The sequence below is a fragment of the Thermobia domestica genome, chromosome 11 (genome assembly GCF_964235325.1).
Source record: "Thermobia domestica chromosome 11, izTheDome1.hap1.1, whole genome shotgun sequence".
NCBI classification, from domain to species: Eukaryota; Metazoa; Arthropoda; class Insecta; order Zygentoma; family Lepismatidae; genus Thermobia; species Thermobia domestica.
Genome location: NC_137464.1, coordinates 196621268 through 196686679, shown reverse-complemented (window position 1 = coordinate 196686679; position 65412 = coordinate 196621268). Strand labels below are relative to the sequence as shown.

The following is a 65412-nucleotide window of genomic DNA, read 5'->3' as shown; positions in this document are numbered from 1 at the left end:
ATTTTGAAGAGCACGACGGCTCACAATACAAACAGGGTATCAAAGCTATCGGACATCGCTGGAAAAAGTGTATCGAGCTAAAAGGAGACTATATTGAGAATTAAGATAGTTTTTCCCATTTTTTTTGTTTTCTTTGCTAGGTAGGGTACTTTAGGGACTAGCCTCTTATGTATATCCTATTATAGAGCACATTGATGCTCTACAAAGGAAAATACATTGACATCACAGCCACCATCTGGTGGTAAGGAGAATATAAAACACTTCGCCAGTATTGCCAAAAGTTTAGCGCGTTTTCCCACCAAATCAAAGCTTTCAAACCGCTAACAAATGCTTAAAAACCATTAGAAATCCCACTAGATATAGAAATGAAATGACATGGTAAATTCTTGAAACCGACTTTTTGGTTTGCTGGGATTTCAATTACAGTGGAAACATCACGGTACATCTCTTTGGTGTGATATATATATACACACAAGGGCGCCAATGTAGTGGTTTCCAAGGGGGGGCAAGTATAAGCGACGTATCAAATATAGGTTCAAATTTTGCTGTAATTAGTGTAAAAATTCTGTTGGGTTTTCGATATTCTGAAGTACAATTTCCTCTAGGGGGCGAGCGCCCCACCTTGCCCCCCCGATGGGCGCCCTTTATATATATATATATATATATATATATATATATATATATATATATATATATATATATATCACAAAAACCACGTATAGGGCTACGCTTCATTGACTTATAAAAAATAAAATATTTTGGTGGTTCTCACTTATTGTAGCAGATACCAGAAGTTTAGTCGAGTGATTGACATTTTGAAAAAAAAAAAACAGGTTTCGGTTGTTTCTTTTTAATATTTGATACACACCATTATTAATTCCCAAAATTACACTCGCATTGTTTATGCAACATCCTTCAGAACGTTTAAATCTGAATTGAATTTATCAAGTGTTCCTTTTACAGTTACCACAATCCGTGGGTATTGCAATGCGAAAGTTAAGTTAAAAAAAAAATCTTTTTACACCTAAATTCAATTACAAAGTCCTGCAGCTAACTTCATATATCGAAAAGAATGCAAGTTTGTAGAAGTCAACGTCATGTCCGTGGGTTTCCTCGGGAAACTCCCATCTCCTTTCGCATTCTCATTCGTCTATCATTATTCACTTATCTTAATCATTTGTCTCCATTAGTCTAAATTTCCCGATCAAACCTTAATTTAGCACAAGATATGTGATGGGAAAAGCACTAAATTGGCAACACTGCATTTCGCGAACGTTTTTATCCAATTACCTTTACATAAAACTGATATCAACTTTTTGAACTTTAGTCAATACTTTAACAAAGCGAAGAACATTAAAAAAATACACATGAAGCCAGCTAATACCTGCAAAATGCTGTTACGAATAACAACTATTTTCAATTAGCCCAACAATTGGGATATTATAAACGGTGTACTCAAATTTCTGATCTACGAGCCGCATGTCAAAAAATAGGGCCGATAAAAATGAACAACGGATATGATAGGATAAGAAATTTATTGTGATTGATATACAAGTATCATTTTTCGAAATAGTCACCATGAACCTCTAGACATTTGTGGTAGCGTTGCACAAACTTCCGTGTACCCTCTGTGTAACAATCTGCCGCCAGAGCGTGCAGCCAGTCTAGAACTGACGTCTTGAACACTTCATTGCCGTTGAAACGCTTCGAAGCAAGCCATCTTTTCAGGTAAAGAAAAAGAAAGAAATCTCGAGAGGTAAAGTCGAGGTTGTAAGGAGGATAATAGAATATTCCCATTGAAATCTTTTAATTGTCTCAACAGCTGTGTGTGTGGGGTGCTTGTCACAGATAAGAATATATCCATATTCTGGATGTTAGGTTTCCAACTCCAAATGTTGCAATTAAATATATATTAAGGTGTCCCTTATTTAAGGTAATTTCGTGTTGCGATATGCACACCCGCTAAATGGTGACCGTAAACACGCATTAGTGAAATAGCAGCTCCATATGAAAACATTAACCCGTGCCGACAAAGTCATGAAATGACGTTTTCATATTATAATATAATTTAGAATGTCCAACCGTGATAACGGAGAAACTAAAAGAGACAGAGAAACGAAACTCTACACAAAGCAGCTAGAGAAAGGAGGACACCTGCCTGTGTATTGACGACCACCACCGGCTGAACAGTGTTGTCAACTCAAGAGACAGTTTCGGGGCCGCGGTGGCTCAGTAGTAGAGCGTTCACCTTTGGTGCTTGGGGTCCCGGGTTCGATCCCAGCCTCCGCCAAGTGAACTTTGTGGTGGACAAACACCGCTGGGCTTACTTGGGGTTCTCCCGTTTCCTCCCACTTTCTTCATTCCACCATTTCATTCATTACTCATTATCACCGTCTCCTTTAGCCTAACCGGCATAATCGTGGGACGTAAAACTCAAAGATTTCATTTCATTTTTCAAGAGAAAGTTTCGTTTTTGTAAATCGAATGATCTAAATTGGATATTATCATGGGAAGCAACAATGAAAATAAAGATAAAAGAGATGGTAAACGCAGATCAGTGTTGTAAACGTTTCGAGAAAAATCAAACGCCGTTGGCGTACGTATCGTTGCCATCTTTCACAAACGACACTTCTGAGCTTTATCAAGATATTGAATATCTCAGTCAGTACGTGACTTATCGATCTCACAAACTCACAGTATTGCTCCTCACGCTCTACCTCCTTTGTATTATAGATTTTAAACCATACTGCATTAGTGACATTTTCCGAGTTACTTTACCTTTTCCAAACTCAACTTTTCTCTTCTGTTGCTGGCGAAACTGTACAACGGACGCTTCTAGACTTGGAGTCAGCATAAACAGTTCTTGTCAATATTTAATTTAAGCTGTACAAAACGTAAGTGCCTCATTCCGTGTGTGCACCAACGGTGTTTCATGTTATTTAGCGATGCATTTAACATATGTTTCATGTTATTTCTCGAAAAGTTTGCAACACTGATGTGAGTTAACCATCTTTTTTTGTCTTTATTTTCATTGTTGCTTCCCATGATGATATCCAATTTAGGTCATTCGATTTACAAAGACATATCTTTGTCTTGGGTTGGTAACACTGTTTATCCGGTAATGTTCGTCAATGCACAGGCAGGTGTCCTCCTTTCTCTAGTAGCTTCGTGCAAAATTTCGTTTCTCTGTCTCTTGGTTTCTCCGTTATCACGGTTGGACATTCTAAATTATATTATGGTGTGGAAACGTAATTTCATGACTTTGTCGTCAAGTCGGCACTAGTTAATCTCGTAGGGAGTTGCCATTTCACTAATGCGTATTTACGGCCACATAGAGTACGTATCGTAAAACGAAATTATATTTCAAAGCTCCAGGAAGCTCCAGGTGTATCCAAAAGCTCCAGGAATGAATCTGTAAAATGAAAGTTTCTTACCTTTGAAGTTAAATTCCTCCATCACCTTCAAAGTGCTTCCTTTTTGCATTAATACAGCGGTCCCAGTATTTCTGCATGCTTGGATGCATTTCTGGAAGTCCTTTTTTAGAATAGTGTCAAGTACCCGCTGCGATTCTTCTTGAATTTTTGGAATGGTATTGAATCTTCGCCCCTTCACCCGAAGCTTCAGCTTGGGAAAAAGAAAAATCACAGGGGCCAGGTCAGGTGAGTATGGGGGATGGGGAACCACTGTCATGTTGTTCTTAGCTAAAAACTGCGCCACTAAAAAAGACCAGTGTGCAGGTGTATTGTCGTAGTGGAGAATGAGGTTACCGTTATGTCATTTCTGTGGCCTTTTGCGACGCACATTTTCACGCAATCTTCTTAGGATATCACAGTAGAATTCTGTATTGACCGTGCTTCCATGTGTGACAAATTCCCGGTGTACGATCCCTTCTTGGTCAAAGAAACAAATGAGCATCGTTTTCAATTTGCTTCTTTTCATGCGTGCTTTTTAGGGTCTTGGAGACCCAGTACTCTTCAATTGAGAAGACTGCAGTTTATTTTCTGGGTCGTAAGCATAAATGAAGCTCTCATCGCCTGTAATGATGTTTTACCCAATGCCACACAAAATTTGATGCACACCCTTTGTTGTTCAACTTCCGCCATATCTCCGAGATAAGGAAAATCGCAGACGGCTAATGCAACACACACACGAAACATGTGCAACATTCAAACGCTTGCAAACCACGCTACTCGGCACACTGGCTCACAAGACCACCGCAACACATCCTAGCGGGAAACTCGTGAACTGCAAGCGATTTGTATGTTATGAGCACTGTCCTGGAACTTTTGGAGACACCCTTATACATCCTTATATATATATATATATATATATATATATATATATATATATATATATATATATATATATATATATATATATATATATATGTGTGTGTGTGTGTGTGCATTTGTATGTGGCACTAACTAGGGATGTTCTTGAATCTGAACCCTCAAAGTGGGGGCGATGTATAGATTTCCTGAAAGCGTGGGTCAAAGTAAGGTGGGGTGCTGACTGCCACGGGTGCTGACTGCCACAGCCAATTATTGGTGCTGATTGCCACGACTGGCGCTGATTGCCAATATCAAGGTGCTGACTGCCACGATGGCGTGCTGACTGCCACGAGCCTGAGAGAAAGTTGCTAGACGTAACATTACCGGACGCCAAGAAGCATGAAAGATACTAGATGATCCTTAGGATCGTGTTGTTCAGACCAACACCTAACAAAGGTAAACAGGTCTCTGTATGTACACTCATGTCCAAAATTATTGTCACATGATTATAAATATGTTGTTCTAGTAATATAATTTGATAACGAATTCGCCCGGTATTTCTTATAATGTTAGTATGTGTATAATCGACAAAGACAAGTATGTGGTAAATTTCATGTCAAAAGAGCAGTAAATAAGAACAATAAAATGAAAATAAAATTTTCTTATCCATTTAGTTACATTTTATTTTATTTATTATGATTTTCGTATTTGTAATTATTTTCCTATGAATTTTATCACAAATATAAATTTCCTGATTATACACATAATATAAATATTGAAAGTACTCTGCAAAATTATCAAATTATATTTTAACAAGAAGACAGTTATAGATATGCGACAATAATTTTGGACATGAGTGTACTTTCAGTTTTGTCAGGGAGCGGTGCGTAAAAAATTGGTACAATTTATGTGTTCTCACTTGAACTCCCTATGTCAGCATAAACTGTGTACAGCTGTGCAAATTGTTTCGAGCTGCTCTTGAAAGTTTCATCAAAAAAGCACTGCTGGCTGTACCTCACAAGGGAAGTTCAGGAGAAAGCACTCGCCTGCAGACAAACTAAGCATATGCCATTTGAAGTCCCAATTCATGCTGATTATAACAAGCTAATAAAATTCCTGTACGGTTGAGAACGGTTCGAGATATTCAACTTGGAAGTTTATATGAGAAAATGAGGATATACGCATTTATACGCGTTAAGTACAACATAATTAGTAATGAATATTGACATACGAATTGAAAGCTGTCGGAAGTAACAGAAAAAAAAAGTGTTTCGCAATAACTAACGGGATTGTTAGATACAATTAGTCATTACATTGTTCACAATCATAGGTTAGAGATGAAAGTTGATCACTGTTGTTCTTCTGTTTTATGAAGAAATGACGCAGGCAAAATACTCCCTTGCATGAACATTTTATATGTGCAATTGTGTTGCATCCGTCAAGAGAACAGTTCGCAGAACCAAAGCAAAAAGCAAATTCGACAAGTGATTCAAAAGTTACAGGCCTATATCTGTTCGTAACGTGCCTTGCAGAACGCAAACTGAAACAATCAAATGTATCGCGGTGATCGGAAGTGATTCGTATGGACACGAACGTTATTAATTATTTCGTTGGTACATTATAACGTCCAGATGAAGAAGAATCATACTATGTACAAATCTCCTGCCATAATCGTTGATTGATCGGAATCAAAACACATCAAATGGTTGCACAAATCGTGTGCAGTTCTTTGGTATCTTCTCAACCATTAGGTCTTTGCCATCCGTCATGCAACTTGTAATGGACAATTTGTCTGTGAATGGACCCCAGTGATCAAGTAATAGCAAGTTCAAACCATCAGGCTTCGCCATGGGTGAGAATACTTAACGCATTGAAACGTGAATCCACTCATTTTCTCATATAAATTTCCAAGCTGAATATCTCGAACAGTTCTCAACGTACAGGAGTTTTATTACCTGTTGTAATCAGCATGAATTGGTCCTTCAAATGACATGCTTATTTCTCTGCAGGCGAGTGCTTCTCCCAAACTTCCCTTGTCAGCTGGCTTCAGACCATCATATCCATTAAATAATACAATAAAACAATTAATATAAACAATGAAATATGCAAATTGTACATATAACAGAAAAGACAATGCCTTTATAAACATCCAAGTATATGTCGTTCCACTTAGTGAGCAACTTTGTAACTTATAGGATGCCACATAGATTTGCTGCGATGATTACTAAATTAATCCCTACTAAATTAATTAATAATCATAAATTTAGTATGAGGGATTAATTCCTCTCTTTCCAAATACAGTTTCTCCCAGGCTCGTGGCAGTCAGCACGCCGTCGTGGCAGTCAGCACCTTCATATTTGCAATCAGCGACAGTCGTGGCAGTCAGCACCAATAATTGGCTGTGGCAGTCAGCACCCGTGGCAATTAGCACCTATCCCAAAGTAAGACCAAAACCGGTTACCAAAATTGGGGATATCTCTTACATTTCTCTTGGGGGCAGCACTTAAATAAGTCCAGAACTATTATTTAAGTCAGAGTTGATGCAATTCTAAATTCTTTCAAGATTGTCAGGAGAACTTTCAAAAACTAGTTATGTGATGGTTTCGATACTGAATCAGTGTCTTTATCGGAAGTTAGGCGTCAAGCTTCATACTCCTTAGAAGCGCTTTGTGTCTAATGAAGATACTTACACAATATCGAAACCGTGACATACCTGTAGTTTTTGTAAGTGCTATGTGTTACGTTGTCAATATGAGCCCGGACATTTGTATGGTATATGGGATGAATCAAAATCCGGGTCCACAGACCAACTCCGTTGTAAGTGAGGATCCGATAAAATGGAAACAGATGAAAGTTGTTAGAAATATGTAGTTTTCAAACTAAAATGGAGGGAATAAATTGCTGTTTTGTTGGTAGGTGAGGGCCCAAGGGGACAGACTCTTGAACTAGACGTTGCTTTTTCACATAACTTGGGCCACTTGCTTTACCAGCGTCGAGTCCAAATTGCTGATGCGATTGGAAGAAACCCACCATTTTAGTTTTAAAAAACCTTATTTCAAACTAGTTTGTTGTCTTTCCATTTTCGTATTTTTGCTCCGAAGTTAGCCTATGGCTCCGGACTTTTGATACACCCAGTATATTGCTTATATCTGATAAATTTGCAGTACTTACCTCTGATGTTCTTAGTAGTTACTTGGCAGTACTAAACACTAGAGCAAAAATTAAATAACTGATTGGAAAACTAATAGTTATGTAGTATTTTTTTTATTATTTCTATATTCCATCACTTAATCATAGAAACAGTTTTTTGGACATTTTTCAGTGTATAAAAGAAATATAATTTTTAGGTAGAACATTTTGAAAAAAATAATAATAATCAATTCTAACATAATTTTCAGAAAACTGTGTAAAAATAGCCAAAGAAAAATAATTCTTTTAATCTATTTTCTTTCTTTTTAGCAAACGTAAACACAAAAAAGTTCTTGATAGAAGTCTGAATATCTATCCACAAAAGCAAATTACAGGAACAAAATAACTTAAAAAGGTATGAAAGGCTCTTCAGAATTTATTTTCAAACTTTTCAGTTGAAATTTAATATGTCCTATGTAACGAATTCGTGGATAACATCGCTTAAAAACTGCAATATCTTCTGGATTATTCAAAGCAGTTCCATTTTCAATAACGAATGCTGTCAAAGTATCAGAAATGGACAGAGGATGTTCGCAAAGTGACTGCAGAAAGTGGTGGCCTCCAACAATGACAGAAAATTCGACATTTTCCAGTATAACGCAACTTCGGAGAAATAGCCGTGCATCTTCTGCCCTCACTGGCATATGTAATGTAGCTTGTTTCAGCTTAGTATTCATTACAGGAACATCTCCGTAATTGACTAAATCTTCCTGTGGATCATAGTGAAACAAGTTCCCCAAGAAGAGAAGTTCTAAGTTGGGACATAAACTTAAGACTTTTGAGAGTGGTACTTCATTGAATATTTTGTAATTTTTCAAGGTTAACTCTACTAAATTCTCTCCACGTACTGTCACATAATCCTGGAAACCCATGGCAACTGTATACACGCTGCATGCAATGTCTCCATTAAATCTTAATCTCGTAATCATAGGAAGGCTTGACAATTCTGATACGGAGCAACACACATTTCCAATTGTCAAAACTGACACCGATTTACATGAATTCACTAAGACTCGCAGCCTTTCTTCTGTTAGATTCCACACGTAGACGCCATGTACAAACAAGCTTGGAAATATAAATTTCTCTCGTTTCTCAGTTGCACTCAGATAATCACAGTAAATATGATCTAAAAAATCATCCAAACTATTTCTACCAATGTTGACTAAACGGTCTATTAGAATAAACAGTATCCGTACCCCTAAGCCACTTATATGGGTTTGGCGCAATACAATGCTTTTAAGGGTGCGGCACAAATTAGTTTTGCATCTAATGAAGATGCATTGATGATCTGGATCCTTAGACTCCTTGCATGGCTTCTCTCCATTCTTAATAACGTAGCGCGGTAGAAAATTAAGAATGCTGTCATGTATTACATTCTTGGTTTCTTGGTTTGTACCATTTGAACATACAGTAATTACAGTGAGAAGATATAGTCCTTTGTCAGTAATTAAAGAGGAGTTGGAAATATCTAAGAACTGAAGCTGACAGCAATTTTGACCAATTGCGGCTAAGATACTGTCTGTACACAGCCAATGAAGACTTAGCTGAGTTATGCCAGAACTTTTAAACAAGATAGCTTGTAGAAGATTTTCATTTACTTTAGTTAGTACAGCTGACCCTGTTTTCAGGATTTTCAACGACTTTAGGCAACTTGTTTCTTCGGTAAGTATATCCAAAATATCCTCTAAATACTCAGCAGGAAGGCAATGTGCACCTTCATATACAAAGGTATCTATTCTTTGTGACAACACTTTCATCATGAAAATCACAGCATCGTGACTTAGAGCGTAATGAGGACTCTTCAAGTAATTTCTGTAAATGCAAGAGTGAATTCCTTTTGTCAGAAGGCGGGAACGAATAGTTACTGGCAACATCAGCAAATATTCTTTTACTTGTTTTATGTGCTCCACATTATCCGATGTTGTGATCCATTTAAAGCGTAACCAATACAAGAAATTACTGCACAAAATGGAATTAAGGGAATTCGGTTGTCTCATTTTCCCATTGGTTTCAGACATTTCCTAATAAAAGAAAGCTGATTATCTTAGTTTCATATGTTTTAATAAAACAAATAAAATCATTCTTGTAGACATTAATACGAGAGTTCGTCAACAAATGTATACACAATTGCTTACACGGCACATGAGCCACACTGTTTTAGAAATTGAATTGAATTATAGTTACAATATGTATTATGCCGTTCCCAGGGCCGGCCCTAGGTAATTTGCCACCCCGTGCAATGACATCATTTGCCACCATCCCCCTTTCTTCAGAAAGAACAAATCTTGAAAGCCACTATTTTTTTAAGTATGGTACCCCATCATGAACAACGAAGGGGAGGGAAAGTGCACCTGCACTCAGAAAGGCCTAAACACTATAAATACTATCTCGTTGTGTCTGTTTTTTCTTTAAAAAATAACACTAGTTAACAAATTTAAACTTTTTGTTTGTTACATGAGAAAAATCACCTTATCTTAAAGGAACTTTTTGCGCTGAATTCGAATATGCACTCGGTTTCTCTCCATCACGTACAGTTTTCCCGTAACAGAAGGATTTTCGGGAAATTCCCTCAAAAATTTCCCTTTTTCAGATATTTTATTCCCCTAGCTCCTGTCCCCTTACATATAGTAACATAGAAATTATACCTAAGTATACCTTGATTTATATTTAATAAACCCTAAAAGTTTCGTAAAAATCGCTTTGTTCTTTCTAGAGAAATAAATATATTTGTATGTATACTGTGTGCACTGTTTATTGCACCTGATAGTAATGCTTTCAGATCTCCTGAGTTGGGATAAAAACGATTTGCTTTATTACTACAAACACAGACATAAAAATGAATATTTACAATAGTCAACAACACACTTGTATTGCTCTCTGTAAATTAGAAACGTGTATAAAAATAGAATGTACTTCCAACGTATATATTTTTTTAAACGTACAGTATATGTATATCTTAATACATATATATACAATTCTCCAAGTTTTTTCGTTTTGTTCATGAAATGGTTATCAATATTTGTTATCAAATGTAACAGAATGCAAAAGAAAGAAAGAATGGAATACAGACTCATTGTTGACAAGAATGAACTAATGCAGTCTGAATTTTCCACTACGGTATCGTTTCCCCCTCCCCCCGCGCATTTCTTTCTTTCTTGTGTTCTTGACACCTGGTGAGGGAGTTTTGTATCCTCGTCGCCATAAGTGCCTTTACATCGCAGTGACGGGTATGTGACTGCGCAGTACTCCAAGGAAGGGATGGTTGTATAAGAATTTGTGATTAATTTTGAAGAGTTTTTATTTTGACTAGGGAATTAACATAGGTGAATGGAGTAAAGACACAGATTTGAAGCATCAGTTCACTGTTATTGAAGCATCAGTGCACGAAAAGATTCGTATTCTCAGTTTTTCTATTTATTGTTTTATATGTTAAGTTAAACACCACAATATGTATCACTGATATCGCAGATCGTATTATTTTTTAAAATCGTGTTTGTAACCTATTGTCAAAACATTCATCTCCAGACATGATGTAGAGAGAAGAGAAAGAGATACGACATCTGTAATATATGTATATGTGATTCACTAAGTAACTGTAGAAATTAGTTAAAGGACACATAAGAGAGCGAAAAGGAGCTCTAGAAGTCTGAACTTTTTAGAAACGTCCTAGATAGGTGAAAATATAGTTAAAAATTGCAAAAGGTATCATGTAAATTCTCTCTCTTTTCTTATATTCTAGTATACTTTTTCTTTCACATCCAAACATCTCTATTCAGAATTACGAGATAAAGGTGAAGAGAGAAACATTCCCATTTCAAGAATTATATCAGGAAAAAAATCTTTTGACTTAGACTAGATTCGAACTCGCAACCCTTGAATCCATGGCTCAGAGCTCTACCGATTGAGCTAACTTTTTTTTTTAAAATTCTTTATTAACAGTTCTATTACATGTACATTGGACAGTTATAAAAGCAATACAAGAGCGAGTTGATTAAAAAAAAAACTGGTTATAAATCTGAAAAGTTTACAGAATTGTTATGGAGCTAAGACAACAAAATAATTTGCGAAGTGTTGTTTATACTGCACATTCATTTGCTGCAAATGGTACCTTAAATAAGACAAATACACATCGACATGATATGGTCGATGTGTGGTGAGCACATAAAGAAGCGTATATGCAGCGAGCCAGACTACGCTGTTTTTTTTTGCTTTAGGAAAATAGTTAAAATCTGGATATATCAGAACATCAGTAGCAGTAATATGAGATGGTGAAGAATGGCAAATCTTACTTATGAGTGTACTAAATTTGGTCCATATATGTTGAATCTCTGTACAATATTGTAAGCGATGCTCAAGAGTATCTATATTATGACAGTAGTCACACAGATTACAAGACACTATACCGAGCTGATATAGTCTGTCTCGCGTTTCGTATTTATTATTAACGATAAAATACCAAAGAGATCGTTGCTGGGTAGTTAAAAAGGGAGCATTAATATTTTGCCAAATATAATTCCAATGAAGTTGTGGTTCTTTCAATTGAATGTGGGGCGTGACGGTATGTTGCGTTCTGAGATAATGTCGGTAGAGTGCTTTGACAGGCATTAACTCAATTTGTGCTCGTTCAATTAATGCATAAGCGATATCTAAGACGGGTTCACACAAGTGTGGGAATTTAATTCCCCAAGGAAAAATATGAATCGGAGCTTCAAGGTCAATGCAACCTAAACATGCGGAGAGAACAGATGACGACACACTGACCCTATCGTTCGTAAACAATTCAATGCTTCTTTTCAGCAGTAGTGATTTTGCCTGGAGGGCTATGTTTACATAAGCTACGCCACCCTGAGCTGGTAAAAGCTCAAGTTGATCACGTGCAATTCTCAACAGCTTGTGTTTCCACAGAAAGAACAAAGTGTGACTGTTGAGGAAGTTATATGTTTTTGTGGGAAGAGGGAAAATCTGACAGAAATACCACAAAAGACTCAATGCTTTTTGTTTGAGAAATGAATTCCTACTGATCATGTTCATATTGCGAGGCTTATGCTGTATTAAAAGACCACGTATTTTGTTTGCAATTATGTCAGAATTGTAGTGAATGGTTTGTTTGGTGTTATTGAACCATTCAATACCTAGGATTTTAACTGAGTCAGCAATCGTATAGTGCGAACTGTATGTAGTCCGGTATTCGGGGTGTATACATAGTAGTTTTGTTTTGTCTTTATTTAAAATTGCTCCAGAAATTTGTTGATACCTGTGTAAAAGGCTCTGAATATCTTCTAAGGTAGAAATACTGTTAACATAGAAATGAACGTCATCAAGATAACTTGCGACAGAAATGGAAGCTTGATAAACTTGTATGCCAGTGAGTCTGGTTTGTGCCGCGTATATGAGAGGTGCAACCGAGAAACTGAATGAAAGGCTCGACATGCTATCACCTTGAAGAATACCATTACAGAAAGGAATGACACAACTGAGACTACCATTGAGTTTTAATTTAGTTGTCCTGTTATGATATACTCCTTGGAGCATGGACAAAAAGGCGCCATTGAAACCAAATTTTTGTAGAACTTTAAAAAGATACTCGTGTGATACCCTATCAAAAGCTTTCGAGAAATCGGTAGATAAAATAGCAACGGGCGTAGGAGAGGCAGTCTCATGATAGGCTATAAAATCTCTTATGTTAGCTAAGGCTTCATGAATTAAAGCTTGTTGCCCATGTCCATATTGACAGGAACTTAATAACTCTCCCACATATTGTTTCATACGAAGCGCGAGACATCGTGTTAAAATTTTTAAGTCCGCACTTAAAAGGCTGATAGGACGATAATTGTCTATGAAGTTAGAGTTAGGCAGTTTAGGGATTAATACAGTAATACCCGTGGAGAGAGATTCCCCTAAGGTAGAGGTATCTCGATATTCATTGAAGAGGTCCGTAAGAAACGGGGCAAGAATATCAATGAAAGTAATATAAAATTCTAATGGTAAAGAGTCAATACCAGTAGATTTACCACGTTTCCCTAATTGAATTGATCTCTTGACTTCATCAAGTGTGAAGGGACTGTTGAGATACTCTTGAGCATTTACATCTAGGTTTAGAGGAATAAAGTCCAAAAGAGATTCATCTTCATTATGTACATTAGGTTTTGTATACAATTGCTTATAATACTGAACAAATTGGGGAAGTACCTGCGAACCTTCATAAATTTGGCCATCCTTGCCCTTAATAGAAGAAATTAACTTTTGTTTGCCTCTGAGTCGTTCTTTGTGAATTTGCACGATGTTAGCTTGTTCCGTGTCATCGGCCTGGACAAGTTTGCTTCTAACAAAAAAACCGCGCATGCGTTGTTTATGCAACGACAATAAATGCGCTTTGATTTCTTGAATTTGAGGCCTGACCGGACGGCCTCGTAATTGTTCTTGCATGTATTCTTTGAGAAGACTAGAGTAATAGTTGTATTGAGTATTGTATGCCTGGGTCCGTTGAATACAATATTGGTTACTTATGGATCGAAATCTAGGTTTAATTCGCTTGTCCCAAAAATACATAAGTTTGCCCTGATAGCGTGATAGTAACGGAAACAAGATCCGCCATTCCTCTCGAATTAAATGCTGATACTCAGGGTCCATAAGTATAGAGGTGTTAAAATACCAAAGGGGACTACTTCTCAAAAATTTGGATATTGGTAGGGTTATTCTCATAATTAGAGCATAGTGATCACTGAAGCAAACAGGTTCGAGTTTAATATTGCGCACTTGTGCAACAAGTGAGCGGCTTATGTAAAAACGGTCCAAGCGACTAGAGGATTGTGAAGTATGAAATGAGTGACCCGGTTCAGCGGGTCGAAAATGACGCCACACATCCACTAAATCATACGTATTTACTATGCGCTGGAGTTCGGGAGAAAAGTTAAAGTTCGGAGTCTGGTCAATGGGTTGTAAAACGGAATTAAAATCTCCACCTAATATACAAGGGTGAGTACCATTAAATAGAGCCTGAGCAAGGTCAGTGTTGAAGAAATCTTGACGCTCTCTCTTGTTATGAGAACCAGAGGGGACATAAATATTACATAATTTGATGCGTTCAAGCATACCAAGGGAGATTCGTTCATTTGGGTAATCATTAATTGTCTTAAAAGCTAGATCAGTACGATAGATAATTGCTGTACCTAGCCCATTCTCTGTAAAACGAGAATAGCATGTATGATTGGAAAGAGAACCATATTCTGGAAGGGCCACTTCTTGAGCGAACAACACATCAATATCTGCTTTGTTAATAAAATCTCTTAACGCTTCTTGTTTAACAGGAGAAGTAAATCCATTTAGGTTAATGGTGGCAAAACTAAAACTATACATAAACAAAAAGAAAGTGAAACGAAGTAGTAAACACTGCATAAAGGGCTGAAAATGATACCACAATAATACAAAGAAGATAATTACAAATCTTCCCCAACAGGGGTACCAGCTTTCAACTTTTTCAAAGTGGCCCGTGTTCGTGCACCTGAAACAGATGTAACATCTGAAGAACGACCTCCTTTAGAAGTTTTTGAAACTCCAGTAACAGTTGCCTTTAATTTGGAAAGTTTACGTTTTTCATATACAGGGGCACTAAGATCGGATTCACTGGCGGAATCACTTGTGAGTGATTGCACATTCCGGTCACGGGTGTTATTCGAGTCGGCTACCAATGGCACAACAGACTGATTATCGTGGTCCAAGGGAGCACTAGAATCCATTTGTAAATCCTTTGCTGACTGTTGGTCACCTACCTGAGCTAGTTGTCCTTCCTTGAGAATTTCTTGGGCCTTACATTCAGAAGTAGACTGAGGTACTGCAGTAGATTCCAGAGGGGCAATAACTTCCGGGTCAGTAGTACGATCTTCTTCCATTTGTAGGTCGGGGCGAATGACGGGATCGTGGGATGTTTCAGGTGCTGGAACGTCATGACTTGAAGAAATACCAGGGTGAGCAGAAGTGAGCAGAGGAAATTCCGTATAGTTATCAGTATGCAGAGACACCTTTTCATGTGGGAGATTATAAGGGGTACGAAGCGGTTGCAGTGGAGAACTGCGAACTGGCGGGTGAACTTTGAAGGGCGGACCTTTTTTCGGGGGCATTCTTGAACAAAATGGTCCTGTGAATTGCACAACGCACAAGTTTGGATTTGACCGGAATAACTACAGAAGAGGCGCAAACCACACACAGTAATAAATGAAGGAATATTTTGTTTAACCTTCATTTTAATTAATTTACGTCCAGTACGGGTGACATAGACATGATCCGCAGAATACTGTTCGTCTAGGATTGACTGTATTTCACCATACTGAGAAAACACTCGTGTTAACTGTTGATTACTAAGTTCCATGGGGCACAAAGATACCTTAACGACGGTAATACTGTTGTCAGCGAGATCAATAGGAAGTAAATATTCCTTGTCACTATCGGTGAATTTGACTTCACCATGAGTAGAAGATAGAATTCGTTCACACAGAACCTTGTTGACTAACTTAATATACAGTTGTTTCTTGATATAGTCCAGTTCAATGCTGTGTATTTGATCTATGGTTAATTTAAACGTGTTTCGGATCCATTCATGGACAAAAATTGTAGAAGGCTTTTGACTTACTTGACCAAAATTTATATGTAAGGTATTTTCACGTAAACAACTCATGTCGAAATTTCGTCGTAGAACGACCACAAAATCACTCGAAGAAATAAATATATGAAGAGCTAGAAGACACTAATAAATTCAATATCCCACTAAGATAATCGCACAGTACACAAACTTAAATCGACTCGTCGTGTGTTACAACACTAACAGCGAGCGACAGACGATGTGAATAGCACGAAGTCTCACGAACGTATGATGACCTCGTCCATTACTCAAGTATATTTTCCGTTAAGAGCTAACAACTACTGTTGGAAAAGCCAGATTTCTACAACTACCGGTTGCTGAATGGTGTGTATTAACCAAGTTTGCCGAAATAATTGCTTCATATAGCTATAATAATAATAATAATAATAATAATAATAATAATAATAAAGCAGAAGAAGAACAGAATCTAAAAAGTCACATATGTTAAAAGTTTGACGTGCAGAGTAAGTCCTAATATGAGATTTTATTAATTATATATAATAAATGTAAGCGTGGTTTATTCGTGTGTGCTACTCAAACTGCGCAACTCACTACCTAGTCCCATAAGGGTTGTACGCATATGGTACAGTAGCCTTGCGTCCTCCAACCGTGAAGAATGTTTCTGTTTGAACCTATGCGTGTCCTAAGAGGAAGGAGGAGATTGAAAGAAAGAAAAGTGGTTTAGAAATTATGCAAACGTAGAATATGTCACGAGGTGAGGTGATATAGAATTCAGCGTGTCTTTCAGCTACTACTCTATACAAGACGTGCATCTACGACTTAACGTGGAACCCGAACCACACGACTCCTGACGGGAATCGAAACCCGTATCACCTCTAGTTCTATCATGGGAGACACAGGAACATGTAAAAATAATCGAAAATTTCTTTTATCTTTCTGATAAAGAAAACAAAGTTGATACCAGATATAAATAACGAAAAAACATATGAATTTAAATGTAAAATTTGAGTCCAAAATACCCACTTATAAACAACTGCTGAATTTTAGAAAATAAAGACATGTAAAATGAAGTTATGTGATTAACTTGGAGCTTCAAAAACCAACACCCAGAAACCGCCGTGTAAAGTCTAACTGATGCAAATTTTTTTATTGCATAACTTGCTTTCGGCTAGGCGGGGAGTCCGCCCCCAGACGCTTGCATTTGCTCTTTCTCCGACCTCTCACTTCTCATATCCCTAAGACCTCTGATCTTAAGTGGTTTCGAGATATGGCTATCTTATTGTAACAATTTCAACTCCCAACTTTGTCTTCCTGCTGTTTTTCTTCTAACCGTAATATATATATATATATATATATATATATATATATATATATATATATATATATAAAACGCTGAAATACATCTTTAATCAAGATGTTTCTACTGTTAAGGGATTTTGGAATATGGCCATTCTATTTTACCAATTACAATTTAAACCTTTTTTTTCTAAGGAAAAATGAAAAAACGCATAAACATGTCTTTAATTGTTTTACTTGCAAAACCTAAACACCAATTTTCATTCCCGGCGGGAGCTCATGTATTTCGAATTCCACGTTAATCAGTAGGTTAACGTTTCATATAGCTTCGCTACTGAATGGGACGTTAAACTCAAAATCAACTCAACCAATTTTCATGTCAATAACCTTAACGATTTTCGAGTTATGACCATCCAATTATAACAATTGTAACTTTACCCTATTTTCTTCCTTTCTAGGGCAAATATCATAAAAACGCTTACATACATATCTAATTATTTTAAATGAGAAGTCCATATACCAAATTTCATGTCGTTAACACTCAAAGATTCCAAGGTATGGGCATTTTAAGATAACTGCCACTCCTCTTTCTCCCTTTTCCCTTCAAATTTCCAAATATTCTTCTTTTAGTGGGACCTTACATTACAAATCATATGCCCTTTCTAAACTTCAAGTTCCTAGCTTAAGCGGTTTGGCCTAGCGTTGATCAATCAGCCAGCCAGAACTTGTTATTTTATATAGAAAGATACATAATAAGCAAATTAATGACACAAATATTACTACAAAAGCAATATAGCAAAGAACTCATATACTGTGTTAAAATATGTAGATATTCATTCATTTGGTAAAATTCATAAAACTAAGGGCACAAGCTTAGCGTACGCGCGTTTGGCGTGGGAGACCCAGGTTCGATTCCCGGTGGGAGCTCATGTGATTCGGATTCCACGTTAACCAGTAGGTCTACATATCATATAGCCTCGCTGCTGAACGGGATGTTAAACTCAAAATCAGCTCAGCTCTGCTAAGGGCATAAGCAGCGTGGACCTACGGCTTTTTGGGTCCAACCACAGATGACAAAATTACACCCCTATTGCTTTACAATTGCTGTAAATCTCCCTGCTTTGGAAATGAACGGAACTTGACATTCGCTTCACCAACTTGTCTATTTCGTGTGTTCATTTTAAAGCCGTACACAGCGCATGAGGGCATTGCTAAAGTTTTCAAAGTCAATGTAAGAAATACAGATGAGTTCTATTTACACAATGTGTACAGTAGAAAATATTCAATAATATTCCACATAGAAAATATCATACACAACAGTGTGTAAGAAATTCATGAAATGTTTAAAAATCAAAGAAAACGTACTTCAACACAAATGCAATTAAAACCTGACTCTGAGAGCGCAATAATGTTATCTTGTTCGAAGGGTCAGTGATTTTGATGTTTGGCAACATTGCTCTTGGTCAAGTGGTTTATTGCTTGTGCCTTTAGGTATTTGCCCTAAAGCTATACAGCGAGTTGTGTGCGTTCTTCCTTCCCTGCCCCTGGCTGGCGAAAATATCATTTGCTTTTCATGCATTGGGATAATGGGACCTTGGAAGGGAGTAACATATAAAATGATCGAAAACGACAACCGATGTTCATGTAGAGTTCATAGTTTCGAGGTCGCTGAGATGGTTAGACGTAAAGCTATCATCTATTTTCTGTTAGTGATTTCTTCATATACGTCTACCAAGTTAACGAATCAGTGATAGAACGTTCACCTCTGGTGCTTGGGGTCACGGGTTCGATCCCAGTCTCCGCCAAGTAAACTTTGTGGTGGATAAATACCGTGTGCATGGGTTTTCTCGGAGTTCTCCCGTTTCCTTCCACTTTCTTCATTCCACCATTTCATTCATTATTCATCATCACCGTCTCCTTTAGCCTAACCGGCATAACCGCGGGACGTAAAACTCAAAGATTTCATTTAATTTCATTTTCAAGTTAACGAACCTTGACTTACTTGCGTACAGTGGTTGGTTAGTGTGTCCTCGATGGCTATATTTACTTTTTCCATGATCATCCCATACCATACAGTATTTTTTATGTTTTGAAAAAGCTTGATTCTATCAATTCGTTAAACAACAATGTTTCTTTTTTTTCTAATCATGTTTCTTAGTATTATCCTCTTCATTCTAACTAATTTAAATATTTTCAATAATTCAGAATTTAGACTAAAAAATGTTACAGTGATCAAGAATTGTATAAGAAGAGGACTCTAATCATTGTCATAACCGGAAGGGAAAACTTAAAAAAAATTGAAATAACTTAGCAGACGTAGAAAATCGACGGAAATAATAAACATCAACTATTAGTTGACTCTTAGAAGTATAGTATATAGTTCTCAACCCAAGTAGAAGATGCACTCTTTGCTTCATGAAAATAATAAACATTTTCCAAAAATAATTACAGAAAAGTAATTTCATGACATTTACTGAGCGAACGTAGGTTACTGGTTAGCGTTGACCTTTGTAATTGGGAGTCTCCAGGTTCAAATTTCGATACGAGGCATCCTGACTAGTGATTTTGCAGTACCACTGGGCGAATACCGGGATACTTTTAATACATAAGCTTTGGCAAATTTTCTTGAAAATTTTGTTCTTATGTTGTTAATGTTTCAGTGTGAAATGGCATTTTGCTGCATGGAAAATATTTTCAGTAAACAAAATATAGTAGATGAATGGTTAGTATAAGTGACTCCTACTTGTTTTCTTTAGGTTCAAATCCCGACTGTTCTTATTGATTTTTTCTTTTAGTTACGCTCATATGTTGCGCTCCAGAAGTTCAATTTTGAATTAAATGTAGTCGCAGCTAGTTTAAACTGAAATTATTTTCAAAACTTTTTGCTATTATATGTTTTTGGTTTACTTGCGATGTTTCAACTTTGATCTTAGACCTTAATGTAACTCATTTTCCTACGTCATATTATGATGAATGATTTCACAACAACGATAGTCGGGCGGTAATACAGAATTCCATTGTTACTGCAGGGCCGGATCTTGAATCCTGCGAACTACGCGTTCGCAGGAGGCGCCAGGTGAACAGGGCGCCAAATTAGAAAAATGAATTTTGTTTTAAATGTAAATATTAATTTTAAAAATGTTATGATGAAAAATTTTCCTCATATAGCTTCGAATAAATATTGTACAGACTGAGATACAGATAAAATACATCAAAAGGACAATAAAGTAGAATCTTCGCTTGGTTGTCTGTAAAACACCCCTTTACAAATGAAATGGACTCGCACATCAATTTCTTGCTGTACTGTACTGTGGAGTTACAACCACAGTTATTTGCTCAATTATCAGTTCTTTACTGAAAGAATGTGGGGATAGTACTTCGCATGGCAAGAGAGAAAGTACGTGGGGATCTGAGCAGTACAGCGCTGAAGTAATTAATTGGGGATGAATGAAATGAAATGCATGTTTTCTAATAGAAGAAATCACAGAGACACAAAGGTTAGGAAAGGAAAGGGTTTTACTGTACCTCAGCCATTTCGATATGATGAGCCTCTTCAAATATCGGGTGAAGCCTTATCCTCCAATTCGTTGAGTGTTTCCGTCTGGTATCGATCCCGGACCTCACGTTCGAGAGTGAAGAACCTCTCGACCTCAGGGCAACAGCTCCCAGATGTCCTGGCCTCTTCAGAATGACACCTCTGTCATGCAATGGTTGGTGAGGGCCCAGGCGTGCCGACCGTCTTTCAATTGCTGCTACGACGACTCTTCTGAATAGGGGTCCAAAGTGTGTTTCTGGCGGCTTCTGTCACACTTCTCACCTCGAGGGTCCCGTGTCCCCTGGTTTTGTTCTACTTCTTTGCTTTCGTTTCTTCCTGGTGCTCCGCACGTGGATGACTAGCTCATCACAATTATCTTGGTCAATAGGGAAGTTTGTTAATTGCTGAAACGGCGTGGCTGAGCTTGTTTCGATGAAGTTACGGAAACTAGGAAGAGAATGGTAAGCATGAATTTGTATTGGGATGAGGTGACAACATAGGGAAGTCTCTTCTTTATTATTTAATAATTACAATTTCTTGTTTGAAGAACAATAACAACATACAGGGAGAATTCAAAATAGGCGATAAGCCTGATATCCTCTAGAAATTGATGCCAATGCCACACTCACAAGAGATGCTAGTTTGAGGAAAATTTCCATGGCACAGGATAGATCTTTTAAAGAGGGAAAAGGGATATTTTACGAATATGAGATAAAATCAATGTAAATTTAGCTTTCCAATAGATGTTGTATTAAGCACTATGACCGTAGAGCTAAAGACTGGTATTCTTTCCACAATCCCACCATATGCACAAAATACAAATATAACAGACTCTTCATTCCTTTCTCAACAGTTAACGGTTGAGAAAGATCACCGTAAATGAAATGCACATTATCAAAGTTGAAGCAAGCATGGGCACCCAAAAGGGGACGAAAGGGCCAGGCCCCACCTGGCTTACGACAAGTATAATGTATATGTATAATTTCTTAAGCTTTTCTTAATACAAATAAAAATATCAAACGTAATATAGTAACGAGGGAGATGACCACCCTAAAAACATTCTTCGGGCCCCCATGCAAGCAAGTAGGCTTTCTTGTCCATTCGTCCAGGGAATGGAGCGAATACTAAGAAAAGACGGGCGGTACAAATGGGTTCTTTAAAAATCATTTCTGAGGGAAATTTTAACTTAAGTTCCTAATGACTCACAATCGCTGTCCAGTGCTTAATGCTCACTTTGTTAATATCTATTAGTCATTTGTCATTCGTCAACATTTTCATTTCTATCCTAAGTCATTTCGTTTTTGTTTATATTTTTAATTTATAATGATGTGTGCTTTCACTTTTAAATAGTACTTTGTTTTTCATGTAATAATAATGACCAACGATATAAAACCAAGTGAGCATTTTATCGGAAAAGAAAGCTACAAAACGTGAAAGAAGATAAGAGGCAACCGAAGGCTCTAAAAAAGTTTCTTTCGAGTGCTGGACAAAATTAGACAAATATTGAGGTGGGGAGTTATCAATATCAGTCACTGTTAACGAAGCATTTGCAGGTCGACATTCTTTTGAAGCTGACAAATTTATTTTAACCTGATTGCAGTAATTTAATTGTTGAATTAAAATGGAACGATACGGTCATTTCGGTTACGGGTCTGAATTAAATTTCATGTATTTCAAAATTTGTTTGAAAACAATTAGTTTTCACGCGGCATATAAGTATAGAACTTGAAAGGATATAATCGAAAGCGACGAAAGGTCATTTGGATGACAAGTATTTTTTTTCAGTACTCTCACTTTCAATCACAGCAGCGTATACATATGCTCGTTTTATTATGACAGATAACAATAATTATTAATCCATTCTCTGCTAATAAATTTAGATGGAGCGATATTTTAAATTAGTAATAATTCTAATGCAAAGTAGAGTTTTGATTATTAGTTACTTGTGTTCAGGGATGTACCGACATAGGTGCTACGGATGCGCAAGGGGCCAGGTCGAGACAGAATTTTCCAGACAAAATTCGAGTCGAGACACGGCTCTTCCAATAGAGAAATTTACATTTTTCGAGTCGAGCCATCACTTTTACAGCACATTTTCGAGACGAGACAGCCACAAATCTTGTATCGTGCGCATCCCTAATAGGTGCAGTTTTCTATTCAGAAAACATCTTCCGGGGGGCACACTTAGCAGTAGCGTAGCGTGGTATTCCGAAATGGGGATGCCAAAGTTAGTCACTTGTGCGATACAATACTACTAAAATTAGCAATACATAGCTATACCGATGGGAAACATAGGGTTATAAAAATTTTAGAAGGGAGGCTCCCTAATTGGTGGCCTAGTGGGGCATACAGAAGCAAATGCGTGGATTACGTTAGAAGCCAATAAGCAATTGTCTCAGCTTCTTCTTGCCACTACCGTTGTGACGAGAAAACTCGCCCCACTGTTGTATAAACATTGTTTCCAGCATAGTTCCCATGGGCAGCTTCTTTCTCCCCATACCATACTTCAATCTCGTTCTTGAAAAAGTCGCCCTACAAATTTGTCATCTTGGGTCCGGAACTCAGTCCCCCATTCGTGAATATGGTCCTGAGTGTATACGTATATCATTTGAAAATGCAAATAGAAAGCACTTAAACCAACTCTGGGGGCCTGTTTCTGTGTATGTATTTCCTTGTCAGATATCCAGATACTGAAGGCAGGGGCGCAAATCTGTTTTCAACATGCGGGGAACGGGTAAGACCGTTTCCATTTTTTTAAAGCGATGTTCAAAATACTCATGAAGTTGAAAAACAGTGCTGTGGAGAATCAGAAGAGCAGAGTTATCTTCAACATTGGGAGGAGAGCAGATTTGAGGGAGGAGAGCATATTTGAGACTTATTCTGGGGGAGGGGAGATGAGACTCATATTACGGTAGATAAATCTGATTTCTGAGGTGAACCTGTTGTATATTATATACCAGGCAATGTAGATGAAATTGTGATACGTATCAGTATTACAAATCAGTACCGTGAACACATTCTGAAATCTGAAGACATGCATATTTATAATTGATATGTTTCTATTTAAGCATCCACAATGATATACATTAAAATTTTAGGACACTTGTTTTGTAATAATATAAATAATGACTTCCCCAAAACTGAAAAAATCAACTATGTATGGTGCAACAATACTCTTATTTGAGCAAAATGATAATGATCTCAGTAGCATTATAGGAATCGTTACAGGAATTAAACAAATAGTTGAAAATAGACTAACAATAATTAATGACAATGAAATATTAAAGAATACGATTCTTTTTTAAAAATGAAACAAGTCAAGGGACCTCAATTTCATCTCACTTTCCTTTGTGACATCCGGATACAAATCAACACAATTTCAAATCGGATGGAGAGGACATGTCCCCCTCATCTCCCCGGGATATGTACCAATGACTGAAGGGCCCAAGCAATCTTCGCGAGGGGCGGGGAATTCTGGCTCTCTTGGTCTACCAGATCGGTGACCGTGATGCTTGTGTGTGTGCTCCCTCAAAGAGTTCCTGGCCACGCCACTGGACATATTATATATTTATGATAAAGATTAATAGTTTACCTTTAATTACGATTAAATTACGATGTATTTAATTACGATAAAGCATAACTATTTTTATACTATTATTTACGTAACAGGCATGCTTCAAAAAGGCATTGAAGTAACCATTTCTGTTTTGTTTAATCTCCTTGATTTGAGCGCTCTTACGTTCTGTACAGAAACTATAACTTAGTTCAAGATATATATAGAGTTGGAAATACTTCAATACGCCAGCGTATATCTAAAGCAAAATGTTGAGTTGCAAGGGGTGTAGAGGAGTGGAAAGCAAGTAGTTGCGCATGCGCATTCGACTGAAAGCAGACGAAAACTCTGTTGCAGGCCTGGATGCCCGAGGAACATAGCATACGACAAGAGGAAAGCCAGAAAATGTGTATCTGAGTGACGCGCATGCGTAGGTTCCGCTTGTCAAAGTAAGGCGAGAGAGCACATCCAGAAGATTGCAGTCGAAATAATTGTGATAATAATTACAAGGAAACAATTTACATACAATGAAATAAGTATTTTTTGTTATTAACAGGGGATGCCGGGCATACCGGCGTTCCCTTACGCTACGCCGCTGACACTTAGTAGGGCCACTGCTGGTACTCTTTTATTTATTATTATATTATAGACGTATTATTTTGATCTCCTCCCGGGGGGAGTGGCCCCCTAAAATATGTGTGGACGAAACACTGAACAGGCAGTCTGAGAGTCTGGATCCCACAATTAGCATAATTTCAGGGGGCAAATACACAAAATTATTTGCATTTTGTAGGCTATTCCGAAAAAATCTTCGGACCTCAATGGGTGCATCATTACTTGTGTTTACATTGTGTTACTGCCTGATTTCGAACGTCTATGTTGGAAAGAAACATGAAAGAATTGAATTGTTCTATAGGCATAAGGGGCCCTGAAAGGAATTTTTGCGGAGAAACCTGATTTTAAAGTTTTGCCACTGATCGGGGACAAATTACGTATAAATTAAGACACACTTTTGTCATTTGTTGTGTATTGAACTAGTTTAACTAAAATTAATAAAGAATTATTTGAAATCAAGTATATCTCAAGAACGATTAAATGGACTAGCTTTGATGGCCATTGAAGATGACATTCTGAATGAAATTGATATGGATGCAATAATAAGAGATTTTGCCAAATTGAAAGCCAGAAAAGTGTCTTTATAACATGAACTTTACAGTAACAAAGAAAACGAGGAATTAAGCTAATTACCATATTTGTATCAGTAGAAAACAATATTTAAATATGCTTTTAATGAAGTGTAAGTGCATATCTCTTTGTCAAAATCAAACCTGTGATAATGTTAGACTTGAAGCTCGGTAGTTTTATTCTATTTCGACTTTTATGTTTCAACTGTATTTGTCAAAATATATCTTAGGTATACATTTTAGTTGTTTCCTGTGCTTATTTAATAATAATAATAATAAATTATTAAAACTGGAACTTTGGTCATGATTCATCCACAGTTAATTAGGTCTAATTTTGCCATTTTCCTTTAATACTCACTGGAAGACTGAATTATTATATATTGAAGAAATTTGTAATTGTAACAATTATCTGAAGAATTTTTGTCTATTACAGCATTCAATTCTTTTATTATCATATAGGCGGGGTGCCTAAATATTATTTGCTTACAGTTACGAAATGTCTACAACCGACCCTGTTACTGTTATATATATAAAGTTTTGACTCAGAAAAAGTTCTGTTGAACGTACGATGCTACATGGGCTCCTGGAGGGTGCACAATTTACCCCTAAAAATGCTTTCGATCACTGAAATAAATTCCTGCCTACGCTCCTGTAAAGCAGTAAGAATGTTAGGGACTGATCAGGGGGTAATGCCTCCCTGGAGCAACGACAGTTCCCCAGAAATCATACCTCTGATAGGTTCGGATGTGACACCAATATTTGTGTGTTACCACTCTTCCCTCTCAGTGTACTGAAACTTAAGTCAAAGGAACTGTTCTGAAATCTTCACCGATTCTCTCCTCTGAAACCGCATGCGAATGGGGCCGACCTTGGTCATATACCACATCTGGAATATTACTATTTATGCCAGAGATACCGAAAAATATATATTCGACACAAATATAGGATGTTTCGATTTTATTTTATTTATTTTTTGCCTGTCACCCTCCCACTCTGACCTCCATGCCAACCAAGGCTTAACTTCTACCTAAGCAACTTCGACAGCGTCACTATTCATCTGCGACCACGAAAACTATGATTTCGATACTAATATTGTTCATATTTGACTACTTTTACATGTCCCTTCCCCCTTATTACGAATGACTTCAGTGTCTCGCCTCACTGGAGCAATTTCAACAAACTTAAGTATAGCTATAAACCACCACCTGTAAAATAAATATGCGGGTGATCTTTTTCGGAGAGGAATTCATTAGCTGCTTTTCCAATGTGGTGGCTTTATTCGCTTCCCATGCTAAAGATTGCCAAAGAGCTCAACTTTAGTTGCACCACTGTGCTATGAATATAGATTTTAATGGCATTTACTTTACTGAATGCTCGCTTAGGTGTTGCTCCCGTCACAAGAAAAGTGAGATACTGTTATAAATGAGTAGGGATATAAACAAATACGGAAAAGTATTAGCAATGACACCACTCGAAATGAGTTTTTGCAATATAATGGGGCAGTATTTTATTCGAATGTGAAGGAAATCATTGCGTAAATTGTCTCTTCCCCTCCTTAGAAGTCTAAGCTACAATACGTATCTAATAATTTTGAATTAGAAATATATGCATCGAGTTTCATATCCTTAACTTTAAGGTGTCCTGAGTTAAGTAAATGAATAAACTTCCTGCCAACGAAAGAGTAAAGCTTTGGGCTTTAATAGTATCAGGAATGTAATTATGCATTTCAGCGACCCCGAAAGCTATTGAATAGACACTCATATATTTCAATTAGGAATTTTTAATTTTCACCCCTCCCATTAAACCTCCATGCAGATAACGCTAAAATTTGATGTGAACGATATAGAGGGTATCATACATAATTCATGCACTCAAAAGCTATGGATTTAACATTAATATCGTTCATTTTCGATTATTTTTACATGTTCCTGTGTCTCCCATGATAGAACTAGAGGTGATACGGGTTTCGATTCCCGTCAGGAGTCGTGTGGTTCGGGTTCCACGTTAAGTCGTAGATGTACGTCTTGTATAGAGTAGTACCTGAAAGACACGCTGAACTCTATATCACCTCGCCTCGTGACATATACTACGTTTGCATAATTTCTAAACCACTTTTCTTTCTTTCAATCTCCTCCTTCCTCTTAGGACACGCATAGGTTCAAACAGAAACATTCTTCACGGTTGGAGGACGCAAGGCTACTGTACCATATGCGTACAACCCTTATGGGACTAGGTAGTGAGTTGCGCAGTTTGAGTAGCACACACGAATAAACCACGCTTACATTTATTATATATAATTAATAAAATCTCATATTAGGACTTACTCTGCACGTCAAACTTTTAACATATGTGACTTTTTAGATTCTGTTCTTCTTCTGCTTTATTATTATTATTATTATTATTATTATTATTATTATTATTATTATTATTATTATTATTATTATTATTATAGCTATATGAAGCAATTATCTCGGCAAACTTGGTTAATACACACCATTCAGCAACCGGTAGTTGTAGAAATCTGGCTGTTCCAACAGTAGTTGTTAGCTCAATCGGTGATTCGAGTGCTAGCCGTCTTACTGCGCGGACGTGTGGAAAGTGCTCTGCGAGTATATTACTATAGTGTTTTGTTTGTTTAGCGAGCTATTTGCTAAACGTTTAGTTTCTGTTGGTGTTTTGGTTTATTAGTGCAATATGAATACAATACGTAAAAATACCGTCAAATTTGAGTTTGATAAGAGTTTACGCCATTTACGACCGACGCCACTTGAGGTTCATACTTGGCTTGCCGAGAAAGTAAAGCTCACCTTGGACTAAGTTGAAGCCATTCAATTGCACAACGAACATTATTGTCTTTATGTTAAGTTCAGTGCCCCTAGTACTTATGATAATTTTTTGCGTACCACACCTGAGAAGTTGATTTTTACTCACTCCACTGGAGCAGAAAGTTTCGTCCATATTTCCAGTGCAAGTGAAGATGTCACACGAGTGCGGGTTTTAGAGTTGCCCATTGAACTTAGTCTCGAAGTGATTCAAGCAACATTAAGTCCTTATGGAACTATTTCTAAAGTAATAAATGAACAATGGTCTGATAAATTACAATTTCCAGTGTCTAATGGAGTTCGTGTTGTGTATATGACTCTAAAAAAGCATATTCCGTCTAAACTGACATTTCAAGGTCATCGTGCTACAGTCATGTATCCTGGTCAGCCCCCTACTTGCTTCTACTGTGGCAACAGTTCCCACGTATATAGTAATTGTAATAAACGCCAACCTCGTAATCTACCTGCTCGACATTCGTCTGGTACTTTACAGATGACTGAGTTGTTCGTAGGACCTCTACCCCAAACTCCTCAGTATTCAAGCTCTACTGCGTCTCGTCCCTCCCCTGCCGCATCAGAAGCTGTGGAGATGACCGAACTTGAACCAGGTGTTCCTAACATACAAGATGTGCAACTTTTCCCCTCTTTACGAACATCGGATTCACAAGCATTATCCCCTGTTATTACTAGTGGTATCACCTCATGTTCCGATATTCATATAAGTGCCTCTCCTCCAGAAGTTCCGGAGAGTTCCCAGCATAATTCTGTGCCTCCCCTCTCTGTTACTTCATCAAGTCTACCCCTCCATAGTGGTGATGTGTCTGCTAACTCCAGTGCTTTACAACCCGAAAACTCTACAAGTGAAAAGTGTGCTGATAAGCTATTGTTGCCTAATGTTGAAGACATCGGTGGTCGGAACAAAAAACGCAAAGTGTCAACACCCAAACAACCGTCACGTGATCCACGTGTACTTACTCCAGACAGTGTTAAGCCTACTTCAGAAGCACCAAGTGAAGGTCAGTTACCTCCCAAGGTTACTTCTGCAGTTCCCACTCAACTATAGTGTTTACGTTTTTGGTGCTTTGTTTTCGTATTGATACGAGCGACTTACCTGTCTCTCGTTCACCAAGATGTTGTTTACATATTGGAGTTTGTGCATTCTTATAGTTTTTTTTAATCAGTATCTTATGTTTCCCTTCCATTTTGCAACAATCAATTTTAACAAATCTATCAGCGTTCTTAAATTTACTGCTTTACAGGACTTCTTACGTTGTCATTCCATTGATGTTTGCTTCTTACAGGAAGTTGGTACTGCATCCCTTGTGAATATTCAAGGTTACAATGTTTATAATAATTTCACTTACAACGCTACCGGTACAGCTATTCTTGTTCGTCAGGGTATAGAGTTTGACAATATTTTTTACCATCCATCTGGTCGCTTAATTAGTGGTATGATAGGAGATGTCAAAATTTTGAACTTGTATTCACCTTCGGGGAATAATCAAAGGGCTGCCCGCAACGAATTTTTCGACACAGTGGTTGCTCCGGAATGTGCCGGAAATTATGCTGGTCTTATCATTGGGGGTGATTTTAACTGTGTCATACATCAATCACAGCAAATTCCGGGCTACAATTATTGTGCTACTCTACATAGGTTGGTAACAGGCCTTGGGTTAAAAGACTGTTGGCTTACGTTACATCCGGATTCTCCAGGTTTTACTTTTTTTACGCATACAAGCTCGTCCAGAATTGATTGTTTTTTTGTTTCTCAACCTTTGCTTCGCGGGCTACTTGATATGCAAATTTCTCCCACATGTGCTTCTGATCATTTTGTCCCACATTTAAGTATTATGTTAAATGTTAATAAAATACCGAGAGGCAGAGGTCTCTGGTATCTCAATACATCTATTCTAGTGGATCAACTATATGTGCAAGAGTTTACCGATACCTGGCATCGCCTCGTTCAGCGGCGTTCTCCTCGTAAAACTATTGTTGACTATTGGGAATACAATGTTAAACGCACGATTCGTTATATGTCTATTTCCTATTGCAAAGATAAGGTACAGGGTTTTAATCAAATGTACGATTTTTATTATGGTGTCCTCCACAATTTATATACTCTGGCTCTTCAAGGGGACAAACGAATAGCATCCATTAAAGAGGTGAAGGCAAAACTATTACAAATCCATCGTCGTCAACGAGCGGGAATTCATATTCGGAGTAAAACTCTATCCATGGATTCCGATGAGTGTGTGTCTGTATATCAAGTATTGCGCGAGCGTCAGCGCTCTAGGTCTCAACTTATTGAAAATATCACTGATGAACATGGAGAATCCGTCACTAAGTTTTCTGATATCCAAGCTATCATCCTTCGACACTACCAACAATTATTCAATATGCAGGATGTCGTCGCAGCACCTCCCATTGACTACTTTGCCCATCTGCCGCATAGATTAACAGTGGAACAACGACAAGCGCTCACTCAACCATTTTCTCAGGAGGAAGTGAAGCAAGCCGTCCTCACAGCCCAGAATTCTAAAACGCCTGGCATAGATGGCCTAGGTATAGAGTTATACAAGACATTTTTTCATTTAATGGGACCCATGCTTACTGAATGGGTGAATTATGTGCTACAAGTAGGCATTTTGGGAGATTCCTCTCGGACTGCTGTCATTGTGTTAATTCCGAAGAAGACTCATCCTCGTACAGTGGCGGACTATAGACCTATATCTTTACTCACCTGCGATTATAAAATAATTAGTCGATGTATTAGTGCCCGACTACAAACTGTTCTTGCCCAACTTGTTGGGCCTCTTCAACATGGTGGTCTACCACATAAACGTGCTCAAGATATTCTTGTTGCTATACGTGACGTCATCACCTACCATCAAGATATTGACCAATGTGCTGCGGCCTTAGTTGCCTTGGACTATTCCAATGCTTTTGATCGAGTGAACCATACATACTTATTTTCTTGTCTTCAAGCCTATGGATTTGGCGATGATTTCTGTAATTGGATTAAGCTGTTATATTGTAATTGGACAATCAAACTCAAAATTAATGGATATCTCAGTTCTGCCTTCCGCATTAGTAATGGCATCCAACAGGGCGGTCCCTTGAGCAGTCAACTTTTTATTCTTAGTTTAGGGCCATTTCTATATAATGTCCAACATGCCCTTCATGGTGTCACTATATGTAATACTTCTGTGCGAGTTTACTCATTTATGGACGATGTAACATGTTTCACGACTGGTCACTCTGACTTCGCCGTTTTACTACAGCACATACGGCTCTACGAATCAGTATCCGGAGCCAAGCTTAACCCTAATAAAACGTACGTTATGCCTTTGGGTAAGTCAACCACTATTACTACTACTTCCATTGGTCAGTTACAACAGTCAGTTAAAATCTTGGGAGTGACTTTCAGTTCCAGTGTGGTGGACATTATTACTAATAATGTTGGCCTTACAGTGAATCGGCTAACTTATGTTCTTGACCAACATCGATTTCGGAACCTTAGCCTTTTATCTCGCTTAGAATTTGTGCGTTTGTATGGATTATCTCAATTATATTACATTGCCCAAGTCCTGCCTTTTTCTAACTGTCATCTTGCAAAAATTAAGAAAATTGTGGGTAATTTTTTGTGGAAACCTATGATTTTTCGTGTTTCCTACCAAATCTTGTGCAACGATTTCCAACAAGGTGGATTAAATTTGAAAGATGTCGAATTGCAGACCCAAGCCCTATTTCTCCAACGATGTTTACGTTTACTCCACGAGCATCCTGATCATCCTACCACTCAGCTTCTCATGAACTTATTACACCGTGTTCCATTAGAAGCACTTTTCTATCTTGGACACCTCCCGCCTCAATATACATATCTGAAACCGGTTTTGTATGAGATTTGTTATCGATTGTTAAATCATGATTTAGACGAAGTGCCCACTGTTAAAAGACTGTATTCGGTACTTCGACAACCTTGTACTCTTGTTCCTACCATTGTTACTAAGCATCCGCATCATAATTGGCAACGTATCTGGCGTGTTCTACATGCTCCTTATTTAACTTATCGTGCAAGATCCGTATGGTTTATTGTGGTGCATCAAATTGTTGATACTGTATCCCGACGACATTCACTTGGATTTAGTGACTCTGACCTTTGTGCTTCTTGCAATGTAAAGGACACTATTGCACATCGTCTTACCGAATGTGGTGAAGCAACAGTGGTGTGGCCTCAGTTCTGTAGCTATCTGGCCCACATGTGCCGCACTACTCCCACGGCTATTTCAATAGACTTTATACTTTTTCCCGACTTTACTTTTTTTCCGAGAACAAAATATCAAGCTGTTAATTGGTTGATTGGCAACACTGTTTTATACTTGTTCGTAGAATCTCAGAAACTTGTTCATACTACCTATATTATGTTTTTATATGCTCAGCTAAACCAAATTCCTTTTGCTATGCGCAATAGGTTGTTCGCAAATTTTTTTAGTGTTCTATCTGCATAATGTACCTTTTCTTGTATCTGCCCATTTGTATTACCTTCCTTAGTTTGTTTATTGACTTGTACTGACATTAAGTTGCAAAAAAAAAAAAAAAAAAAAAAAAAAAAAAAGGTAGAGCGCTGAGCCATGGATTCAAGGGTTGCGAGTTCGAATCTAGTCTAAGTCAAAAGATTTTTTTCCTGATATAATTCTTGAAATGGGAATGTTTCTCTCTTCACCTTTATCTCGTAATTCTGAATAGAGATGTTTGGATGTGAAAGAAAAAGTATACTAGAATATAAGAAAAGAGAGAGAATTTACATGATACCTTTTGCAATTTTTAACTATATTTTCACCTATCTAGGACGTTTCTAAAATGTTCAGACTTCTAGAGCTCCTTTTCGCTCTCTTATGTGTCCTTTAACTAATTTCTACAGTTACTTAGTGAATCACATATACATATATTACAGATGTCGTATCTCTTTCTCTTCTCTCTACATCATGTCTGGAGATGAATGCTTTGACAATAGGTTACAAACACGATTTTAAAAAATAATACGATCTGCGACATCAGTGATACATATTGTGGTGTTTAACTTAACATATAAAACAATAAATAGAAACACTGAGAATACGAATCTTTTCGTGCACTGATGCTTCAATAACAGTGAACTGATGCTTCAAATCTGTGTCTTTACTCCCTTCACCTATGTTAATTCCCTAGTCAAAATAAAAACTCTTCAAAATTAATCACAAATTCTTATACAACCATCCCTTCCTTGGAGTACTGCGCGGTCACATACCCGTCACTGCGATGTAAAGGCACTTATGGCGACGAGGATACATTTTTATATTGACGTGTGGTTTAACACTACTTCACTTTCAAAGTTGTCTTTGCTGCTAAGAGTGCTTTCATGTTTGATCTTAACGGCATTATACCCAACTAAGAGCAGAAGTTTAGTTTGTGATCAGTACAATGGCGTCAAGAGGACGGCGTTCGTGTGTTAACTCACCAAATAGTTTTTGTTATGTGTGTGGCCAGTTTGTAGTTAAAGGACAGTGTAGATCCATTACGCCATCGGTGAAACTAGCATATTATATATATTTCGGATATCGTGTGGGAGATCAGGACAAAACTTGGGCACCCAACATAATTTGTGCATCGTGCTACGTCACTTTACTTGCATGGGCCAAAGGAAAACGGAGGTTCATGAAATTTGCTGTGCCAATGGTGTGGAGAGAACCCACCAACCATCTGGATGATTGTTATTTTTGTCTCACAGTAGTTAAGGGACATTCTAAAAAAAGCAAATACACAATAAGTTATCCCAACGTTAAATCCGCAATTAGACCTATTCCGCACGGGGATGAACTTCCACTTCCCGAGCCCCCTACCAACTGGGAAGAGATATGGCCAAAAGACTCTGATGATGATCATGACCTTGATGAACCATCGACATCAACATGTACATCCAAGGATCCAACGTTCATCCCTGGCTGTGTTCGCGAGCCACATTTCATCCGGCAATGCGAACTTAATGACCTAGTCCGTGATTTGCACCTGACAAAGCAAGAGGCGGAACTTCTGGGATCAAGGCTCCAGCAGTGGAACTTATTGGATGCAGAAACGAACATATCAGTGTACAGGAAAAGGCATGTTCAATTTTCAAGCTATTTCTCAATGCAAGATAATGTGTGCGTATGTACGGATATAAATGGGTTGATGGCGGAGCTAGGAATTCCTTACGTTCCAGAAGAATGGAGGTTATTTATCGACGCGTCAAAGGTCAGCCTTAAAGCTGTCCTTTTACATAATGGAAATAAAAAACCTTCTATACCACTTGCGCACTCAGTGAAGATTAAGGAATCCTATGACACCATGTCAACTTTGCTAAATCTTATAAATTACAAGGACCATTGTTGGCAAATATGTTGTGATCTCAAGGTAGTTGGTATTTTATTAGGACTGCAGTGCGGTTACACGAAGTACCAATGTTTTTTATGTTTATGGGATAGCCGAGCTGATGACAAACATTATGAAGTGAAGAAATGGGAACCTAGAGTGCATTACGTACCTGGAGAATGCAACGTCAAATACGCTCCTTTGGTAGATCCTAATAAGATATTACTACCGCCACTTCATATCAAGTTAGGACTTATGAAAAACTTTGTCAAAGCCATTTACACATCTGGTGAAGGTTTCAAGTATTTGCGAGATAAGTTCCCTAACCTGAGTGATGCTAAGATTTCAGCGGGAGTGTTTATTGGTCCCCAAATTAGGAAATTAATGCTTGATGATAGCTTTGACAGCAAGTTAAACAGTGCTGAGCTAGCTGCCTGGACAGCATTTAAGTGTGTTGTGCGCAACTTTCTGGGCAATAACAAAGCTGAGAGTTACACAGAAATCGTACAGGACATGATACAGAAATACAAAGAGTTGGGTTGTAGGATGTCTTTAAAAATCCACTTTTTGCACTCCCACCTCAGCTTCTTTCCTGCTAACCTAGGTGCTCTCAGCGACGAACAGGGGGAAAGATTCCACCAAGATATAATGGCAATGGAGAAAAGGTACCAGGTACGATGGGATCCTTCAATGATGGGGGACTATTGTTGGGGTCTTGTTAGAGAATGCAACATTTCTTACAAAAGAAGGAAGTAGTGTACGTTTTTGTAACCCAATGGAAGTTTCATATATTGTGATAGTTTTGATTGTCTTTTCATGACCTTTTGGTACATTTGTATTATTGTTTATTGTAAATTGTCACACTTGTAAATTATATTGTATTATATTTTATATATGTGTTTGTGGTAATAAAGCAAAACGTTTTACCTCAACTTAAGAGATCTGAAAGCATTACTATAAGGTGCAATAAACAGTACACACAGTATACATACAAACATATTTATTTCTCTAGAAAGAATAAAGCGATTATTACGAAACTTGGAGGGTTTGTTAAATATGAATCAAAGTATACTTAGGTATAATTTCTATGTTAGTATATGCAAGGGGACAAGATCTTGGGGTGTAAAATAAACGAAAAGGGAAATTTTTAAGGGATTTTCCCGAAAATCCCTCTGTTACGGGAAAATCGTACGTGATGGAGAAAAACAGAGTGCATATTCGAATTCAGCGCAAAAAGTTCCTTTAAGAACAGGTATATCGTTTTATATAACAAAACCTTTGTTAACTAGTGTAATCTATTATGTTAGTGATAGATAAAGCAAACCCACCTGCAGAGGAAGGATACTAATCCGTTTTATAGAATTCAATATCGAGATTCAATCTCAATATATTAGTTTGCAATTCCAGTGCAACTAGCTCTTTTATCTTTAGTTCTTGATTTTCCTTTTATATCTGTTAAAAAAAATTAAAAATATGCTTCCACCTTCAATGATAAGGAAATTGTTTGTGACAAAGACAAGACTAGCTTTCATATCAAAACTGTGATAATTAACTAAATGGAACAGGTGTTCGCTACTGTTCGAAAATTGAGTTCTTTTATTTCACAACAATCAAGAAGTTTATGCTGGTATTCGTTTGACCATTTTCTTTAGCACTGTACATGTGATCTTAAACTAATGCGACCTAAATATGCTTTATGAATGTAGTATTCAAATAGGTCATCTTAGTAAATTTAATTATCATCATCATGAAGTCTGTTTCCAACAAGAAATATTTATTTTAAATAATATAGTTATGAGAGATTTTGCCACCCCTCGAAATTGCCATCCTGTGCAAATACACGTGTTTTACAGCACATATGGTAGAGCCGTCCCATCTACAGGGTTGATACTCTTATGACTTATGGAGTACCTTAGTGAAACAAAATGGCCAGTGCACACTTGGTATCTGAGAAACGGAAGTCCAAATTTTGAGTGTTGCTAACACCGCTGAAGCTTTTCTCTTGGGCAACTTTGAAGGATGTCGTATACAGTAGATAAATCAATTACGCTGGGAAACCTTCGAGTAGAAAATACTGCAGCAGCTGTGAAATCAACATTGTTCAAACAACGGCTGATAATTGTGATGTGTGTCTGATTGCTAACTGCAACGACTCTGAGAAACTTCACTAACCGTACAGGTACAGGAAACTTGTATTGTTCTTTATTATAACATGAATTAAACCTGTAATAAAGTTTAGCACTAACATAGAGTACAGAGTTTTCTTTCGCTAAAGTGTGGATACATTTTTTGACGGACTCTGTGTTTAAATTTACTGCTACTTCTTAGATTAATATTATTTTTTTAAAAGTAAATTCCTTTAAAATATTGTATTTTCGTTGATGGGCTATATCTCTTTAAGTTTTAATTACAGTCAGAGCTCCTTATTCGCATAGGTTACGTTCCATAAATACGAGGGAAGACTAAAATGAACCGAGCTTTTGTTCTAAAAAAATATTAAGTTTTTTTAAACAAATTCTTTCAGTCTCTTTGAAAGTACTCTAAAATTGATACGACACACTTCACCAGACTTTTTTCCTGCTGCTTGAAGTACCTCTGGAACTCTTCAAGTTTGCTATCGTCCAGTGTCCTCTGAGAAGATCTTTTTACAGCCTCCATACCATCAAAACACTTCTCATTTAGATTTTTGCAATCTCGGGAAGAGAAAACAGGTCACTTGGGGATAGGTCTGCGAATATGCAGGGTCCGGAACGATACCCACACCTGAGATCCCAATTAGCAGTTCACAGACAAGCCCGTTTGTGCGAGGGCGTTGTCATGGTGAAAGAACCAAAGTTCTGGGCGTTTTCTCCGCACATTCTCCCGGAAACATGTTAAAAGTTCCAAATAAAATTGCTGGTTAACAGTTTGGCTAGAGGGTACAAATTTCCGGTACACAATTTCACGAACATAAATAAAAAAGAAAAACCGTGATCATCATCTTAACATTCGATCTCTTTTGTCTTGCTTTTTTGGTCAGTGACGTAACTAGGGGGTTGCAAGCGGGTCTTGTGCCCCGGGCGCCGGATTTATGAGGGCGCAAAATTGGGCAAATATTTCGGTGAGCATTTTCATTTTGTTGGTCAGGGGCGCTAAGGCGAGTTCTTGCCCCGGGCGAAAACTAGCCTATTTTCGTCGCTGTTTTTGGTCAAGGGGAGTCGGAAGTCTTCCATTCGCTAAGCCCTTGATTAGTTTCAGGGTCATATCCGTAACGCCAACTCTCATTACCTGTAATGACCTTGGTCAAAAAGTTTGGGTCAGTTTCAATAAGTCCTCTCTCGAATCCAGATGAACTTTGATTTTTGATCCTGTGTGAGCAGGCGAGGAAAAAACTTAGCTTGTAAATTCTCAAAATTCACTGGTACGAATTACAACTCCTCTTGTCTGTTCTGAAATTTCTTCGATAGTAAAATAACGGTCTTCGATGATTTTTCGGCGGATTTTTTTCAACGTTTACGTCATTTCGAGATGATGAAGAGCGTTTATTACGTTTGAAGCACCCAAACCAGTCAAAAACTTGTGTGAGGCTCATAACATTCTTCTTGGAAGCCTGTTGAAGCATTTGGTAAGCTTCCGTTGCTGTTTTTTTCGAGCTGGAAGCAAAATTTCATACATACTGCTTTCTCGTTTAAATCTGCCATAATTTCGCAGGCGGCAAATGAGAACAGTTGAGATAAACAACACTAAGATCAAACATTAACATCCTACGTACACTGAGAAAAAAAAATGTAGGTGGAGTACTTGAAAAGGTAGGTTACATGGTAATTCCTGTAGTTTTTGGACTTAACGTACAGCAGATGTATAACTGAAAACGCATGTTTTATAATACTTCTGTATAAGTGTTCCATCTATACGTAGTTTCCGTATGAAACAATGTTGGCGGTCAGGGTCTCACATACAGATGGACGTATATAACATATAGCTGACGAAAGTAACATACATATATGCATGATATATACGGAAAACTGTTAGATGTCAGACATCCTGCAACGGTATGATGTGACATCTAAGGGCAGTGCGTATGTAGCATACGAATAACGTATGCTCCATACTGATTTCTGTAGTAAGCAAGAGGATTCCGTATATTTGTACAATATACCGCTGTCCGGAGAACGGATTTTTCTCAGAGTAGAGGCAACTGATTTGGGAAGGTATCTACTAGACCCACCTAGCGGGAAAACTCTCTACTAGGCCTAGGAACGGCCACGTGCTTTCAACCCGGTTTATTTTGAGTCCTCCTCGTACGCCGCAAATAATGAAACCACGAACAGGGAATGAGAAAATGTAAGGGGTTATCAGAGATACCTTCCAAATTTACGAAATTACAAATCAATGTTGATACTGCTTTTAATTAAAGTTTCTCAACAAATTTAAGACGATCAATTACTAGACAGTGTGGTTTCAGAAATTAGTAATATTTTCTTGTTCGCAGCTTTCAAGGATCTTGTAATTCAGACTGATATAAAATTCAGTCACCAAGAGGTTTGACCTTGAACAAATTGCAATAGAAACGAGACTTGCACTAAAATGATGCTGAACATATTCTAAGCAAGCAAATAGTCCTTAGGAATATTTAGTCTAAAAGGTCGTTAAATCCAATATGGCTGTCGTTAGTGGTCATTTATGGCAGGCATGACTTTGGCTCAAAATTACAGCCTCAACACTTCTTTTAAAAGCTGTTCTCCATTACATTTATTTTACAGAGACGCTGAACATAAGGAAGTTTCAGGAAAGATCAGGAAGCGGGTGAAGACATCAGTTGAATAGAATCCGAAGAAGGAAAAGAAGATGCTGTCATATAAGTTGTTGGGTATTTGGAGATGAACAATGAGGTTACTATATGTGATTTAGTAAAGATCATAGAGCAGCAGCTGTGCTGTTCAGACACAAGAAAGCTGAATTATTGGAATTGTTTGGAGAAAGAATCGTTATAACTGAAATAAGTGGTCAAGTAGATATTCATACACTCAAAGAGACATCTGCTAGAATCTTTCATCAGTGGAGGGAAAACTTTTAGTTTTCGGATATTTCCTCTTTATTTGTATAAAAATTATACATTTGTGCCAAATTTCAAGTTTCCATATCTATCGGTACAGGAAGTACCCTATAGGTTTAGATTCAAGTGACGTTATTTCGGCCTTGCCTCCTAATTTTCCCAAATTCTCAGAATTTTCCCTTAGATTCAAGTGACGTTATTTCGGCCTTGCCTCCTAATTTTCCCAAATTCTCAGAATTTTCCCTTAGATTCAAGTGACGTTATTTCGGCCTTGCCTCCTAATTTTCCCAAATTCTCAGAATTTTCCCTTAGATTCAAGTGACGTTATTTCGGCCTTGCCTCCTAATTTTCCCAAATTCTCAGAATTTTCCCCTTACTCGTATCAAAAATCCTCCACTTAAGCCAAATATCAAGTTTCCACGTCTACACACAGGAAAAAAAAAAAAAAAAAACGTATGTGGCGTACATAAAAACGTAGCTCCAGTTTTTCGACTTAACGTAAGACTATATCTAACATCCTGCTGCAAAGGTATGTTTTATACGTAGTTTCCATATAAATGTCCCAAATAAACGTACTTTCCGTATGAAAGAAAGAATTGTATATATTGGATAAGGATCTTACATACAGATGGACGTATATAACATACAGCTAACGTATGTAATACACAGAAGACTGTTAATTGTCAGATATCCTACAGCGGAATGGACAGACATCTAAGCGGGAAAAAATCAGTACGTATGTAGCATATAGATAACGTATGATCCGTACAGATTTCCGTAGTAAAGATATGGATTCCATATATTTGTACAATATGCTGTTGTCCAGATAACGGATGTTTCTCAGCACAGGAAGTGTAAATAGGTTTTGAGAAAGTGAGTGACAAAATTTGAGATTTTCTTTTTCTTTTAGAAGATTTCATGATCCATCTCATAAATGATTGGAGATAATAGATTGAAATTTTTTTAAAAAAAGACATGAACTGGTGGATATTGGTGACGCAGGCAATTTTTTGTTGCACTGTCTTAATGGGGAGCGAAGTTATGGATGTTCGAGAAATGCCTGAGTTGCTTCGTGTAATATACACCCTGTGTGCTCCAGCCAGAGAACTTGGCTGCCGCATGCCATATGCCCTGATCGAAAGTAAAGATATACACCTATTACTTACGAAAGCATCGAATTGATTCTTTAGAAAATATCAAGAAGAATTAACTTAATTAACGAATTGATTCTCTAAAAGTTGATTCTTTAAGAAATAACTTAATTGACGTTATTTCAGATAAAAAATATAGTAAATGATTAGTTTAAATATATGGTTATAAGTACGAGGTGCACACCAGAAGTACCTGTCGTTTTCCCATAACTTCCACAATTTTCCTTATGTCATTTTTCAGCACTGTTTCCCTCTTCTTCTACACGTTATTGCAATCTTTGTATCTCACTATCGAAGCGTCTAGGAAGTCTTTTGTGGAGTATGTTTTAGACACTAGATAATATTACTTATAAATGTCCCAAATACTTTTGAAGGGTCTTCTGGACTAAAAACTTCTGCCTCACAGAAAATCCTTGGGGTTGTCAAACATACATGGTTCATTATGAAAGTAATGAGCATTGCTTTAGAAAAACTGTTTTATTGTTCCGATTGTTACAAATCCTTAAAATTCATTAAAATACGCTCCTTCTTCATCGACACACTTCTGGAGACGTGTTTTCCACGCCTGGAAAGCATCTTTAAAGTCCTCGGCTGGAATGGCTTTTAAAATCCTTGTAACATGGGCTTGAATTTTCTGCACGGAGTCTCAATGTTTTCCCAATCTATCTATCTATCTATCTATCTATCTATCTATCTATCTATCTATCTATCTATCTATCTATCTATCTATCTATCTATCTATATATATATATATATATATATATATACACACACACAAAGACTTTCATTCACAGATGAACATATTAAAAAGGAATACAGCTAGAAGTTTAAAGGTTTAAAGTATAAAGTTACTTCAGGTGTAATTATATTAATCTACCTTTATTAGTTTTTGAACTATCATCATCATCATCATAGGTATTCTGCCTTTATTGGCAGGTCACTTGCCGCAGCTGAGAAGCTTCCATGCTCCACGGTCCTCCGCCAACCTTTTCATCTTCACGTATGATCTTTCTGTTTTAATATCATCCATTAATTGTAGTCTCCTTCGCCCCCTCCCTCTCTTTCCCGCCACCATACCCTCTAGGACGTCCCTCATGATACAATCTCTTCTTAGGCAATGTCCCAACCAGTTTCTCTTCCTCTTCCTAATAATATCTAAAAGTGTTCTTTTCTCACAGACCATTTCTAACACTCTCTCATTCGTTTTCCGCTCTACCCAACTAATTCTTTCCATTCTTCTCCACACCCACATTTCGAAGGCTTCCAGTCGATTTTCGTCACCTTTACGTAATGTCCACGTTTCCGCCCCATACAGTACAACACTCCACACGAAGCATTTTATAAGTCTTTTTCTCAACTCTTTATTCAATGTCCCACAAAACAGACTTTTCTTCCTCCTAAAGGCTTCTTTCGTCATTCCTATCTTTGCTTTTATTTCACCTTCGCATTTCATGTCATTACTAAGTATACTACCCAGGTATCGAAAACTATTCACTTGTTCTATTTTCTCCCCTCCTACTTTTATATTTGACACAGACCCCTTCCTTCCAATCACCATGGCTTTTGTCTTTCTAACATTTATTTTCATCCCATATTCTTCAAAGCCCTTTTTCATTTTTTCTAACATTTTATTGATTTTCTTTTCAGATTCTGCAAGAAGCGCCATATCGTCTGCAAATCTTATGCATCTAATCATTCTACCTCCTACCGAAATGCCATCATCATCATGTAGGCTCTTTTTCACTATCTCTTCTAGATAGACATTAAATAGTGTTGGCGAGAGGCAGCATCCTTGTCGAACTCCCCTTCCAATTGCACTCTCTTCCGTCAGTTCTTCCCCTATCCTAACACTTACTTGTTGGTTCATGTATAAGTTTCTTATGAGTCTTCAATCTTTCCATTCCAACCCTATCTTTGTTAGAACTCCCAACAACAATTCCCAATTCACGCGGTCAAAAGCCTTTTCTAGATCAATAAATTCAACATACACCTCTTTCCCTTTTTCTATAAATCTTTCACCGATCGCCCTTAATAATCCAATAGCATCTCTTGTGCCCTTGCCTCTTCTGAACCCAAACTGCTCCTCCTCAACATCTTTATTTGTTCTTCCATATAACCTTCTGTTCAGTATTCGGAGCAGAATTTTAGCTGCATGAGATATGAGACTAATAGTTCTATAATCCTCACATCTCTTTGGGTTCGATTTCTTAGCCATCGGTATCATGATCGTTTTCAGAAAGTCTTTTGGCCATTCTCCTGTTTCATATATTTCATTGCATAGTCGCAACAATTCTTTCTTTCCCTTGTCTAGTATATTTTTAATGAATTCGATTGGTATGTTATCTATTCCGGTTGCCTTTCCATTCCTAATCTCGGATATAGCCTTTTCAAACTCATCCCGAAGAATACTAAATCCTTTATCATCCTCGCCTACTTCATTTTCTACTTCAACATTTAGGCTACATGGTCTATCCCTACTTTCATATAAGTCTTCAACGTATTCTTTCCACCTTCCTATGACCTCATTTCTCTCGCTGACTACCTTCCCATTCTTATTTTCTACTGCCATCATAATACCCCCTTGTTTCTTCCGAAATTCCATCGATTTCACCTCCTTGTACATTTCCTCATATTTCCCAACTCTTTCTAATTCTTCTATGTCCTCGCATTTTCTTTTGAAAAACTCTTCCCTCGCTCTGTCTGTTTCTCTTCGTAATTCATTATTTAACTTTCTGTACATCTTTCTGCCCTCTTCTGTATCAACCTGTTTCCACATCTTCCTCTTCCTCATTTTTTGCAACATCTGCTCTGTAACCCATGGTTTTTTAGCAGTTTTGTGTTCGCGGTAACCTACTGCTTCTTCTGCAGCCTGCTGTAAGCAACGTTTAATATGTTCCCACCGTGCGTTACTACCTGCGCCTATCCTTTCCTCGTTTGAACATTTTTCTTCGAATTTTTCAACGAAAATATTTCTTATTTCCTCGTTTTTCAACTTTTCAGTATTCAACACTTTGTTACCTACTTTTCTTCTGCCTACATTTTTCAGTTGAATATCTACTTCGGCCAGCACAAGATTATGATCAGAGAAAATATCTGCCCCGGGAAGGGTCTTCGCGTTCTTTAAGCTATTCCGATATCTGTCCTGAATCATAACATAGTCTATCTGATATCTTCCGCCGTCTATTGGTGATTTCCATGTATATCTTCTTCTCTTGTGCTGATTGAACCAAGTGTTCCCAATTACTAGTGAATTCTGTCTACAGAAATTCACTAGTCCCTCTCCCCTTTCATTTCTTTCGCCTAAACCATATTTGCCTACGATACTACCTTCCTGTTTTTCTCCCACAACTGCATTGAAATCTCCCATTAGAATTATGCATGCACCCTTCTTCTCCCTATCTATAATTTCTTCTATTTTCTCATAATTTTCCTCTACTTCTGCATTTGCATGCGAAGTCGTCGGTGCATACGTCTGTATCACCACTAGATCCTTCGTTTTCCCTTTAAGTCTTAACATCATAACTCTATCATCAATAAATTCTACTTTCACTACCTTCTCCTTTAAGTGCTTTCCAAGAATTATTCCTACGCCATTATGACCGCCCTTTTCACTACCTGAGTAAAACATTCTATATCCTTCGCTGTTCAATACCCCATTACCTTCCCATCTAACTTCACAAACGCCTACCAAATCTAAATTATTTTGTTTCATTTCTTCTTTAAGATTTTCTAATTTTCCTCCCTGTAACATAGTACGTACGTTCCATGTCCCTATCCTAAACCTTTTGCTCTTCCCTGTCTTTCTTTCTCTGTCTGTCTTCCCCCCATTATTACTTTCTCGTCCAATAGTCCTTCCCAAGCCATCCCCCTCCCGGAGATCCGAATGGGGGGATATTTTACCTCCGGAATTACATTTTGACCTGCGAAAGACCATTGTTCATATGTTCTATTTTTGCTGCCAGCAAACTAGGGAAAATAGAGTGGTGGTTTCCCGTTGCCTTCCACCTTTTGAACTATGGCGAAACGGTATTGGCGTTTTTACTCTAGGTACTTGCCTAAGGTTGCCATTCTGCAGAGGACACCGAGCCACTGTTAAAAAAGAAATTCATAATTTAAAAAATTGTTATTGTTTCGATTTATCATAATGTTTTATCTTTGTTCACTGTCAACAATTTGCGCGTATGTTAGGTAAACTACTAACAGTTTCGTGGTAAAGAATATAAACATGAAACATATAGCATGTTCGTTACTTTTTCTCTTGCAAAAAAATAAGCTTAAAAATTTACCTAGCTAAGAACAAAACTCATACATGTGTTTTCAAAAAGGCGGCGTTAAATTTGTTCTTTGGGTGGGGACGAAAATTACTTAACAAGAATATTAGGAATGATAAAAAAAGCATCAAAAGATTGCGATCTTGGCCAACACAAAGTAGTTTTTGAATCAGGGGGCCACAAAATTTTTGAACGGCTTCTAAATCAAGTTTCCTTATTTTTTACTAAGCACATCATACTGAGTTAAGTGATAGTTTGGATTTAGCTGCACTGTATGTAGTTCCCCAGATATAAGACCTACAAGAAAATTTTTGCCTGAAATATATTGGATCTTTTGACACGAAAATGCTAGGGCAAAAGGGCACATACTTTTAGTGTGCACCTCGTATATCTATATTTCTATCTACCAAAATATGATTTTTTCACAAATTTTGTAATCTTTGTAACGAATAGTGTAAATTATTCAATCAAATTGAAAACTTACTGCTTCCAACAGGATGTTACACTTGAATCCCAGCTCAAACGTTTTCAGTACTGTTCCTATTATAGCAACAAGTTCAGCAGTTACGAGCTACTCACTCATCATGTATCTAAAAAGAAGAAAATCAATTGTAAGTTTGATTATGATAATAAGGTTTTATATGCTTATGGAAATCTCGGAGAATTATTTTGATGTTAGATCACTAAACTTTATAGATACTGTGTAATACGAACAATTATTAATTCTTCAAAATTTGGGATTTCTACACTGTAAAAATTCGTTGTGTTATTTCAACGACATACTTATGTGTTAACGCGATGGTGTTAAAATATAACACAAACAGGTGGTTAGAACAACTCAGTCTCCATTTGGAGTTGTGTGTCAAATGCCGGTAGTTGAAATGACACATAGCCTGTGTGTTGAATTAACACAAGTGTAGAATCTTCGTTGTTGTTTTCTGCGTAATTACCGAATATGTTGGGTATCTAATTATAAAGGCTTATGTACTGAAGTTACAAACAAGCACAGTAGAAAGAAATACTTAAACCCAGGCATTTACAAAACTTCAACATGCAAACCTCTCGATGTGTTCTCAATTGTTTTACATAATGTTTCTGAAGAAGTATGTCAACAGCGAGAAACAACACTGTATTATTGTGTCAATTCTACACTGCACTAGAGCTCACCACTTAACACCGAGGACTGTGTTTCAAAAATGGCGGAAGATAAGTAGAAATACGATTAAGAAGCAATCATATAAGGATGTGGGTAAGAGTTTCCTATCATTCTTGAACAAGATGTTGATGAAGGTTGTGTTCCGCACCATCAAGAAATACTTCACAATAAGTGTTGGGGAGGGCGACAAAAAAAAAAAAAAAAAAAAAGAAGATTTTCTAAATGAAGCGTTCTGTAGTTTAGTATTCTTATTTCAAACTTAGAATTTGTTTTCTTCCTCGCCCTGTTAACATTTTAACAGGGCGTTTCAAGAAGGGCGCGTTCAAAAAACACTTGACGAAATTGACGATGTTCACTAATTAATAGGTTGCAGTTCTTTTCGTTAGGTTCGTTCGTTTCGTTATTTCCGAACGCAATCAATTGATTTTCATGTTAACTAACTAGTATTCAAAGATGGCGAACCACCCTAAGCGTAAGCATGCACACCACAAGCTTTTCCAACACAGCAAAAGGGTTACACTAACACTGCACACGGAGTTATTTCAACACCGAAATAGGTGTTGTAGTAACACAGAAGTGGAGTCGAACTCACACCAAACACGGTGTTAATCTGGTGGTCTTACCTTGAGTTTTAACACAGGGGATGTTGAATTAACACCAAAACGGTGTTAGATATACGACTTTGACTTTGAATTATGCAGTTTGTGTGTTAAAATAATAAGAAAACGATGTTGCAATAACACAGGGACTGTGTTATATTGATACTTGACATATTAATACATTACACACTGTGTCACTTTTTTCGTGTTGGTGCAACATCACCACAAAGTAACACTCAACACTTTTTCCCACACTACCGAACCTAACATGGTGTTGAACCAACACCGACAATACTAACACAGATCCGAATTTAACACCACTCAACACCGGTTGTGTGTTAAAAACGTAACACACTCCCTGTGTTAAACGCCAACACCGCGGGGTCTGTGTTGAATTAACACCGCATAGTGGTAGTCACGCTGGAACCACTGTTCTGTGTTAAAATTGAGTTGAAATAACACAGCTATTTTTTACTGTGTAGGAGATACTGATGTTGTTACTGTGTAGAAGATACTTTTTTGTTACTGATGAGTTAAGTAGTGTACAGCACTGTACAGTACTATGAGTTTACTGTTAAGTTATTTACAACATCTTTAATGGGTTACTTAAATAACTGTTAAACTTGAATCATCTAAAATCTTTGCTAAATCTAGTTCAATTTATTAATTTAACTTCAGAAACTTTTCATCCTTGCTGTACGTTGCCAGATAAGTATTTTTAAAATAATACTTATTTTACTCATTTCTTCATTCTGTAAGAAAAGCCAAATACTTCTTCAAACATCACGCCACATTCCTTTAGATTGAACTAGCCTTCCTGGTTATAAGACCGAAGATGTCATTGTCCTCTCCTATCAAAACTGTTGGAACACACTTCTCTCGGGATTGTGAAGATGGATAGCAAGTGAAGTGCATTGCCACAGCAACGCTATTGGAGGCTAGGATTGCTTCCAGGCCCACCTCCGGTGAGATCTGCGAAAGTTTATCACCGTAGAAGCAGCTCATAAAACGAGATCCGGCCACTATCCAAATATCATTGAGTTGAACTACGACCATCTATTCGTCGTCCCTAGCTGATTTGACGTGATATTAAATCAAATTGTCAAGTTCACCATTGGTTCTATTACATTTGCGTTGAATCGTCTTACCGGTTTGGAACTTCAGCATCGTCGAGAACAAAGGATAAATAAGGAAAGTGCTCATTTCCTGTCCTAGAAGCTAAATCTCTTCTCTTCTCTCCATTCTTTTACCTTCCACCAAATCTAGTCTCTATTTCTAATTTGAAATTGTTGAATTTCATTTACGCATTGAAGCATAACCTGTCATAATCTTAATTGCGTGGGAATTGTCAGTTCTTGTCCTCATTTGTATCCCTTTGAGTAATTTTATGGTAATTTGCGAGTGATTTGTAAGATAGTTTCTGAGCTAATGGAATTGACATTCGAAATCTGCAGAGTAGTGATTATGACGCTGCCGCGCTGGTCTGAAAAGGTGTGACACAATGAAACTAGCTAAAAATATTCCGTCATCTACAAGTTCGTTAATATGTATGAGATATTTAGTTTTCTTTTGAGGGTTTACTTAATTTTGATTTCACGTCAAGCAACGAATATTAATTACCAACTGCTGTTTTTATTTTTTGAATGCATCTTGATTTAGCAGTTTCTTTCCATAAGCGGCTAAATACCCATTCAGGAAACACACGTGTACGGAACTTACATTCTTACTTTCACTCATTGTTAAAAGTAATAAATTACTTAAACTCGCATTAATCCAAAATAAAGAGCAATCACTAGATATTGCTTTAATTTTTTCATTCTTAAACACTAGATAGAGCGCGACGTGATAGGACAGAAATATAGTTTAACATCAAAGTCTATTCCTGGATGAAATAAGTAAAATATGAAGATTGGCTGGAAAGTTTCTGATCTGACTCAGAAGAAAGCATTTCTCATTCACGAAATCCCTATTTTGTATGTTAGAGAGCAGGTCTTACGCGTATTTTCTACATGGTTACATATTCTAATTTTGAACTGTCCCTTCTTTGCAGGTAGAATTTTGAGCTAGGCATGAGTCATTGTAAATATGTAGCTCATCGCCAATCGTGCAGTGATTTGGTATCTCATCCTGAAAAATAGGACGCCAAACAGATTCATAAGAACATCTAGAAAACCTTATAGGCAATGTTCCATCCTATCCTATACTGAAGTTCTGGGTGAATGACATGAAATGTGGACGATAGTCTCTCATTGACGATCCTCGAACTAACCGTCTGCGGAGTGCTTCTACCGATAACATCACGAAAGTGAATGACGTGATCATCGATTGACACAACAAACTATTACAACACACTAGACATTTCTAAGGTGTGTATGCATATCATTATTTGCGAACATTTGGACTTGCGCAATGTGGACGGGCATTGGCTTACCAAAAACGGAAACAAATGGTGTTCTCAAATGCAAATTTACAACACGTTAATGCAGACTGTGAAGATTTTCTGAGGTAGGCTTGTAACTCATGATGGAACATGGTGTCATCACCATCGACCCAGAGAGAAAGGAGCACTTCAGTTTTCTGGGACAAACAATGTGTTCTCTTCATGTATTTCGTGTCCAAAAGACAGATCATTGATTTCCAACTACTACTTAAGTCTGCTGAACCCACTGACAAATTTGAACGAAGTGCCACACTACTCCTTAGAATATGCAATTCTGTGGTTTGAATTGATCCAACATCCCCTATTTACCCGACTTAGCACCTTCAGATTATCGTCTATTCCCTACCGTGAAAAGACACGTGAAGGGGAAGCATTTTCCCTCGGGCGGGTCTGATATGGACGCTGTAAGTGACTGGTTACACATCCAGGAGGAATTAGAGGAACCTAGGACATCTCTGGGAAAGAGTTCATTCAAGTACAATGACACTATGTAGAGCACATACAAAATTGCAGCTCGATACCATGTCAGCTTCTCCCTTAGGCAAGAAATTTTCTAGCTAACGCTTTATCTTACTTTCAAGATACGTTTGTTTTACGTTGAGTACTCGTTACAGTATTATTAATTAGTTAACTCTGTGGAATGCATAGGATCGAATCCTTTTTCCAATTTAATCAAACCTACCCATCTTCCTCTGATCTTGCTCAGTATATTATTTTATCAGCTTTTTCTTGATCTATACAAAGGAAGGAACCTCCATGTAATACTTAATTGTGTGACAGTGATATTTTCAACATATGCCAGCACTGTGTACACAAACGGATCCTTCCTCTGACGAGATAACAAGCACAGCCGGTGGTCATATAATCAAAAGGCTCATTAACGTTACATGAAGTTGGGCTACATTGGGAATCGAATCCGAGCCAGCCAACTGTTAATTAGACGCCTTATCGACTATACCACTTCGAATCTTGTTTCGTAACTCAACACAAATATAAAATTCACTATGGTAGCACAACATTGCACTTCCACGTAATCTTGCCGTGCTTGAATATTTCGCGGAAGGGAAATTCCTTTCCTAACATGACCAAAAGGGTGTTCTTAAGATATTAGATGAGGAAGCCGGAAACAGATCCTTTTCCTATCATTTAAAAGAGAATAGAAAAACTGGAATTAGAAAGTTTCACTGAATGAATATTGAATTTTGAATACGTGGACGAAGTATTGGTGTGCATAGACGAAGTATCTACAGCTTTATTAATATTCGCTGTGCAGATTTAATTTAGCGGAATCAGCTGAAAATTGGTTTTAAAAAAATCATATTTGCTAAATTTACTTTCATATGGCATCGTAAGGTTTCACCACTGAATGACTAGCTAGTAAGATAAGCATTTAGTCAACTTTGCAAAGGAAAATTAAAACACTTTCTGTAAAATGAAAAAATCGCTACAATTTTGGTAAGGTAAGACATCTCTCTATCCTGTATAGCGCAACCTTGTGAACACATTAACTTTCGTAACTGGGATTGGATTTCAATGACACTTTGCTGATACATTGAGTGCTTTAATACCGCGGTCCAGTTAAACGATGGGTGTCGTGGGTGCAAAGGGGAGCTAACCCCCACTCCCATAGACGTGGCAACCATCATGGAGCTAGAAAGACGGAACAAACGCCACTCACAAGCTTTTGCACAACTGAACACAAACGAAAGCAGGCCTAATTGTTGAACCATGAGTAGTTTTTGAGATCTAGCACGAAAAATATCAAAACATTTATTTTTTCCGAGCTACGACCGTCGTCACGCACGTGCTTTCTTCGCATTTTTACCATGTCCTCACTTTCTTCTCCAAGTAATATGTCTTGATTTTTTTTTGCAATAATTTATTCACATACAGAATTACTTTGTGGACAAAGCAGACATTTTTAGCACTTTGCCCTCTTGAGATATTACACCCGAAAAATTGCATCAAAATCACAAACTTCAACTTTCGGGCCCCATAAATTTATGGTGCCAGTAGGATCATAGCTGTGGATATTTCTGCAACTTTTTTATATGCAACAGTACTCAGTACAAAACTTATGAATCCCCCCTTTATGCCATTCCAAAATACAACCCCTTTAAAAGAGTAATTTTCTGTAATTTTCCTAATGATTTCATGTGTTGATTTACAACCCTGCAAGAGCATATATTCTCCGTGTACCTCAGTCTCTCGTCTAAACATTCGTTTTTGTTTGGTGTTCTTCTGATTCGTACGTCCTGAGCAACTGTAGTTTTCATAGACCCTTGCAAATGCAAAAATGGCGCTCCAGCGACAACAAAGATGGTGCCATTCAGGAACACTTGTACGTACGACAACGTGAATAGCGTTATTGACTTTCTCATAAACAAGGTTCATTACACGCTAATTTTGTAATTTTCGGAGATGGTCGAGCAACCACTTTCACCATTTTTGAACCACTTCAGATGGATTGACCCAATTTCTGAAACATTCTGTCCCTTATATTATTTTGTTCTCTACACATATATATTTTTTTATTCTTGGAAACTCAGTTTCACTTACGAAATTTTAGCTTTGCTAAGGTAAAGCTAAAATTCACCGGGTCCATGTTCCGTTAAGGGGGTCCAAAACTACACAGGACCCTCTTATGTTAAGCTAAGCTAACCTAACCTAACCTGACCTAACCCAACATAACCTAACCTACCCTAATATAACCTAATATAACGTTATATTATGTAATCAAACGAAAATCAATAGAAAGAAGTGGTGTCAAAGACACTGGACCCCCTTAACGGAACATTGACCATTCACCGATATTCTCTTCTACTTGAAAATTAATAGGCCTATTACTTTGATATAGGGAACGAAAATGACTTATTTTTTGAAAATGGGCAGATAAGCCAACAAATGGTTAAACAGAGAATTAATACTGTACCCTCTCGTAGTAAAAGCTATTAATAAGTTCGCTTTATAGAATTTTGGAGGTCAGGAAAGTATCTATGAACTTAACTGTTATAGTGATTAGGTTCTGTTGCTATCTTTGTTCTGTGCTTATAACAGAAACAGGTAATATTTCATTTAACTCATATCTTCAACTAGCATTGAAGGAATTTACATTTCAAAATGACGTAATTATTTGTAAGAAATGGAAGGCCGTTCAAACATTATTCTTATCTAATTCCTATAGGGAAATAAATTTGCTCACAATCAGAGCAGAAAAACAGAAAAATCAATAAACATAATACATGCGAGAAGTATGAAGCATACATCACTCAAACAAGAAACTAAGTTATTTGTGCCTACACATTAAAGTAGCTATTGTTATTGAATAATTCACGAAGTTAAAAATACTTTCAAGATGCATGTATACGATAATTTAAATTTTACTACTTTATAAACTCACAAACACTAAAATAAGTAGTAATGCATTGAACTTTTATATTTCAGTTCTGACCTGACAATATTTCTTAAGCAGAGATACAACAAAAATTACTTACGACTATGAGTAATTTATGAATAATCTCGATTGTAGTTTGTGGTTTCAAATCTAAGGTTTTCCTCTTCTTTTATTGTTTGAAGTTGTTAGTTAATATCTTACAAGACACCTTGTACCCAAATAGGGTTTGATGTTTGTGGCATGTTTCCAACGTTTTTAAGAATTTTCAAATTTCTTTGATAGAAAATCTCAATCAAAAGCTTTATTTCGTTAGTTAACATCCATATTGTTCTATTTTAGGTCAAATAAAGCCTGTTAATTGTAAAATGGTGCTCATATTATTAATCTGTGTCTTCTGTTGCATTCTAGATGCATAATGTCTTGGGAAATGCCCTCTTATTGCGTACAAATTTATAATATGTATGCAAACTGTATGCCATAAAAACGAATACGAAAAACATGAGCTAAACTAAGTGGTCACTACAAGCTGGATTTACATCCATTGTAATTCTGAGCAGGGAAAAGCTTGTGAGCAGCGCAATGGTACGTCTGCATGGAGTAAGTGCGACAGCGAGGATGGGTATGAGGGTAAACGAAGATTTTAAAACGATTATTCGTGGAGAAATCACGCACCACCCTGTGTTAGATGGTCAGTAGAAGCTAGTAGATTTATCATTGCATTACTAAATGTGGATATTTAATTCCTTGTTTTCGTACAATAACATGTAATGCAGTAGATTTTTACTACTGTATCTGGCTGATACACATGTTACATGTTTTTACTTACATAAAACGTCCTTAAACATTCCTCCCAGAATAAACCTGTAAATTTTACAACCATTGCCCCCATATTGTCAATCTGCACTTTAATTTATATAAACCAGAAGGGTAGTAGTCAATCTTTTCGATGTTTAGGTCAGGTTATATCAATCTGTATTTCAGAAAATGAAAATATAAGCACATATTGTTAGTTTCTTTACTACGAGTATATTAATTATTCAAATTAAATTAGTCTTAAGACACTCTAATTCTTCTACTTTGCGCTACTTGCGGAATGTACCCTACACAGATTCAATGTAAGGAATTAAAACTGATGTGAGCTCTGCAAAAGCATGGTAGATCATAACCAAAATACTAAACAGGGCAGAGGTAAAAGTGAGGGGGAACGCGAGAGGACGACGTCCACCTCCAAAAAATATGTAGGCCTATGGCATCACCCTAGTTCCTAAAAATTACAATAGACAAATCTAGGCATTGTGACTGGGTGACGTCATGCTGCTACCTACCGTCCCCCAACCTTTTCAGATCCACTTTTATCCCTGAAAAAGGGGGAACTGAAACACAGTGCTTAAAGTGAGCCGGTTATGCATCCGGAAGTTAGAAAATCGGCTGGTATGGCATACCGGTAAAACTAACATTTAAATTGCAACTTGTGTGTAGGAAAAAACAGATTTTACACATAGAAATAAGTACGACGTTAGCATTGAGTCAACAAGTATGTTTGTACTATCAAAGATTTCGTTGCAGCTGCTTCAAAAGTAAATAAGTGTACCTTACCACCCTATTCAATGGCCGAATTTGAGTTATTTACTTTTTTCAACATTCAACTAGACATAAATTATTTTTTCTATGTAATAGAAGATTGGGAGAAATAAATGTCCGGGTAGGACTGGGCAAATAAGCTTGTAATTCTATAAATTTGTAGTACCAAAATTGAAATATACACTATCAAATGTTTCAGCAATATTATATACTTAGTAACAATATCTTATGTACTTTCGCAAAGCAAAAGAGAATTCATGATGTGATATTTGATAAATACACCGCACTTTATATATTTTATAATTATCTTTAACACTTCTATGGTTATAATTTCTTGAATAGTCCTTTGAATACAGGGACTAGAGCAGGGCTTTAAAGAGACTTGAGTCAATAGTCGTAACGCTTAAAACAAAAGAATAAACCCGAAATACTATAATAATAATAATAATAATAATAATAATAATAATAATAATAATAATAATAATAATAATAATAATAATAATAATAATAATAATAATAAATAAATAAATAAATAAATAAATAAATAATGCCTACAGATCAGTCTTGGGCTCAGTGGTCGTGTTGACTTGGGATTCTGGCAGTGGCGGATCTAGCCCCCCAGTTTTCAGAGCGATGAAAATAATTTAAGCTATTATTTATATAATTTTGAAACTTTATAGTAAACTCTTGATATATTTCTCATAGTCTGGGGTCTAGCAGCCCTCCTCCCAGTTTTTACCTTGTAGATCCCCCACTAGATTCTGGGATAGATCTCAACCCCGACTATCCTGAAAGACTTTATCCTGGTTTTCCCAGTCACAACAGGTGAATACCGAGATCGTATTTTAAATATCCTGAACCTGGCCGCTATTTTGCTCAAGTCTATCAATTGTGGAAACACTATAGAAAAATCTCCTTCAAGATACCACTTCTCTAAAAGAAAAAAAAAACTGAACCCATATGTATCTCTGACTTTTTTTCTGTCTGTAAAGGCGAGTAGAAGACACTTTTTGCATTTGTCCATTGCAACTACCACAACACGATAAGAGTCACAAGGTTTTGTTTCTTCAATTGCACAGCAACCCTGCTCGCATATTTTTCATCCACGGCAAAGCGACGTATAATATGAAAGAGTACACTTCTCATCCGGCAAACTGCCGGAAACGGATCCGGCAAATCGCCGGATAATGTGAAAGAAGCCTTATTCAGTCCGACGGTGATACGTGCTCCAGCTTCTCGGGAGACGACGGCGACGAAGAAAGCTAGGCACGGAAGTGATTTCTGTTAATAATCACACTATTGTTGGATTGTCTCTATGTATAACGATTTTAATGATTAAAAGTAGGATGAAAAATACATTGTGCCTTTTTTTTTTTTTTTGAGAAAATCGATGTGCGCTGCTTACGCTTTTTTTTCTTTTTTCAATTTTAACGTTCCAGAAATTGGGGGTGCGCGGCTTACACGGGGGCGCGGCATACACGCGTAAATACGGTATATACATATACATATATATATACAGGGCCGGATCCAGGATTGTCTGAAGGGGCTGCACCAATAACTACAAAACTAAGCGATCATACTGAAACTCTTCAAAGTGACATGTGACAGTATTCTTTACCCCTGACAACGCTGATACATAGAACGAAAGGGGGGTATTTCAAAGAGGGTCGCAAGTGGAATGGACGACAAAAAATGTCCTTGCCTGCTCCTACCTTCTGTTTTCTTTCCTACTTTAAAAATGTTATATTGTTTTGCTTAGTGAATCCTTTTGCTTCAGCCTTCAGAAAATCAACTTAAACTTGCTTTTGCAAAGCTCTGCTTTCTTTTAAGTTCCAAACGAAAATATGATGGCAGAAAGTTTCGGAATGTGTTGCTATTCTCACTGCTAGTATTTTATTTTAGATAGTGTATATTTGCAACGAAGGGGGGATGGGATGCACGTGCACCTTTGCACTCCCCCTAAATCTGGCCATATATATATATATATATATTTGGTCTAGGAATTAATTCGTGCGGGTGGACAAGAGATGGCGCAACGAACGGAGCGTTCCACAGTTCCGTGTAGCCACACATGTGTTGCAAACCCCTGTCATCGCGTATCGTTCGTAGTATAGGGCAGTGGATTAAAGCGTCAACAACACCAGTTTGTAGTTAAGTGAACATGGCGCAATTTGTGCCTGATAAAGTGTTTTTGCGGGGTGTCCTGCTGCATTACTTTAACATGCAGAAAAGTGCGACTGAAAGTCATCGTATTTTGGTGGAAGTGTATGGTGACCATGCTCTAGCTGAGCGAACGTGTCAGAAGTGGTTTGCACGGTTTAGAAGTGGTGATTTCGGCTTGGCAGACCAAGAGCGAGCTGGACAGCCAAAAAAATTTCAAGACGAAGAATTGACAGCATTGCTCGAGCAGGATTCGTGTCAAACGCAGGAACAACTTGCAGCAGCATTAGGCGTTGATCAAACAACAGTCTCCAAACGCTTGAAAGCCATGGGAATGATTCAAAAGATGTCACATTGGGTTCCACATGAATTGAAAGACAGAGACGTTGAAAGACGAAAAACCATTTGCGAATTGCTGCTTCAACGACAGAGCAGAAAGGGGTTTCTGCATCGAATTATTACGGGTGATGAGAAGTGGATCCATTACGAGAACCCTAAACGAAAAAAGGCCTGGGTGAAACCAGGTGAACCAGGTCCATCACAACCAAAACGAGATATTCACTGTGCAAAGGTTATGCTGTGCATATGGTGGGATATGAAAGGTGTGGTGTACTATGAGCTGCTGCAACCGGGTGAAACTATGAATGGAGAACGTTATCGACGACAATTAATGCGTTTGAAGCAAGCTCTGGCCAGAACACGACCAGAATGGGAGAACAGACATGATAAACTTATTGTTCAACATGATAACGCTCGCCCACATGTCGCAAAACCGGTCAAAACCTATTTAGAAAATGTCGGATGGGAAGTTTTACCCCACCCGCCGTATTCACCAGACGTTGCTCCTTCGGACTACTACTTGTTCGATTGCGTGAACAACGATTTGATTGGACAGCGGTTTACTTCTTCAGAAGATATCGAAACATGGGTCTCTGACTGGATCGCTTCCAAGGATGAGGACTTCTTTCGCCACGGAATCCGTACATTGCCTGACAGATGGGCGAAAGTGGTGGCTAGCGATGGACAATATTTTTCTTAAGGTATTTATGTATTTTGTGTTTGTACTACAGCTTCAATGTGTGCGTACCAACCGCACGAATTAATTCCTAGACCAAATATATATATATAAACAGTCAACATCTGCTAGAGTTTTTCCTCAACTCCGATGAATATTTCCTCAATACGCCTACACGAGCAGTACCTATAGTTTTGAGAGATGAACGTAGTGCGGAAGATAGGCAAAGTTTTAGATTACAAACAGAGAGGAGGAAATAATAAGGACTAATGATAGAAATTCATAGATATCTTCGTCGTCAGAAAATTAGAGATATATGAACCTGCAAGAAGAGACAACGGTAAAGAAAGAAAGAAAGAGAGAGAGGAGAGAGAGAGGAAGACATGTTATGACATTCTACAACCAAACCATTACGTTTTCTTTCCTCTCTTCTTTTCTCTTCTCTCTTACTATTTTCCCGCATTATTTCCTTATCACTATTATTATGAAATAAGTTCATATAACATTCTCGACCCCAGGTAAGTTTTACTAAAGTATTGAACTGATTACAGTATCTTCAAGAATTATTATCTTTTCCAGGATGCACCACTTGTTTCTGACAGGTTTCACAACTAGAAATGAGGTTTTACAGAAATGCGTGTACTTTTCTCTCTTTCATGTACATAACTAGTATAACTACTATAGAAACGATTACATTCATAGGAACAGCATGCCTATAATTACCACAGAAAATCAGGGTTAGACATTAGGTAAATGAACAAAACATTCTATATTGTGATTTTGCCTCCTCCAACATCAAGTATTAACGACGACGATGTCACTCGTTATTGCTTTGTGTTCATTTGTGTATGAAACCTCATCGTTTATGCTTCAATAGTTTGGGAGATATAACCCAAAAAGTGAAAGAAGAGCTGGAAACTGGATAAATTTTTTTATTTCATTTCGTATAAGAAAGTTTACATTGCCCGCCCACTTGAAGTACTAAAGATAGGAATGAAACTAGTGCATCATTTGTGCTCATTTATGCATTACAGCGCCTTGTTTCTGCTTCATTAGTTCCTGTGATATAGATAGGCGAAAAGGCGAAATGGGATATAGGTGATAGCAGGCCCGTATTTAGGTAAATGCTATTCTGTGCTCGAGCACAGGGCGGCAGAATTTAGTGGGCGGCAAAATTTTCGATTTTTAAAAAATGAGGTGAAATGAAATCTTTGTTTTACGTCCCACGGTTATGCCGGCTAGGCTAAAGGAGACGGTGAAGATGAGGATGAATGAAATGGTGGAATGAAGAAAGTGGGAGGAAACGAAAGAATCTCGAGAAAACCCATGTACACAGTGTTTCTCTACCACAAAGCTCACTTGGCGCGAGCTGGGATCGAACCAAGGACCCCTGCAGCAGAAGTGAACGCTCTGGGGTGAGGATTACGCTCTGCGGAACGCACTAAGGGAGTGAGGATTAACCTGAACATCATGAGCACTGATACCGTTAAATTCAGCGATCTCGAAAACTATGAATTCAACACTAATATCTGTCTTTTCGATTATTTTTAAATCTCATCACCTTTCTGCGGAATGGAATGTGACCTTGAAGTTGAGTTGGATTAAAACTGTTACTATTCATCACAGCGACTCCAAATGCTATGAATTCAACTTTAATATTGGTCGTTTTCGGGAGAGAAGGGCGGCAAATTTGGTGCAGGGGCGGCAAATTATTTAGAGCACAGGGGTGCACAATATATAAATACGGGCCTGGGTGCTAGGCTTCCCACCTTAACCTTATTCCATCCTAAGACATAAGAAGAAAGCAAAATTAAACTATTAAATTAATTCGATTTCAGGTTCTTTCATTCCACCCAGAGTAGTGCTCTCAAACGGGTCGGGTTACGGATCGGGTCGGGTCAGGTCAACTCGGGTCGGGTTGTCGTGTCTGGTCAGTCGGGTCAGCTCGGGTCGGGTTGTCGGGTCAAGCTACTCGGGTCGGGTTGTCGGATCAGGTCAATCGGGTCAGCTCAGGTCGGCTCAATCGGGTCAGCTCGGGTCGGGTCAATCGGGTCAGCTCGGGTCGGGTCAGTCGGGTCGGCTCGGCTCGGATCGGGTTGTCGGGCCAGGTCAGTTCACTTTGGTCAACTGAGTTTAGGTTGAGCTTAAACTCGGCTGGAGTCGAAAGCTGCTGTTTTTCACTAGCTGCCTAATTAAAAATAGCAATTTTCAATTGATTTTATAGAAACCATAAATCTATTTTGAACACTTGCAGCTAGTGTTTTTATGGTAAATGCTTATTTTTGTACTTGTGTGTACTTTATTTTTTAAATGTGGAAGATTAATTTTACCAATCGACTGTAATATTAATATCTACGCCAATATGGAGTCTGGATTTAGAACAAAACTAGAAGTTGTTTAAGCAAGGCCAAAAGAAAGATTGGATATGGACGACCAAGCCCAAGCAAGGCCGCGGTGGCTCAGTGGTAGAGAAGTTATCTCTGGTGCATGGTGTCCATGGTTCGATCCCAGCTTGTGCTAAGTGGGCTTTGTGGTGGAGAAACGCCGTGTAGTGGGTTTTCTCGGGGTTCTCCTGTTTCCTCCCACTTTCTTCATTCCACCATTTCATTCATTTCTCATGGTCACCATATCCCTTAGCCTCGGTGCAGAATCGAGGGACCTTAAACTGAATATTTCATTTTATTTCACCAAGCCCAAGGACATCGATACAAGAACAAGATAAAGATTGGATATGCAAGACGAAGTGCATAGTAATCTTGCTCTTGGCCTTGTTTTGGTGATCACCAAGTAGCGATGAGCGTATTTTCTTGCTTTCCGTATAGTATGAAAGACCATAATCAAAATTACACTTGGTCTTCATTTGTACCGATGAGGCGAGCATTCTTGGCTCTGATCAACGCCTACGACAAACTACTTGAGCTAGAAAGTTGAATTTCGAACGATAATACGCCGTGTGCCTTAAGGTTAATGGAAGTTTCTTGTAAATTCAATAAGGAAGGAGAGAATGGGGTGGCAATTATTATAAAATGTTCATATCTCGGAATTCGTTAAGTTTAGAAAAACGAAATTTATTTATTTACGTATTTCATTTAAAATAGTTAAACATGTGTTTCAGTTTCAGTGTTTTTGATAATTTATTTGGAAAAAAAAAACGGACAGAAAGTAGAGGAAGATCTCAATTATTATAATAAGACTAGCTAAAATACTCGTTCTTCGCACAAGACGATCGATCGATGGAAAATATTTTTAAAAATGTGAACATTTTTTCTCCCCTTGCGATGCGTATTTGAATCAAAGTGAAATATAACAAACTCAGTTCGGTCCAAGTGCTATGTTAGGGGGGCACCGTGGTTAGTTGTAGCACTTAGATCTGGCGTGTGAGGTCCCTGGTTCGATCTTCTCCCAAGTAAGTTTGTGGTGGACAATCGTGTCGGTGAGTTTTCTCGGGATATTCCCGTTTCCTCCCATCTTCTCATTCTACCAATTCTTTCATTATTATTCACTTGCGTTAATCATCACTTTCCCTTAGCCTAAAGGACAGTGTTATTATCGAACTATTTTACAAATTAACAATATTATTTCACAATATCTTCGAGCTTACCGTCGTTTTCTTTAGCTCATGGAATATACTCGTAAATTGTTTATACTAGGAATGCAATGGATATACCCGATTGCAATGAAATGAGCTGAGCGAGCTTAAACTACGTAATCAGGAAGTGTTTTTCGGTGATTATTCCTAGATGGTACATCGGATTTTTGATTTCGACCTATGTTGTTACTCAGCACGACATACTCTATCAGCGTGCTAAGTTTGGTTGAGATCGGCCAAACGGTCTAGGAGTAAGCGTTTTTCGGTGATTATTCCTCGATGGTACATCGGATTTTTGATTTCGACCTATGTTGTCACTCAGCACGACATACTCTATCAGCGTGCTAAGTTTGGTTGAGATCGGCCAAACGGTCTAGGAGGAGTTCGCGGACAACCAAACGGCTAACCCGAGTATAAGAGCTTCGCTTCGCTCAGCTCAATTAGTTCGACTGAAGTCTTTTGATCACATGATTTACCATATATGGTAACACAGTAATGATAACAAACTAGGTACAAGTGGCTTATTACTGAAGAAAATAAAATGAAATTTTTAGTTTTATGCTCCACGAACATGCCCTGTAGGCAAAGGGAGACGGATGATTAATGAAAGTGAATTATTATTAAAAGAATTGTTGGAATGGTCATGTAGGAGGAAACGCCAGAATCGCGAGAAAACACACGTACACTGTGTTGTCTACCACAAACTCACATGGCCTGGGTTCGAACCAGGGACTCCTCACACTAGAGATGAGCGCTCCACTATTGATCCACAGTGTCCTCTGACAATAAATGTTTGTGTTGTGTCATGATGTGTAATAAACACAATATTATGTTCCAGCGAATGAAGCAATATAAGGGAAATTAATCTACACTGACGAAACTTAATAAAGAGCTCACCTTTTCAAACGTTTGCTTTTATGATTATTTTTTTCAAAGTAACAATACATGTAATACATAATGAATTTCTGTCAATATTGTTCAGGCTCGAAAAATCCCAGGCGCCAGGTAATCATGGCGATTGGAAATACGAGTCGTCTGGCGTCTAAATAATTTATATCCAAAATAAAATTATGTAGGCCCATGTGCGAAATTGTATTATCATGGTGCCTAGTTTCAAGAACTGGAACCTAGGTCAAAAATATTTTCGAACACTTCTCTTTCAGCAGTATAACCTCTATTCACTACAGTTTTCTTCAGCTCCAAACCACTGCAATAACCACGAAAGATTTTCAATTGAAGAAATATAGTAAAAAAAAGTAGCTCTTATATAAGTCTATTACGATTCTTATAGCATTAAGATAAGAACTACAATAATGGTGTGAGATGACAAACTGCTAAAACGTACAGTAAATAGTAAAGAACAATGTAAGGTTGTAGTAGGATACGGATTATTAAAAAAAAAAAAAAAAAAGGTTTTAAGAGCTTTCTGATGCAGAAAGTGCTTATTTGTAGACATAGATAATAACATGGAGACTCATGACAAATCTTCAAAATACAGAAAAGCTGAAATATAGTAGCTTAGGTATTCGCAATCTGCGCGTGATTTAATTTGAATTGATATAGTATTTAGACTCGTAATGTTTTCGATGCAATACAACAATAAAATAATCCTGCTTATATGTATCTAAAATATTTGTAACGATAGAACATTACAAATAACATTTAATGTATTTTAAACTAGGAGAATAGGTCTTATTAACACGTTACATTTATATAGAGTAAATGTGTTACTTATTTTGCCACTTTTCCTTTCATTATTCTACTTTTAGTTTACATTAAGAATCTGTAATATGAAAGGATTTTTTTGAGGTTTCATTACGGCTGAGAGGATACCGAAATATGACGTCACGCTAAAACGTTTGCTTTTGTTGTCGTGACGTAAGCAGCTTATTTTTGCATTGATTGAAGCGCTGTATCTCCGTAACGAAGAACTATTTGTCTGAGATTTTTGGTATGTGGTATATTGAAGACTAAAGTCCATTCTAAACAAGAAGCAAATTGACAGCTCAAAAACACGTGCAAGTTTGTTTTGAAGAAAGGAGTCTACGTCACACAGTTATTGCGGTCACTCAGCGAGGGTCGAATCATAAACGCCCTTTTACCAACAGTGGGTGGAGGGTTTCCTTGGCAACAGACCTTAACATTCCAATGTTGCCGCTAGAACGTGTTTTCAGAAAGAAAGAAGATATTTTTAGTGTTTCGTTTCCTTGTGTGTGGGAGTGATTTCTAGATTATTCTTGTGCATTCGAGTTTTATCTTTGTGTACAATTCTGTAAATATATTTGTATATGTGAGATATTTTGTTGTATATATCGTGTGGTGTTGTGTGTTTGTGTATATATATATTTATATTTGTGTATATAACGAATATATAGGCTATTTTAAATAATGTCCAGTGAAATGGAGGACATTCTCCCTGCAAAACGGCCGAGAACACATTCTTCTGAAAGAAAGAACGTTTTAGGGAAAGGTATTCCTATTAAAGGACAATTAAGGGAAATTATTTGCTCGGTTCGGGACTATTTCGAACAGGAAAGGGACAATGGAGGACCGATTATCCCTGTAAATAAGGTGCTTGACAGGACTGCCGCTGCTGTAAAAGTAAATAAACGTACCATTGTGAAAATTGGCAATGAGAAGTTCGAAAATGAAGAAAATCAATCCGGGTCTTCAAAATTAGAAACTCCAGGCAAGAAGAGAAAAGTAAGTAAACGTGTGACGAATTTGGATACTTTCCAAAAAGACGCAATACGGCGACATATTTATTCTTATTATCAAAAGAAGGAGCACCCCACTCTCCTGAAATTACACGCGTCACTCCAAGAAGCCGAACTTTTTCAAGGAAGCAAAACATCCTTGTATAGTATTATTAAAAAGTTGGGGTTTTCGTATAAGAAAATAAATGGAAGGAGACTTTTAATGGAGAAGCCGGACGTTTCTGCGTGGCGATGTAGATTTCTTCGGGAAATATTAAAACATAATTTTGATAATATAGTGTGGCTTGATGAAACCTGGGTGAACGTGAACCACAGCGTTAGTAAAGGATGGACCGACGACACGCTTCAGGGCACAATGGGATTGCCGTTAGGTAGAGGGGGAAAGGATTATACTTCTTCATGCCGGTACGTCTTCTGGGTTCCTCCCAAACTGTTCCCTTCTCTTCACATCGAAGAAAACAGGAGATTATCATGAGGAAATGAACCAAACGAAATTTCTTCAGTGGTTTCAGGAATCTCTTCTCCCCGAACTGCACACGCCATCCATTATTGTTATGGATAACGCAAAATACCATTCAGTTATTGCTGACAAAGCTCCTACTATGGCCACTAGAAAAGAGGATATTGTTCGTTGGTTAATTCAACGCAACGTGGAGGTTCGAGATGATTTGAGAAAAGCAGAATTAATGCAACTCGTGCAAAGATACAAACCCCGATTCCCCACATACGTCATTGACAAAATCGCTACTCAACATGGACATAAAGTAGTGAGACTTCCCCCTTACCATTGTCACTTCAATGCCATAGAACTTATTTGGGCACAAATTAAAGGGTACGTTGGCCTTAAAAATAAAAGTTTCACCATGTCGTCTGTTGTAAAATTAACAGAAGAAGCCATAGCCTCAATTACGCCAGAAAACTGGAGAGATGCAGTTAAACCATACGTATAAAGTTATTCAAGATGCATGGAAAAATGAAGGTGTGCTTGAAGAAATGTAGAACAATTAATAATAAGTGTTGGTGGTTCCAGTGATTCATCTGGTGAAGAGGAGCTTAGTAGCAGTGACATCAGTAGTAATGATGATGATGACTTGAGTGGAGTCTCTCCACTGGAATAAATTACATTTCAGGTATGTCTGATTCTAAATTATGCTTGCATTTACCTTTCTAGGCCTATACTGAAATAAAATGAAAATAGTAGTTCTTTCAGAAAATGTGTTCCGGGAGGAGGACACATGTAGTATTCTGGGGGGCACTGCTGGTACTATTTTATTTATTATTATATGATAAGACGTATTATTTTGATCTCTTCCGGGGGCACTCTCAGAGCTCCGGGGGGGCAGTGCCACCCCAAATACATGTCTGGAAGAAACCCTGAATGGCAAAAGCAAACTTTTTTTTTTGGACAGCACAATATATATAATATGTTCCAGTGACAAAAAATTGAAAAAGCAAAATCGTCGCGGGAACC

At 37.5% G+C, this 65412-nt stretch overlaps 2 protein-coding genes across 3 annotated transcripts; one reads left to right on the top strand and one right to left on the bottom strand.

Annotated features, from left to right (window-relative positions):
• Positions 1-7581: 7581 nt before the first annotated feature.
• On the bottom strand, positions 7582-53038 carry LOC145664642 (uncharacterized). Of its 2 annotated transcripts, none has more exons than XM_081731474.1 (3): positions 52980-53038; positions 45775-45880; positions 7582-9481 (listed from the first exon to the last, which is right to left on the bottom strand). In XM_081731474.1, exon 3 carries the CDS (start codon positions 9476-9478, stop codon positions 7808-7810), a length of 1671 nt encoding a protein of 556 aa, XP_081587600.1. In that variant the 5' UTR covers positions 9479-9481; positions 45775-45880; positions 52980-53038; the 3' UTR covers positions 7582-7807. The 2 variants fall into 2 exon arrangements, with proteins under 2 accessions (XP_081587600.1, XP_081587601.1); XM_081731475.1 differs by lacking the exon at positions 52980-53038 and adding an exon at positions 52937-52971.
• An 11382-nt stretch (positions 53039-64420) lies between these two features.
• Positions 64421-64891, top strand: LOC145665412 (uncharacterized). Its single transcript, XM_081732718.1, has one exon. The coding sequence runs from the start codon at positions 64421-64423 to the stop codon at positions 64889-64891; it is 471 nt and encodes a 156-aa protein (XP_081588844.1).
• The last annotated feature ends 521 nt before the right edge of the window (positions 64892-65412 follow it).

What these genes read in the sequence shown, in the direction of transcription:
- LOC145664642 (XM_081731474.1), bottom strand. Translation starts at nt 9,478, where the DNA reads ATGTCTGAAACCAATGGGAAAATGAGACAACCGAATTCCCTTAATTCC.
- LOC145665412 (XM_081732718.1), top strand. Translation starts at nt 64,421, where the DNA reads ATGAACCAAACGAAATTTCTTCAGTGGTTTCAGGAATCTCTTCTCCCC.